The sequence below is a fragment of the Rousettus aegyptiacus genome, unplaced genomic scaffold (assembly GCF_014176215.1).
Source record: "Rousettus aegyptiacus isolate mRouAeg1 unplaced genomic scaffold, mRouAeg1.p scaffold_m13_p_1, whole genome shotgun sequence".
NCBI lineage: Eukaryota > Metazoa > Chordata > Mammalia > Chiroptera > Pteropodidae > Rousettus > Rousettus aegyptiacus.
In genome coordinates, this window is record NW_023416284.1 from 149454369 (window position 1) to 149526457 (window position 72089).

The 72089-nt window shown below is 34.8% G+C and overlaps 1 pseudogene; it reads left to right on the plus strand.

Moving 5' to 3' along the window:
• The first annotated feature begins 304 nt into the window (after positions 1–304).
• Positions 305–423, plus strand: LOC118606696 (annotated as a pseudogene).
• Positions 424–72089: the final 71666 nt, after the last annotated feature.

Here is a 72089-nt window from a genome sequence, read left to right on the forward strand (position 1 = left end):
CTAGAGCAGAAATAGAAGACTCCCCTTCTCCTTTTCCTCCCAGCACTGGCTAGCACTCAAAGAATAATAGGCAATAGTAGTATCCCTATAGAGAACAGCAAGAGAATAGACAGAGATCCCTCTGAGGGTGGGCACACAGGAAAGGCCATAACCTGAGAATGACATAGAAATACTCCAAGCACAAGGTAACACTAGAAGAATCTGAAGCTAATGGCACAAAAGGCAACCATAGCAATATCAAAGCCCAAACTCAGACCAACTCCTGATGAGGATGACTTAACCACCTACATTAAGAGTATAGTGGGTCTACGGCCATGCTACCCTGAATAAGCCCGATCCTGTCTGATCTCGGAAGCTAAGCAGGGTCAGGCCTGGTTAGTCCTTGGATAGGAGACCACCTAGGAAGACCAGGTGCTATAGGTGGTATAAAAAATAAGAGATTGTAAGCTGGCAAGATCCTTACAACCTGTGAGGTCAACCAAATGTTGCTTCACCTGAAGAAAAAAAAAAAAAAAAACACAGCAGAAGATATAAGCCATTTATAGGCATACATACTATTTACCTAATTCTATACCACTCCAGGCAAGATTTTCAGCATTTAGTCACAAATTAAAGTTGAATAAAATGTCAAGGGGAGAAAAACATTGTTAAGGGGAATTAGGTTCATCATTGACATTGTTATTGGAAATATCACGCAGAGAATTTAAAATAATTATGATCAATACATATAAGGTTATCGTGGATAACATGGACAACATGAATGATGAGATAGACATTTCAGTAAAAAGATGCAAACTACAAGAAAGAATCAGATGAAAATTCTAGGAAGAAAAATATATGAAGAATAACTTCAGTTGACTGCATATGGCTAAAGAATCAGTAAATTTAAACATAAATCAACAGAAATTGTACAAACTTAAATTTAAAAAAAAAAACAGAAGAGTGAAAAAGAAAGGAACATAAAATCTATGAGCTGTGAAACAACATGAAATGGAATAACATTATTGCAATTGGAGTTTCAAAAGGAAAAGAGAGAATGGGACAAAAGAAATATTTAAAGAGAGAATAGTGAGAAACTTCCCAAAATAAGACATCAAACCACAGATCCAATAAACTTAGAGAATTCTAAGCAGAAAAATACCTCGCCTATGTACACACACAAACTAGTAAAAATAAAATTTTTTTCAAATTCTTAAGATAAAGAAAAAAATTAGTCTATATAAGACAAGTTTATTTTCTCACAGTTCTGAGGCTTTCGGTGGCAACAGCCCAGCTGACTGAACAGAGATGGAAAGAATAGGTTTGCCCTCCAGGACCTGCGTAGTCTGGGCTTGTGGTGAGAGTAGAAGCCCTGGAGATTTCTAAAATGCCTTTGGGGTCATTCATTTGCACCTAAATAGTTCTACTGTCCCATCCTGTAGAATCTAGGAAGCTCAATAGCTTTCCTTTATTTTGTTCCATCTCTGTCTCCGTTAGTCCAAACTTGCGATATTACTGCTGGTTTAATCCCTACTCACTTTATCAAGTGATAGTCCAGTAACACCCTTGATATTCTCTCCAGAACACAGCATTCTCAGTTTTGCAATGTGGATAGGCTGAAAATTTTCCAAATCTTTACATGCCGGTTCCTTTTTGCTTCACAATTCCTTCAATGTCTCTCTCTCCTCTTTCACTTTACTGTAAGCAGTAAGAGGAAACCAAGCCTTGTTCTCAACATTGCTTAGAAATCTCCTCTGATAAATATCCAAGTTTGTCACTTGCGATTTCAACTTCCGCAAAACACCAGAACACAATTTGGCCAAGTTATTTGCTATTTTATAACAAAGATCTTTGCTCCAATTTCCATTAACCTGTTTTTTATTTCTGCCTGATATCTCACTAGAATCACCTTATCATCTATATTCCTACTAACAATGCCTTAAAGGCAATCTAGACTTTTTCTTTAAAAAGAAGACCCTTCCAGCCTCAAAATGCTTCCAGTTTTTATCCACTACCTAATTCCAAAGCCACTTCCATATTTGTAAGTGTTTGTTATATCAGCATCTCACGTCTTGGTATCGAAATCTGTCTTAGTTCCGACTGCTATAACAAAATACTGCAGACTGCGTGGCTTCAAAACAGAAATTTATTTTTTTACTGTCCAAGATCAAGAAGCCAACAGGTTTGGTTTCCTTTGAGGTTTCACTCTATGGCTTGTAGATGGCCACTTTCTCACTGTGTCCTCATATGGCCTTTTCTCTATGCACACACATCCCTTGTATGTCTCCATATTCCTATAAAGACACCAGTCATATTGGATTAGGTCTGAACCCTGATGATCTCATTTACTCTTAATTACCTCTTTAAAGATGCTATCTCCTAATATAAGGATATTAGAGGTTATGATTTCAATCTATGAATTTTGGGGGGGCACACTCAATCCAGCACAGACTGATTTCAAAACTACTAGAAAGCTATGATGTTTAAGACAGTCTGGCATGAGCAAAAAAGGATGAACACACAGATCACTGAAATAAAATTAAGACCTCAGAAAAGGTCCACATACTTTTAGGCAAATAACGTTAAACAAAGGTAAAAAGACAATTCAATGGTGAATGATTGTCTCTTTAACACATGATATTAAAACAATTGGATATCCATATAGAAGAAAATGAACTTTCTACTATATACCAAAGTTAACTCAAAATTAATCAAAGATCTAAATTAAAACCTAAAAATGCAAACCTTCTGGGCAAAAATACAGAAGAAAAATTTTATCACCTTGGGTTAGGCAAAAAAAAAAATTTTAATATGACACAGAGCATGATCACAAAATGTAAAAATTAATAAATTGGACTTCATCTAAATTAAAATCTTCTACTCTTTTAAATAAAACTGGTAATAAAATAAAAAGACAAACTCATGGGTTCATGAACTCATCCCATAAACAGAGGATAAGGAGATACCCCAAAAAGAGGAAGGCCATTACAGATTGATAGGTAGCAGTTTCAATAAGAAAAGGAACTTACTCAAGGAAGTTTGTCTTGGGCAGCCTGTCTGCCAGAATCTTAAAAGTTTATATAGAGACTTTAACTGGATTCAGTCGAATATCTAATTTGAGAAGACAAGTGAACTACACACAAATTTCTAGGACTGGAGAGGTGAGGAGCTTCCAATTGCCCTATCCAGTTCCAAGGTCAACCAGAGGTCATGTTCTTTCCCTGAAGTTTTTCAACAAAGTCACATTTTAGAATAAAATGTTTGAAGAACATGTAACTGATATGTAATATGTAAAGACTAAATAGTAAGAAAACAATCAACCTAATTTATAATAGGCAAAAATTTGAACACTTTAACCAAAAATAATATCTAAATGACAAATGAACATGTGTTCAATATTAGTAGTCAACAGGGACATACAAATATAAACTAAAACAAAAATGAGATACCATTACGTACCTGTTATTATGGCTAAAACAATAACAAAAACTTAACAATACTAATGTGCTGATGGGGAGACAGCTAGAACACACAGAGAGCAACATGGTCCAATGACTTGGGAAAAAGTTAGACAGTTTCTTTTAATGGTAAATATACATTTACCATGCAATTTAGCATTTTTACTCTTATGATATTTTTTAAGAATTTATTTTGAAAGAGCAGTTTTAGTTTCACAAAATAGAGGGGAAAGCAGAGATTTCTTAAGAATCCTAAAAATAGAAAAAATGAATACTGCTGCATGTAACAATACAGGCATATCTCAAAAGAATTATGCTAATAGAAGCCAGACTCAAAAAGTACATATTGTAAGCTTCTGGAATATGATATTTGGGGGTAGTCAAAGCTATAAGAAAATAAATCAGTGGTTGTCAGGGGCTTGTGTGTTAGGAGTCAGTAAGAATGACTATTTTATAACATTTAGAGGCTTTGGGGGGTGATGGTTATGTTTTTTATGTTGATTGATGTGGTTACAGGTCTACCAAAAAATTTATAGAACTCTATTCCTTCATCAAAACTCATAGAAATATACACTAAAAATGAGGAATTTTATATATTCAATTTTTTCAACAAACCTGACTGTGAAAGAGAATTCCAGAATGAATTTCTTCGTCCAGATAATAACCACAGCTAATATTTTGGCTTAGTTTCTTTTATTTCTGTGTGTGCCTATGTATTATCATCCATGTATAATTTTGTATTCTTCACTAAGCACTATACTTAAAACATTTTCTCATCTTTAAATCATCTTCCAAATAGGGATTTTTAAAAAATGGGTGGCATCAAATTTCATGTTATGGAAAAAAAAAAGTGCACAAACATTTTTTGTTAATTATTATTAACATGTTCATGTGTTCATTCTTCATTTATTTATTTTTTTCATTTATTCTCTTTAACAAACATATGTCAAGCATCACTGAAAGAAAACAAAATAAAATTGAATGGGATTCTTGCTCTCAAAAATGTAAATGAGTAGTGAAGAACCAACCAATTCAACAACTAATTACAATCCTGGTGACATGTTATAATAGAGGTATAAAAAAGTGCAATTATTTGTAATATTATTCATAAATTACCATGAGACTTTCATGTTGAATTATTTTATACATTTAATCACCATTAAGTTTAATTGTTTTTTTTTAATTTGCATTCATATGCCTACATTAGTAATATTTTCTTTGTTCACACTGATTTTGGTCACCTTCATTTTGAAAATGTTCCATATAAACCTATGGCTTATAACTTCAAACTTATGTTGTTCTTTAACTTTTCTCATGTGTCAGATTTGAACCACAACTCTTTATAATAAAAATTCTTGTTCCTGAGCATGTTTTCCCCTGGGTTGGAGCCAAGGTGACCATGAACTAGAGGGATCCGATCTCTTGGTGGAGCCTTTCTAGTTTCATCAAAGGTCAAGATTTTTGCCCAATCATCTATTTTTAATCCTTAATTATCAATATAAAAACATTATTTAATTTTATGCCTTCCCATGAATTTTAAGTGCTCTCTACAGCAATATATTTTATCAAAAGGCTAAACACACACACACACACACACACACACACACACACACACATAGAGTTTATCTTCTGAATAGTCTAGATCTCATCTCCAAATAAAGCTGTCTCAGAGAAGCACTATGTTTGGACTACACTATTTGGAGAACCTCAGGATTCCACTGGGAGGCCCTAGACTAATTTGCACTGCTTCCTCAGCTGCCATGAAAGATACTGTAAGAATCTGAAGGTTTCTGAAGTATAGATTGTAAAATATTTTAAGAAACCTGCTTGTATGAGTCATCTAGGGCTGCCATAACTGGGTGGCTTAAACAGAAATCTATTTTCTCACAATCCCAGAGGCTAGAAGTCCAAGATCAAAGTGTATGCAAGTTTGGTTTCTTCCAAGGCCTCTCTCTTTGGCTTGCAGATGGCCATCTTCTCCTTGTGTTCTTACATGCTCTCCTGATCTCCCGTTCTTATAAGGACACCAGTCATATTCGATTAGGGCTCACTCATATGACTTTATTTCATCTTAATTACTCCTTTAAAGGCCTTTTTCCAAAAACGGTCAGAAGTACTGGGGGTTACGACTTAAATTTATGGATTTGGGGGCGGGAGCGACACAGTTTAAAGTATCGCAGCAGCTATTTATTAGAAAAAATGCTACTGAAAAAGGTGTTCACTGTACACTCATAAAGAAAATGTATTGCTGACTTTAAAACAAGTAATGTATTGTTCCCTCTGAAGACATCATAGATTTCTTCAAAATGGTGAATCATGTGACATCATGTTTTGCATTTTGCTTTGATCACTGGGAATTCTAGGCTCAACTTATGTAAATGTATTTTACTTACTCTATTGTCTCTACTTAAATTTCAACTTTCTCCCATATTAAGTTTAACTGCATTATCAGAATCTTAATTCTTACTATTTTTTATCTATTTTATTATAAACACTATGCAATATGACATTCTGGGTGGCCAAAATAAATGGTTGGAGTAGTTATCAGCAGACCTTAAAAATGTCTAACATCTAAGTGACTACAGGTGACCACATCTGATTTTCCTTAGCAAATCCTCTGCATTTTAAGCGATATCATCTCTAACATAATCAGCATTTCTGTGGTCTAGTTGTCTCCTCTACTAAGGTAGATATTTATCATCTTTTGATCACAAACTTCTCTAAAAATCTGAAAAGTTACAAAATATATTACTCATCAAAAGACAGCACAGTGTATATGCTGATTAAGAGTACAGACCCTGGACCCACACTTTTGGGTTCAAATGCTGGCTTGACCCCTTAGTGGTTGTAATATTCTAGGCAATGTGCATGAACTGTTTGTAAATCATTTTTCATCCATAACATAAGGATGGTGGGAATACTTGCATCTTATAAACAGTTTATCATGAAGACTAAGGGAGTAAAGCTCATAAGACGAATAGAATAGTTCCAAACAAATAAGAGCCGTTCAATCATTATAAAGTCATATCATCACAGAAAAATACACTCCAAACATCATATATCATTTCAGAATCTTCACAGACTCCCCAAAGATCCCCAGGCACCCACCATACAGTCCCAGGGTTCACAAACCCCCATTCATAACTCCTACTCTACTATTTTATCATGAACAATAGATACAGTTGAATTAACTCATATGTATAGTTTCTATTTTTGTTTTGATATTTGTTGAACATCCATGAAATGTTTAACAGAGAAGTGCCAGAATATGATAATATTTTGTGCTTTAATTCACTTTTTTAAACAAAAAAAGTCAAAATAGTCCAAATGGCATTGGACTGTAGAGTACCATTTGACCATGTTTTTTTCTAGGAAATAATATCAGGTAATATGGCCTTCTTTCATCTTACTCTATCATAAACTTTTAGTGAGCATCTTCTTTGTGCAAGAAGTCAAGGAGAGAGAGAAAATGATATAAAGTGGTGGGTTTCACCAAGCTAAGACTCAGTGTGAATTGTGGTCAGATCAATGAAACCACAGAAATCGGTATTGACTATGAAGACAATCAAAAGGATAGACTAATTGTTCTTTGTGCTGGCATCCTTAACACATGTAGACAATTTCAAGTATCAGATATTCAACTACAATTTATAACAGCATAAACTCTCTTTTCTTACTTTATTCACCCAAAGATTGCTAAACTTACCATTTGAACACATTTTCATATACACCAATACACAAAATAAGTGGAAATGTAAAAAATGATATTAAAAACAATTCTATGTTAACAAGATCGGGCTGAATTCAGTCCGATCTTGTTAACATAGAATTGTTTTTAATATCATGTTTTTCACCATTCTCCCACATGACCAAATCATCCATGAAGCTTTAACAATTGTGGACTGAATAAAAAATGAATTGAGTGTACTTGATATAAACAGTAAAGAGGAAAAAATTCTTTATAAAGCTTATATTTTTTTTACATAAAAGCTCTGCATTCTCCCATTATTGTGTGCCAAAAGAATTCTCTAGTTTTCAAATAATTTTGCATTAGCTTTGGTTTAGCAGGGATGTTCTTTTCTTTGAAACGGCTTGCCCCCAGCTCTATAAGACTCTACGTGTATATTAAAGAGAATAAAAAATAGCTAGCATGCAGCATCTTACAGACCTTGACATTCCTCATTATTGCCACAAATGTCCTCATTAAATTTAATTAATTGATATTCCTTGTCTAAACTACTTTTTCTCCTAAAAACAAAATATATGGAATACTTATTTTCTAACCCTGATTTATTCATACCTGATCAGTAAAAGAAATCTTTAAATTAGGTAACAAGAGCTTATAGGAACTTCAACCATTGTGGAAGAATTTCCTACATAAGCACAGCCTTAGTCATTCCTGTCTCAATTTGATTTAGTAATACCTACTATTTAGAAGAATCTCATAAAATGTTAAAAACATATATATAATAAAATAAACATAGCAATGAGATTAAGTAATTATTTCAAAGGTTGCTGCTAGTATTTTAGTTAACTATATAAATATCTTATTATTTGGGGAAATGAGTAATGGAACATCAATGAGTTGAGAGAAAAAAATTGCAGTCATATTTTCTAGAAGAAATTTAACTCAATGAATCTCAATCATGGCTTTGAAATGTCCTTATTATTTAATTATTAAGGTGCTTATGTAAACAAACCAGCACATTGAAATTATAGCTTCTGAAAAAAACATTTACACAAATTCTAAGATAGCCATTAGCAGAAAGAGAAAATAAATTGAGGTATAAAGGGGCATTTAAAAATCTAATTCTGAATAGAATAAAGATGAAAATAAATATGGAGGGAGGATGGCTTCATTTCATTGTTTAGTACTAGGAAGTGATAAGAATATCAAAATACTACATAGATCTATGATTTTAAAAACTGGAAGCTTGACCAAATTAGAGGAGAGTGGAAACAATCCAGTTTTCCATCAACTGATGAATGGATAAACAAAATGTGGTATATACATACAATGAAATATTATTTAGACATGAAAAGAATGAAGTTCTAATACATGCTTCAGTATCAAGAAAACTTGAAGAGATAATGCTAAGTGAAATATATCAGATACAAAAGGACAAATATTCTATCATTCCATTTTTCTAAATTACCTAGATTAGACCAATGCACTGAGATGGAAAGTAGATTTTAAGTTCCCCAGGGCTTGGTGGAGGGGAGAATGGGGAGCAATTACTTAATGAGAACAGAGTTTCCATTTGGTTTGATGAAAATTTTGGGTACATAGTAGTGATAATTGTAAAACATTGTGAATGTAATTAATTCTATTGAACTGTACATTTAAAAATGGTTCAAAAAGTAAATTTTTTTAGCTGCAAGTCAAAAATATCAAGAGATAATAACTTAGCATGGAGATAATGCATGTACCTGGCATATAGTATGTATGCAACAAACATCAATTGTTTTTAAAAGAAAAAAAATGGATCTCTATCTCTAAAAGGATGAACTCTGCAGGACTAGAATGTAAGTTCCTTGTCATTGCAAACTGTTTGCTTTCCATATCCTCCACAGGATATAGTGCAGAGCTTCACACTGGTAGGCATTTGGTATATGTTTGTTGAATGACTAGTTGAACAACCTTGAGCTTAGTTACCTTGAAGGAGTCTGTGTCACCTCTTTTATAAGAAGGAAATGAACTGATAAGATAAAAAATAAAGAATGGCAATGACTTTGGTGAAAAAAAATTAAAATATTAAAAAGGCAATAAAGAGAGTGAACTGGAATTCCTGATTTATAGAATTACAGAATGTTCCAGCAAGAAACTGGAACTCTATTATAAGCTTAATCTTTTACAGATGAAATTGAAAGTGGAGAAGAAAATAAAATGAAAAGGAATAAAATAAGAAATGAAATAAAAATGTGTTAGCTTGGGCCAAGGAGATCCACACGAATGTCTTCTGGCTTTATTAGTGTCGTAGATTCAGAGAACATCGTCTTAAACTTCTGAGATTAGTACAGTGCTTCATCATGTGGCATGAGATAATCAGTAATATTTGTTAGTTAGTTGATTCTGGTATTATAACTATCTAAGAACTAAAGAGATTAATGTAACTATACTCCAAATAGAAGGAGAGGCAGAAGTGCAAAATTTCCAATCCCTAGGCCTAGTATGTTCAATTCATATTAGACGGAGTTAAAAATAGGAAGCTCTATACAACCATGTGTACAAAGTTGGTTTATCCTTCTAGTTTATAGCTATGCCTTTTAAAAAAGCAAAATCGCTAAGGAAAAGTCTACACGTTAAGAAAAAGTATATTGTGGTAACCATCTTTTTTTTTATGGTAACTGTATCCTCTCTTGTAATATCATTGCTTTTTCTTTCCAAAAGTATGCTAAGCAAATAAATCAAATACCCTAACAGGCCTCACTTAGAATTACTAAATATATTGTGAAGAAATATCATACAAGATAAATAAATACAATTAGAAGAAAAGACAAAAAAAATAAAATTCTGTGGATAAAACTGATAGAAGTAACAGATAAAACAACATAGAATCAGAAAGTATATAGAGCACGTTTATTCTCCTAAAGACTCTGAACCGAGAGAATAATTCTTTGTCTTTAGTATTCACTGCTCTAATTTCAACAGAATATTTGAACTTTGTGACAATCATATGGGTAACATTAAAAGATAAATAATTTTATACTTAATTTTCTTTTTAATAAATTTTTATACCTATAAATAATATTACATTCAGAGATCAAATTTAAGCTTTAATTGAAAATTACTCTAAAAATATAATTTGACAAAAATAAATTTTGGAGGATATCCTTTTTTTTAAGTCTATTACATTTTATCCAAACTTTTAAGTATCATTTATAAAAATTGCACTATAAAAACTATACTCCTCTCTTAAAAAGAAAATTATAAACATTTTAGCTTTGTCTAAAAGTGAAAGAATGAGTAAAATGACTTTTAAGTATCTTATTAACCCTATGACTAAGTAAGATGATAGTGTATATTCCTCAGATATTATAAATTATATGTCCCATTTTTTCCATAATGATTCCATTAGTGTAATTATTTCACATACCTATAGAGTAAGTTGATGTTGAGAAAAAGCATATTATAAATTACATTTACTAATTTTTTATTTCAGTGACATTTATCATGTAATTATTTTGTGCCACATATTGACACCAGCAATTAATTAAAACAAGCCTGTTAATTACTGTAAATACAACATGAAACTTCTTTGTAAGTAATACAAGTCATCAACATAGTACTCAAAAGCTTTATTTTTTATTATCTCATAAATATTTGTATTTTCATACAACTATATATATATATATATCTTACCTGACTGTTTCATTACACTAAATCAAAAAAAAAATTTTCAGAATATCAAATGCAATCTACCTCTATGGCTCTTATTCATCAAGATCAAATTCACACCATTCATGTGAATCTATTGATATTTCTTCTAACAACAATTGTTTGTTGAGCATGTACTGAATATCAGGCAGTGAAGTAGGTACTGGGGATACAATGGTGACATACATGGTGCATAGTTCAACCTGCATCACAAGAAACTAACAGAATTGTGAAAAGAATGCTCAGCTTTCCCTTCCTCAGTGACAACATTCATAATCTGCTTGGAGTCACATCAACCTCAAGTCTAGAGTTCTGCCTGCTACTGTCCAGTAACCCCAGTCTAGCATCTTTCATGCTATCATGACTTAGTCCTTGATATCTTTTTGTACTTTCCTGTTGTTGCATGCTTCAGCTTTTACATTAAAGAAAGTGGCTTTACTAAAGATTCTAGATGCTCTGTCTGTCTTATAAAACATCCTGCTACCATCAGTAAACTAAGGTAGACATCCTTGATATCCAGTGCTGGCTCACACTTCTTCCTTAGACCTTCACTTACATTTCAAGCTACCAAGATCATTCAAACAACACCAGCATGCATTTCCTGGATCATAACCCCTTCTTGTTTGTGATATCCTTTATCAGTCAGTCCTTTTTTCATGGCATGTTGAGTAGGAAAAAAATTGTTTCTGATCTAGTCATTTCCTCTGTAGAAGGAAATTCTACATTGAATAAAAATTTCACCCTGGGTCTGAATAAAAAGCATTAAGAAGCCCACTTAATTATTTTCTTTCCTGAATTTCTCTTATAAATATTATAAATAATTATTAATGATTATTTTTCACAATATCACCTTAACTTTTCCAAAACCAACATTTTATAGACATGGTAAATAAAACTCAAAGAGTCAAATGACTTTTTCAAGGTTAATGCCAAAGGCGGAATTTCTTTTTTTTACCTCTAAAATGGATGTTGCATTATTAAATATCAGATATAGAAGAAGACCTAGATAGTGTATTTGCCAAAGTTTCTGAGTTCTGTTATTTGGTGGGCAGAATTTTGACCTTTAACATAGAAAGATTGTAAAAACTATCCTCAGTGCATCTAACTTGTTATACTATAACAATTATTTATTTAGAGGTATCTGATTTTAATATAATCTATTTAACACAGACATTTGCTTTATAAGAAAGAAGAAAACAAAAGATGTTTATATAGAAAATGGTGATATATACATATATCAAATGCTATCTACAATTATGGCTCTTAGTTATCAAAATCAAATTCATACCATTCATGTGAATCTGTAAGTTGATATTTCTTTAATAAGTGTTGGTTAAGCAAGTATATAAATATACATATGTATACATATACACACACATACACATACACACATATATGCATGTGTGTGTGTGTGTATATATATATATCTCTTTGACCTATTTTCTATAGAAGTATATGTATATGTATTACACATACACATATACACACACACAAAGTATATAAATGAAGGCAAGTAAAAAGTCTTGGATCCTAAGATGTTAAAATAATGGGCATTCCCTAGCTAAAGGATCATTATCAATTTGTTATAAAATAAAATGATCTATATCAGCCTTCTCCAAAAATATTTTCATTGCAGAACTCAATGAAGATGTTTTAATACAAATCTTTAAGAATAGATACAACTAAATGGGAAAAAAAAATCTTTCTAAAATACAAGATCTGAATTCTGAATGTGTAGCATTGGCTAGGGTATCTGACATCCATATGAAAGAAATTTTGCCCAAAATATGCAGCTCATGCTGTGACAGTGACAGTGATGTGCACTGTGTAATGTCAATTCAAGAGAAGAGGCCACAGTAGAGTGAAAAAGAGCCCTCTCAACATGCATTTCATGGCACTATGGAATCACTTAAGAACACTGACTAGAAACTGACTGTGACACTTGATTTTTGGCCATTTAAAAAAAGCATCTAATAGAATGTCCTTCCATTTGGTTAAAAGGGCATTATTATTCATTTACCATTCTGCATAACTCCAAATATTGGTCATGCTTTCTGTATACTCAGTGTAAAATATATTCATCTCGAAATATCTGTTATGATATTGACAAATATTATTTTAACCAACCCTGCTCCTCTCCAAGAGTGTGTGATTGTGAGGAACAGGCAGATCAGACACTGAACCAAATAATGAATGAAACAGCATAGCTATTTTAGTCAATAGCAAGAAATATATTACACAATTATATTTTGCACAATTACTAACTGGTGGTTACTCATTAGTTAATGTTATTTCAATATCATGACCTGATTTATTTCAACAGTAGCAGGGGCCCTTCCTTGTAACCTATAAGTCTTCATATGTTAGTCACCTGTCACCATACCTTTAAAATCCCAGGAGCTATTCGGTCCTGGCTGGCATGGTAAGATTTATGTTTCTTGCACAAGACTATATAACTACCATTACTGGAGTAAAGCTTTATTAACCAAGTATCTCATGGGAAGCATACTTCCTGTTAAGTTTCTTTCAACTCCATGAAGTGAGTCAAAAAGATAAATGATCTTTAAATATTTGGAGGAAATTCTTTATTTTATTTTATGCAATATTTATTATATTACTAAAGATGGAACCACTGGTAAAGCCTGACAGCTCTGTTCTTATAAGACTCTGGACCTAAGAAAATTATCTTCTAAAAACTGAATCAATAGAAAATAATGCTTTGTCATTATGAATTATGAAAAATGCCTTTATGTGTATATATGGATATATGCATATTTCATTTTACCAACATCACTATTTTCTTCAATGACATTGTCTTGGCTGTAATTGTATTACCTCATGCATTAGAGATGAGTCACTTCACACAAGTCTACAACCCTGATGACTTTCACAATGGAAAAAGCTTATTAATTTATTTGTCACCTTGTTATTTTGACATTGTTAATTTCTCTCACTAATAACATTTTTTTCATGATATGAAATGTGACCGTGTTTGGTGGATTGGTCATTTTATGAGTATATGACATCTGTTTTTCCATTTCTCAATAGATGCATATTAGAAAAAAATGTCAATATCATGTCATCTCTAGTACAGATTTGTAGGCAACAAAGCTCTATGTGTGGGAATTTTACAATCTGACCTGGAGAATAAATGTCCATACCAACAAAACCAGAAAGCTTACCTGTTAGAGCTCCCCAGTCCTTGTGGCTTAAAGAGATTCTCAGAGAAGAGGAAATGCTACCCAGTAGCCCCATTATTAGCTTTTATTCTCTGTGTGATTTTCTCTTTTTACTTTACTGCAGTGACCTCAAAAAAAAAAAAAAAAAAAAAGACAGCATGTTGCCATCAATGATTTAGAGATTTAGAGCAGGTATCCTCAACCCCTGGGCTGCAAACTGGCCTGTTAGGAGCTGGACTGCACACAGGAGGCGAGCGGTGGGCCAGTGAGAGAAGTTTCATCTGTATTTGCAGTCGCTCTCCAGCATCACCGCCTCAGCTCCACCTCAGATCATCAGGCATATGGTTCTCATAGGAGCACAGGTCCCTGGTCCCAAAAAAGTTGGGGACTGCTGCTATAGAAGCTTCGGTGGAGGAACAATCTTCTGCAAACTTTACAATTTATTTTTTCACAAGTGTTATGGAATCAAAGAAAGGAAACAGAATTTTTGGCTAAAATTATTGCTTTACTAATTTACCTAAACATAGATGTTTGCTGAAATAAAATAACTGACTCACTTTCTCATCTTTGGCAAGGGGCAAGAACAAGACTCATTCAAATCATATATTTTCTTTCCTAGCAGTTTGTGATTGAATTAACTTAATTAAAATAATTAGTTTTACATTTGGAATTAAAATATTGCAGAAAGACATCCTTTTAGTCACCAATGGCTCTTATGTTCTTATTGCCTTCTACATAGAGAAGATGGGACTATTTTTGGAGGAATACCTTAAAACGTGAGGTCCTGATAATGATGAGTTTAATTTTAAAATGTTCACACAAATGATTTCATAAGTAAATAAAATTTGAGGATGATTATTTTGATGAAAGTTGCTGTTGTTCAGAGTGATGTGATAGGAGAGAATCCCACAGGCCCTCCTCCCTCTTTTCTACCCAGAATAAAACAATAATTCCTTGATTTGCAGATGCAATTGTTGATTGCCTGTTCTGGTGTTTTACGAATTACACTTTACAATTCTGGTTGACTTCTGCTTAATATAGCTCCTACTCTTGAGAGCTGCAATTATGATTATGTCCTTGGGAGCTCTCCTTGTTTGGAACTGTAACTCAATTTGTCCCCACAATATTTCTTCTACCTTGACACAGGATAAATATAAACACAAAGGGCAGAAGAATTTCCTATCTTTTGGTACCAACTGATATGATTTAGAAGAAGAATTGCTGAAGCAGCTTGAATTACCCATGTAATCTCAAGAAACTACATCTTTCAAAATCTAAAACAATTAAGAAAGCTTTATATCAGCTTCCAGTCAAGATGGCAGAGTAGGGAAACACTGTGCTCACCTCCTCCCATAATCATATCAAAATTACAACTAAACTACAGAACAACCATCATTAGAACTGCCTTAAGTCTAACTGAACAGAAGTCCTATAATGAAAGACATACAGAAGAAGCCACATGGAGACTGGTAGGAGGAAATGGTAAATGGGCTAGCTCCTCACTCATGTGTAGTGGTTAAAAATTGGAAGGGATATCATGGCTACAAAGCTCCCTCTAAGGAGTGAGGGGACCTAGTCACATATCAGGTCCCAACCAGGATTCTAGTGCCAGGACGCGAAGTTCCTAAACTTTTAGCTATGAAAACTAGCTGAGTTTATGGCTGAGTAAGATAAAGGGCTGCTGGAATTCCAGTGGCTTTTTTATACAAACAGCCTATCTTGGCTCATACTGTGACCTTTCCTAAAATCTCTCAAAGGTTCACAAACCCAAACAAGCAGCATCTGACTTCATCATGCCCCAAACCACTTACTAAGAAGCCCCAAGCCTGCAACTGGCCTCAGTTCACAGCTTAACATCTCTCAGGCATCTCTAAGCCCAGTACAAGATCCACCTACAGATCACTTCATAGCTCATACCAAATGACCTCAAGCATGGCACAAACAGCAGCTGACCTTGAGCTGCACCAAAGCCCCTCCAAAAAGTCCCCAGAAACAACACTCCCAGTCATTCGCCTCAGACCACACCACCACACCACCCAAGCACCTCCACAATGACACACAAAAGGACAGACTCAGCAAGCACCTGAGCCCTACTCAGGCAAACCCAGCTGTATAGGGTCAACCCTGCACAATAGCTCTTCCACTATAGTCACAGCCAGCTCTCACAACCAATTAGTCTGAGGGTCATCCCCTCCCATTGACTTGCAAATAGCAACCAAGGCTCAACTACAAAAAGAAAGCACATACAACTCAAATGAGAAACATAGACTGGAGCACCTGGCTCAGGTGACCAGGGAGACTATGCCACTGGGCCCCATAGGACACCTACCATATAAGTCACTCTCCCAAGACTGGGAGACATAACAGCTCTACCTAATACATGGAAACAAACACAGGGAGGCAACCAAAATGAGGAGATAAAGAAATTTCCCAAGTGAGAGACCAGAACAAAACTCCAGAAAAAGAACTAAACAAAATGAAAGCAAGCAATCTATAAGAAGGAGATAAACCGCAGGAAATAAACAGGAAGCTCAGAGAGAACCAAACAAGATGAACCCAAAGAGGCCCACACCAAGACACATCAGAATTAGAATGCCAAAGGTTAAAGACAAAGAGAGAACATTAAAAGCAGCAAGAGAAAGACAGTTACGTTTAAGGGAGCTTCCATAAGAGTGTCAGCTAATTTCTCAAGAGAAACTTTGCAGGCCAGAAGAGATTGGCAGAAAATAATCAAAGGATGAAAAACAAGGACCTACAACAAAGACTACTCTACCCAACAAAGCTATCATTTAGAAATGAAGAACAGATAAAGAGCTTCCCAGACAAAAAGAAAAAAAAAAGAAAAAGAAAAAAGAAGAGCTAAAAGAGTCCAAATCAGTATTAGAAATGTTAAAGGAAATTCTTTAAGAAGAAAAAGTGATAAATATAAAAAATAGAATGGCAATAACTGTATATCTATTACTTTAAATGTAAATGGAGTAAGTGATCCAATCAAAAGATATAGAATGGCTGAATGAATAAAAAACAAAGCCCTACATATACTGCCTACAGAGATTCACTTCACATTGAAAGACAAACACAGACTGAAAGTGAAGGGGAGGAATGGTGTTTCATGAAAATGGAAATAAACAAAAAAGTTAGGTTAACGATACTTATACCAGACAAAATAGACTTTAAAACAAAGGCTATATAATAAGAGACAAAGAAGAACCCAGTAATCCCACTTCTAGGTATTTATTCAAAGGAACCCAAACACTAATTTAAAAGGACATATACATCCATATGTTCATTGTAGCATTAGCTACAATAGCCAAGATATGGAAGTAATCTAAATGTCCATCAATAGATGAATGGATAAAAAATTTGTACATATATACAATGGAATATTACTCAGCCATGAAAAAGAATGCCCATCTGCAAAAACATGGATGGACTTACAGGGTATTATACTAAGTGAAATAATTCAGACAAAGACAAATACCATATGATTTCACTTATAAGTGGAATATAAAGAATGAAATAACAAAACAGGAATAAATATAGATACGAAGAATATTTTGATGGTTGCCAGATGAAAGGGGGTGGAAGGATGGGTGATAAAAGGAAAGGAATTAATAAGTAAATTGGTAGTTACAAAATAGTCATGAAGATGTAAAGTAATGCATAGGAAATATAGTCAAAATTATTATTATAATTTTATTATAATTATATTATCATAACTATGTGATATCAGATAGTTTTATCAAGGTGTTCACTTTATAAGTTTTATAAGTGTCTAATCACTATGGTATATACCTGAAACTAATATAATATTATATCTCAACTATAATTAAAAAATAAAAAAATATATTAAAAATAATAATAATACCAAAAATTGTTTGATATCTCTGGACAAGATTATACTCTAATTAGTTTTCCATATCATGATGACATTGAAATTATATAAAATATCAAGAGCCAGATGAGAATTGCAGATCCCCTTTAGTCTACATCAAATTCTGTGACAATTTGAATCTAGATTTGATCCACACTGCTCTTGCCTATACTTAGTCCAAAGGTGGGATTGCCAAAGTTTTCAGAAGGGTTTATACTCCAAAGAGGATGTCACTCGTTCCATGGTAGGAGGAAAATTTATTCATTCATTTATCCACCTATTCATCATTCATTCATTCATTCACTCAATGTTGTGCTCCTCTACATGTTAAGCACTCTTTTATATACTGAAAACAAGATAAGAAAATAAATAAATAAATACATAAAGTTATTGTCCTCATGGAGCCTACACATTACTAGGAAGAGACAAACTATAAATACATAAGTATATATGTCAGTATTTATGGAGTAAGTGCAATGAAAGAAATGAAGGCAATTAATGGGATAGAGTAACAGTCAGATTTGTCATTTTTAGCTAGCATCATCAGGGCAGACTGGGAGGAGAAGGTAACATTTCACTGAAGACCTGAAGGAACTAAAGTAGCAACTTACAGAGGTCAGTCAAGCATCTGACTCAGATCATATAGCTCTAAGTGTGGACTGAGGACCATTAGCAGAGGCATCACCCAGAAGCTCATTAGAGATACAGAACTTCGGGTCCCATCCCAGGCCCCCTGAATTAGAATCTGCATTTTAACAATATCTCCTACATGCACACTAATATTTGAAAAGGCCCAATGTATGTTGGCAAATTAGTAGCCAAGTAGGATTGGAAAACAGATCTAATTTCTAGTTTCCTTTCATTGCCTACCGCTCATCTCTACATTATGTACGCACATTTTCATCCTGCTTATTATAAAACAAACCAAAAGAAGACTATCTTATATGGATATATTTTAATTTTATAAATAACATATTAAGATGGTAAAACAAAATTTTCATACTTATCTAAATGTCAGAGCTGTCACTAGTACTATTGAATCCAGTCAAGTTCATACACCAGAATTGACTGGAGTTTGAAGCTGCTGAGCCATATTCACAGGTGAAAGACAAGACTTTTTCTCCTGCATCCTGGTGCTAAGCACAGGGCCAAGTAAGAAAGCAGTAATGACAGCGAAAATGAGGGAAAATTGAGCTTTCTGCCCAACTTCATATCGAGTCAGACCTAAGCAGTGCACCATCAGCTCCTGTGTCCTGGCTGGGAGACTGGGAGTGCCCATCCCCTGCCTCAGCACATAGCCACCCTTTCTGTATTCCAAAGCCCTCTTGCTGCTATCCTGCCCAACCTTTCTTTATACATTTCGGAAAGCAAAATCCTTTGCTTATGGCACATTAACAATCATTTTCCACCCTCTTTGAGCGAGATCTTTCACATGGTGCCAGAGAATTTCAAGTAGAGTGACTCACCTTTAGGCATAAGCCATCACTGAAGAAACGTCACTTGCTGGCATTTATTACAGTCCAATTATCACTATATTTATAACATTGAATCAGATCAACTGCCAAAAAAATATTTAACAAAGCTAAAACATAAAAATAATAAAAAGCTTGCATGCTATTTATAAAAAAACAACAATGTATCAACATCTTCCCTTTTTCACCCTGTCCTTTTGAAGTAATTTCCCAAAATGCTTTCCTCTAGAGTGACTATACAGAAATATACCAGAGGGCATGTTACCAACTCATTCTTTCTCTTTACAATGACAAATTTCATTCCATAAACTCAATGCTCAAAGTTGTTATGGTAGTGTGTCATGGCTACATTTGTATCAGGAATATGGCAATATTCCAGATAATGTACTATGGACTCCAAGTATTAACGCATGTGGAAAATGACCCACTCAAAGGCTTCTAATACGAGCAAGGAGGAGAGATAAAAATCACAGTAATTTTTTTCCTCTAGATATACCAATCTCTTTTTCTGGAGATATTTTTAAGGATCTTTATATTGTTATATAAGCAACACAATGCCCTAATTTGTTTACCTCTTAGAAATTCTAAATAAAAGATTTTTTTGTTCACTATAGTATTCTGAAAAGGTAAAGCATATACACAACTGAGGAAATTGATGGAATACTGAAAATAATAAATCACACATGCTGTCAGAGACCGTGGGTGGTGGTATTCTTCACCAGACTTTGATTCTCTGTAGTGTTTTCCTGCTAGGTGTTCTGTGAAGTACGTATTCATTGTTATCCTCCTCAGTTCTCTATTTTTAAATCCTTGCTTTCTGCTTGACAGGTCAGCTACAGATAAGCTTTCCCATTGGAGTGTTGCATTCTTCCCTTTAGCAATCAAGTCTCTGACAATTTTTTATGGAGACATTTCTTTAGGTGAAGAGTTGCTAGACTATGGGGAACCCCTAAATTAACATGAACAAAAATGGATGTTGCTAAATTGCAGGATCTTCAATGCATCACCATTGCCACAGGGCTAATTCAAGAACTTTGCATTATAAATATGGAACAAGACTAGAACAGGCTTTAAGATGAAGCTAGCTTCCAGATGATATTCTTCTCTTTAGTATTTATTATTAGCATTACCTCTATCACATTATTTATATTATTTCTAAAGACCACTTAAAACATTCCCATTGAAATACATACATTATTTGACCATTTAAATATGGGGGAAAGAGACTTAGAACATCCCAACTAGTGGTTCTTAAGCTTTTATGAAAGTTTAATGAAAACTCTGAATCTTCTCCCTAGAAAAATACAGATATGCACATTTGAACATCAAAAGTTTTAAAGAAAAACCAAAGGTTGCAAATTCAACTGCCTAGGAGACAGACAGATAACAGAGTGAGTGGCCTGGGAGGTATATGGTAAGAAACTATGAAGCCCGAGGAACACCAGCCTAGAACCTCACCTAACCTCATCTGCTGTCGCCAACTACTCAGTTCCTGCCTTCTGTTGCCAGGTGCAATGTGACCTCGATGCTACTGCCAGAGCTTCCAACTTTTCAAGAAAAAACTCAAGTCTAGATTTCTGTGTAAAATTTCTCAATGCCTAAGTTTTAGCAACTAATCCAAATTTGTTTAAAATACAATGCAAGAAGAAAAAAAAAGAAAGCCAAGAAAATTTAAAAGAAACCACAGCTGTGGCTGAATAGCAAATGTCTGGAACATGTATATTCTGTTATTTTGAAAAAGATTTATATTGTTCTGATAATAAATTCTCATCAGAAAAAAAGCTGCCGTTTTCTTATAGAAAGTTAACTATCTGAAGTGCTCTTGCCACTTCACCTTTTAAAGAATAAAAACTAAGAGTGTCTGAAGATAAGGTTGACTTTCTTAAGAAAGCTGCTTTGGACCTGCTTCAACTTATGAAAACTTACATTAAAGCCACAGTTTTCCACAAGGCAGAAAATTTTGTCCTAAAAATTCCTGAGGTTAGTAGCTACAAATCAGCAACTTCATCCTTTAAAAGGCCTTAATATAGTAACTAGAGCACATTTGTTCTCAAACAGACTTTATGCTGACTGGTTGACCCAGATCAACTAGCTACAAAATGTTCGACCAGATCACGCTGGGACCTGAACCATGAAATGAGTTATTTGGGATTGATTGTCTATGCAAGGGATGAAGAGCATCTACATAAAATAGTTACTTCGTTTCTGTCACTAAAGGAAACACTAAGCTTTCAGCTGGCTTGACTTAAGGAAAATTACTAAGTAAACCTAATATGACTATATCTCTCAGAAAATTTTCTATCTTCCTCCCAAATAGGTAGGTACCCTGGATGGCATAGACCAAACAATCTTCTGAGGGTGCCCAGAAAATTAGCATGAATGGATCCTCAATCCTGCTCAAAGTTCATTGATATAGATAGATGCAAATTAAACAAATTGCTGAAAAACTTCCCTAATGTCCATCAGTGTATGTGTGCCCAAATGTTACTGTGCCACCAAAAAAAAGCTGGTAAAACAAAAGATAAACGTCGATAGCCTAGTAATGTCTCTCTGTCCTGTTAGAACAGTCCCGTGGTGTGGTCGGGCATTTTTCTGGCTGGACGGCCTCTAAACTTATTTTCCTGGGCCCTCTGGAAATTCTATAAGCTATTCATTGCCATTTAATGTGCCTATTTTGCTTAGACTGCCTGGAGCCAATTCCATTCCAGAAACTAGAGCTTTAACTGATAAAATATCAAGACTTCAGTGCAGAGGACCTCTCACCTTTTATGAGATGGGAATATTGCATTACAGGCAATGGGCTCCCAGCCTCACCAGAGTCCTCTGCCCCAAGAATGGTATAGAAGCAGGCAAACAACATAACCAGAAAGTAGTTCACAGTTGCATCAGTAACCACTGTTTAACTAATTGCCATTGACTAGTGAACTCAGCTCAGTGCTTTGACTCTAGAGAAAAACTAAAAAATTTTGCATAATTCTGGCTGAGGAGAGGGGGTGAGCAGCAATGACGAGATTGAATTTTCTACTAGCTAAGCAAGAAAAGAGCTCCGACATAAGTTAAAATTGATTTTTTAAAATAAGAGATATTATTATTTGTTGCACTCCTGAGTTTACTGAGTAAGATTTATATCCATGATAACAAAGATAATAATTATACTCATCACAAACTTAACAACATTGATACATAGTACATTTTGACTTATACAGCACTTTCATTTATATGATCCAGATGGCAATCAGCCTGCATTAGTATGCATCAGCATTCCTACAAAACACATAATGTTTCTCATCTATATTTACTAGATTAGCAACAACCATGAAGTAGGATGATCAAAGAGAAATTCAAACTAAGGAAATGTGAAAACATCTATTGAGCATTGAGTTAAGGTAGAAGTAAGGAGCTAAGAGATGTTATTGAAGAGGAATGTAAAAAATCAAATATATTTCCAGAACATAAGATGTCTGCAATATTCAGAACTAAGGAATAGTTTCCACTTATTATTTTAGATGTAAAAATTGACAGTCTCCTAGTATAATATTATTCTCTCAGAAGAAGCTACTGTTTTGAAAATCTTGTCAGTACTATTGCAGCGAGCTCAATGTTCTTAGGTATTCTGATTTAAGTAGTAAGATTAGCTTAAATCTTACAGATTATAGATTTAGAGTCTCACATTAACCTAAAATGGCATCTGGATGCAAGAAAAAAAATGGGTTAAGGAAACGAATGTAGTTTTTTATTGGATCTCAGTGATTTTGCTCAGTCTAGTTCAAATAAAAATGAATCTAGCTCATAGAACACCACACTGACGTTAGACGTTAGCAACTATGTCTTTTCTAATGGCAACATTTTAAAATGTAATTGAAAATATACATTTTAGTAGGGCAATTTTATTTATTCAACAAATATTTACTTGGTTTTACTATTTGCCAGGCACTGTTCTTGTACACACGCACACACACTCATGCACACACACGCACACACACACACGCAAGCACACACCCCAAGTGATGATAAGTTCCATAAAGAAAAGTAAAGCAGGTAAAAGATCTGATAGAAACAGTTAGGAGGAGTTCCATGTTAGGCAGAGTATAGTCAGGGAAGGCAGTGAAGATCTCTCTGGCTTCACAGATGAGAGAGCTGACCAGGGATCAGAATGAAGTAAAGACACAAATTATAAAAATGTCCCAGAGAAAATCATAGTAAACTGAGAGAATAAGATATCTGCCAAACACAAAGACTCTGAGACCAAGAATGCCTGTTGTGCTTGAAGGACAGGATGAAGGCCAATGCGACTGGAGCACAATGCTCAAGATGAAGGTAGAAGTTAGAAGATAAAATCAGGTATAGCAGGATCCAATCATGTGAGTTGTGGGGTAGTCTTGAATTTACAATAAATGAGAGAAGCCTTCGGAGGATCTTGAACTGAGGAGTTAGTTATAAGGTGTAACTTGCATACTAAAGCATCAGTCAGGCTGCTGAGATGATAGAAAATTGCAGGGGGCAAAAGTGAAGCCGGCAGGTCAGTCAGAGGCTACAGAAAAAATTAAAGAAAGAGTTGATAATTGCTTGAAATCATGTGGTAGTGGGGGAAATACAGCATATGCATATATTCCAAAGATAGAACAAACAGAATTTTCAAATAGATCGAATGGGGAGAGGAAGAGCAAGGGAAGCCAGTGTGTCGCTCCAAGTGTTTGGGCCTAAGCACATCTAAGCAGGCTGTTTTCTGAGATAAAGAAGACTATAGTAACGTTGGTGGCAGAAATTAAAATTGCATCTTGGACATCTTAGGTTTTAACTGTTTATTAAATCTCCAAGAGAAATGGCTGAGGGTATTTGTATATGAGTCTAACATTCAGTAGAGAGGTCAAGGCTAGAGCATTAACACTGAGAGTTGTAGCATTTATGCAGCATTTGAAACCACGGGACTAGATGAGAACCCCTAGGCAGTAGTGTTCATAAAAAAAAATAAAAGAGGACCAAAAGGCCTGAGCCCTATAATATCCCATTATTTAGAGCTTGGAAAGATAGAAGAGTTCAAAATATGTACAATTGTAACCTCCAAAAAATGAAAACAAAGTAAAGGGAATAAATATTTAAAACTACATTTCGAGAAAAATTTTTTAAAATAAAAAAAAATTACCTATATATATTATAGACAATATATCATCTACCTAGGAAAATTTACACAGTCAATTCTGAGATACATTAAACCTACTAGATTCAAAGACAAAGAAAAAAATCCTCTAGCCTTGTAGGAATAAAAGAGAAATTATAAAAGAGAAATTAAGCTGGCATCAGACTTGCTTGTAACAAAGTACAAAAGAAGACAAAAGTAGAAAAAAATGTTAAGATACTTGATTGAGCAAAGAAAACGAGGAAATAGAAAATAAACAAAAAGAAAGCATATCACATAGAGAAAATATAGTAAATAAGTGGGACATGAGTAAATATAGCAAAGTAATTTTAAAGATTTGTAACCAAAAATATTAGTTATAATAATAAATGTAAAACAGTTTAACTCAACTATTAAATAAAAAATATTATCAATTGATTAAAACATCATACTTCAACACTATACAAGAAATAGCTAAATGTAGCAATCTAGAAAAACTAAAAATAAAAAGAGAAACAAATAAAAAATGCAATTTACAATAATAGCATCAGAAAATTTTAATACCAAAGAGTAAATTTAACAAAAAAAGTGCAAAAACCGTACTGAAAACTATGAAACATTATAAGAAATATTAAAAATCTATAAAAATGGAGAGATATGTCATGAGCATGCATCAGAAGATTTAATATTATAAAGATATTAATTCCATCCAAACTAATCTAAAGATTCAAATTGATCCCAGTCAAAATGTCAACAAATTTGTATATGTGAGTGCGTAAATGTCTGTGTATATACACAATTTTTTAAAGTTATAAAAATTCATACGGAAGTAAAAATTATTTAGAAAGTCAAAGCAAACATGAAGAAGGACAAACCACATGGTATAAAGGTGTATTAAGAAATTATACTAGTTAATACTGTATGATCTGGCAAAATAATAAATAAGCTAACCAATGAAACAGAATAGAGAGTCTAGAAACATAACTGCACAGATACAATTTCCCACTTTATTTAAAATATGATGGTGCAGTGAAATGTGGAAAGGATAGGTTTTTTCCCATAAAAAGGGTGCTGGATCTAATCGTATATCCATATACATAAATATATATATCTAAAATATATCTGTATCATAATTTCCTATATTCCACCATACACAAAAGTGATGTCCCAATGGATCACAGATATAAGTGTGAACGGTAAAACTATAAAGTTTCCAGAAGAAAACATCTTCATGACCTTAAAGTAGGAAAGATTTTCTTAAACAGAACACAAAATCACTAGTCATAAAAGAAAAAAAAGAATGCAAGACCTCATTAAGAGATTAAAAAAAAAACCAAGAGAAGAGGAAATATTTTCAATGTACACAATCAACAAAGGATTTGTATCCTACACATGAAGAATGCCTGCAAATCAATAAGAGAAAGACAGACAACTCAGTAGAAAAATTAGGCAAAAGACATCAGACATTTCACAAAGGTATAAAACAAATATTTCACACAAGATGCAACTAAATAAATAAATAAAATGATAGTCAATCTTTTCTTCCAATACATGGAAATTATAAAAAACAGTGTGATACTATGCACCAACCAGAGTGGCCAAAATGAAAAATGTTAAATGTTGTCAAGAGTATAAAGCAACGAGCCATTAGTGAAGTGAAAACTTTATTTCCTCAGTGGAAAACTGTTAGCTGATATCCACTAAATCTAAATATATGTTTGTCCTGTGACACAGAAATTTTATTCATAAACATATATATTCATATATATCCAACAGAAAATAATGTATACACATACTCACAGTTACACATATATTGAACTTTATATCCTCAAAGTAGAGAATATACTTTCTCTACACAACATTTGCACAACATGCACAACAATTGACCACACATTAATTAACAAAGAAAACTTCAATGAGTTCCATAAAGTGGAGATAATATTTAAAAAATCACTGATTACCGTACACTAGAACTAGAAATCAAAAATAAAGCTAGAAAGTCTTATCAGGAGATATTTAAAAACTAATTGTTAAACATTCTTGGATAAATAAAATGAGCAAATCACCTTTAAAAAATGGCAGATTCCGTGTCAAGGCCAGAGAAAGCAAAGGGTTATCTTGTGCCAAGAAAGAGACGAGGCATATCAAAAAGACACGTTAAAGAACTTCTTATTGACAATTCTGAAACAATTTCAATGTTAAAAAGAGTAATCATGGTAAAGAGTTACAACTTATTGAATCTGAAAAATTCAAAAACTTATAGTGATATTCAATAAAGGGAGAGAATATCTAATCAGAACAATGCCAGTTAATAAATGTAAAAGACACGAATAAATTGAAAAACCATCATTTTATATCTATCGGTACGATAATTAATTAAGAAAAATTTCACCAATGGATGCTAAACTTATCAGGTGAAAGATAATGGCAAACCAAACAGGATATTTATACATTCTCAGAGTATCATTCCAATACTTATTAATTATGAAAGAGAAAAGGCTTTCTTTATATTGGAGGCATCTGTTAGACTCATCTTAATGCAGAGTTGATCAGACAAACTGGCATTATGTGTCTCTTGATTCAATGCAATGGGAATACATATCACCTATGCAATATTCTTGTTCGACCTAAATCTAATCGTTAGGAAACAATAAGGCAAATTCAGGTTGAGCAAGATTCTACAAAACTACTTATTTGGAAGTTGTAATGTCATTAACAATGAACAAAGGTTAAAGGACTCTTCTAGAAAAAAAGGGAACTGAAGAAACATGAAAGTTAAAACCAATAAAGATTTTTAATTATTCCTGGATTTATAAACAAAAACAGCTATAAAGGACATTTTGTGACTACCTGGGGCAATTTAAATATGGACTGTATAATATATAATACCACATCATTGTCTAAGTATTGCATGTGATAGGATTATTATGTTTATCTTAGAGAATTCCCTTATTCTTAGGAGACTCATGATGAAGTACTTCATGAAAAATGAGATAGAAAGTACTTTGAAAAAGACTAAAATTTTTTCATTCCACAAGACTGAAACAAAAAATAATTCTGTAATAAAAATTTAAATTATCTAGCAGCTTAAGAGAGTATGAGATAAAATGGTACAGAGAAATGCAGTAGATGTGCTGAACAGCACCATGCAGTCCCAGTGCTAGCTGTCAGTCACTCATGAACTTAAAATGGACTGTTCTAAGCAGTCCCCTCCCCTCCAACCACCACCACCACATTCAGGGCTGTAGTACAGGCATTGAGTAAGTGAGTAAGCAATGGCTCTAGAATATGTTCCTCAACATAACTTCCTACTAGCTCTTTCTTTCAGACCAAGGAGCCTGACTCTGAACCACTCTAGGTCTCAGGGAGTCTACCTTCTAAACATCTCTTCAATCTGCATATCTCCTCCATTGGATATTTTTTATCTCCTGTCTTCATGCCATTCATTTTATTCTCCATTTCACCCATAGAACAATTCTTAAAGGGCACAAATACAGTCACATTAACCCTGCAGTGTCAGGAGTCAAAGTCAGTGAGACCATTTAGGCTCAACCTAGGATCCCCAAAGGCACCTATTCTTCAGTCAGACAAGGCTACATAGTCTCTACCACCACATCTGTGTACCCTTGCATAAACTGCTCTTACTGCTAAAGCCGGCAATATTTGCCCCTTCTTGTGACCTGTTGAATACCTGCTAATTGTTCCAGACTCAGCTCAGATGCTCACCCCTTCATGAGGTTCAAATGTGACTCTTCTGTGATTCACCATGATCATCAACCAGCAATCTATACAAGTTAGCCACCTGTCCTCTGACCTTTCCTACGATCTGTGAGTATCTGTAAATTATTTTTGTTTTGCTTTGTTTTTATTTTGTTGTACCTTTTTCAAGGGTTTTAACATTAAACAAAGTTGAATTTAAAGTCTGACTTTGATTTTTATCTCTGTAACTGTGCATATATGCCTTAAACTCTCAGTTCCTCAGTGTTTTTATCAGTTAAAAGAGAGAGAATAACACATTCTCTCAGAACCACTTGTTTCCATCAGTCAACAGGTTAAACAACACAAAAAGAAAAGATATCTCCAAATCATTTCCATGACAGGACAGAATTAATCTGCAAAGAACTCTTTAATTAGGATATTCAGTAACAATAACTAATACTACCAATACCACCAGTATAAGACCATTAACAAACCGCCAAAAAAAAAAATAACAAATATGAGAAAATAATAGCAAAAACTGTAATTAGGTCCCTCTGAGGAGACTGAAAATTTAAAAAAGTATACCATATATAAAATGCTAACATGTAGAAGATATTCGGTGAGGAGCTGAGCACACACACACAAAAATCTTTGAATCACTCCCTGAGAATTTTTGTGTGTTGTGTTGTGGTATATTGGGAAGAACATACGGTGGTTAAAAAAAAAAAAAAACATTTTGTCTTATGTTACCTACTGTCATCAATGACAGCAAGTGGATCGCAGCTTCAAATTTGCAGTCATGGGCTCAGATCAGTTAGTCCCAGTGATCATATCTAGGATAATATCATGCACTGCATTCCCCTTGCTTTTAGTGGCAAAGCCTTTGATTTCACTGTAGTTGCACTAATTAATTATGCATTACAATCTTCAAGTAAGAGAAAGATTTTACCCTAAACTTACAGAGACATAAAAAAGGTTAAGTAACCTTATCAAGGTCACACAGCAGTCTGTCCATAGAGCCAGGCATAAGCCCTTTGAATACTCACCAGTGAAATATTTAATATTAAAAAAGAGTTTTCTCCAAGTACCATCAAGGAGCACTACATTTTGTGTATAAAATGAAAAATGAGAATGCTCTGAGGGAAAACAGTGAAATGATTCACTGTTGGTTCTATTTAAAAGAAAAACACTCATTATAAGTGTCCCTGTGTTTCAAACCACATTCTGAAGAAATTCTGAAAACCTTTCACGAATTGGAAGGTCAAGATATCCCAGACTATTATAAAATGGTCTGTAGTCCAAAGAGCCTTCAGCTATACTTGGAGTCAAAAGATCGGGGTTTGAGTTCTGACTTTAATTACCACCTGTGTGGCCTTGAACAATCACTTATGCTCTCAGAGCATCAACTCCATTATCCATAAAAATGAGAACTATGACAATAACTTCCGGGGTTACTGCGAGGGTTAAAAGGGATAATGGGAGTGAAAACTGCAGACTGCAAATTGCTATACAAATAAATTGTATTATTATAGGGAAAGAACACAAAACTATTTTCTCAGTTAGAAAATGATAACTGAATAACATTGGCTCAGAATTTCATTTAGGTTTTAAGCATGAAAATCTCTGCCAACTGAAAATGGAGCTGTGAAATCAAGAGTGTTGGCTACTTTTCACTGCATCGCAACAGTGTGCCCTTTTGGGTCTGAACAAATCTGTCCCTTACTCGTTGTCAGACAGCCTAATAAAATAAATCCTGAGGGATGTGCTGAACTCATTTGGCCAAGGTTTTCAGCTTGGGGCTAAAAATCTTGTGGAGCAAGCACTCTGGCCTCGCAAAACCACTGTAGAGTCATTAGTGTCCATATTGAGCAAGTCAGACTCTGATTCAGATTTTATCACAAGCAATACCTTTGATATATTTTTCATGTTCATTGCATTAAACATTAATATGTGAATGTCACAATAAAGGATGTGGTTTTTCATTAAATAAATAAATAGACACCAAACTTGAATAAGAAAAGAACCATTGTAAATCACATTCATATAGCAAGGAAAGTGAACAAATGTTGTCATTACACTTAAGAACTGTAGACATGACTTATAGGGAGAAGTAAAAAGGTCAGACAGAGGGGATAAAATCTTTGACATGTCAAGCAAAGAACATCATATCTGCTTTTTTTCCTCCGAAGCCTGTAAGGCAATCAACATAATTTTTCCAGTGTATGTTTTCTACAAAAAGAAGATTCAACAGAAAACTACAGGTGACTCACAGCAAGAAAGATAGCATAATTCATGCAAGAGCCCCCAAGATTTCCCAGTGCCTTCTATATTGTTGATTTTGCCTTCCAATAATTTCAGAAATTACATTAAAATTAAAAGCAGAGACATAAATGTAGTATGTTATACAATTTTTTCAGGAAAAAAATCTAAATGTATTGCCCTTAGAAATAACCTGTCATTCCTATATATATAATATTAAAATTTATTAAAATGAAAACTTCATTTTAAAATGCTAATTAATTTTTAATAATAATCTTTCTTCCAAAAGAATACATAAAACTGTTTGTTTTTTTTGAGGTGGAGGAACGTTCTTTTGTTGGTCAAAAAAATCTATTTCATTAAACTGCCAAGTTCAGAAGTGAACAGCACTTATTTCTATTAATATGATGGCACAACCACAACTGAAATACTCTAAATATTTTAGAACAGAAGAGACAATTTTACAATATCCAGTGTAATTAAATGGGCAATTGTTTTTCCACAAATTTGGCTCTTAAATCTGAAAAGTCTATGTGTGTGAGACAGAGAGAGACAGAGACAGAGACAGAGACAGACAGAGACAGAGACAGAGACAGAGACAGACTGGGGAGGAGGGGAAATGGAGAGTATACGTGTGTCCTGCTAAAAAAAGGCGGATGTTGACCACAGCTCTCACAAGATACCTATAGCAGTTTTAGTTGATGACTCATAGTTGGGGAAAAAAATGAAAATATTTTTTAAAGGAAAGTTGGGTGGGTTGAAAATGGTGGTGGAGGAGGTGGAGGTGTTCAGGGGAAATAGTAAAAACATCGAATATACGGCTTTGTTCATGGGAAGACTTCCTTCTTGAACCAAAGAAATCGAGGTGGTGATGGAAGTCTAAGCAGGTTAGAGAGGCATTTCTAGGAATAGATTAATTCCATTTGGATCTGCTGGATGGGGAGGGAGAAAAGAAAGGATATAGTTAAAAGCGACCTAGAGCTGGGAGTTTAGGTTTGGGTAGGGAAATGACACCATCAACTGAGTTCAAAATATAGGAAGAACCACTTTGGAAGAATGATCATAAATTCCATTTGCAGGGGAATAAAAGCTGCTTCTGATTCAGCCAGATGGAGATATAAAGTCAGTATTGGGAACTACAAATCTGGAGTCAGGGAGAATACTAAGGCAGAGCTTCTAAAACTTTAATGTGCATAAAAATCATTAAGCGATTTCGTTAAAATGCAGATTCTAATTCAGTGGGTCTGTGGGAGAGCAGAGCTTCTGCATTTTTTTACTGGCTTTCAGATGATGCCAATGTTGCTGGTCCAGGGATGACACTGAATAGCAAGGCTCCCACTAAACAGGAGGAGTAAACTGTTCAAATAGGGTTCCTCACATAGGAAGGAAATAAGCCCCAGATATGGATGAGCCAGGGTAGTCCTTAAATCGATGGAGAAATAAGATTATATCACATAATATAGCTTTATTTGTTTTGTTTCGCCTTCCAGATAGAGACTCAATAAGGGATACATGAGTTGAACCACAAACAAAAAAATTTCCATTTAAAATGACTATGTTTAATATGAATTTATAATTTAGTCAATGTCATAATCTCAGAAACTGCAGCGCCAAATCAGGGGACACAGTGATGGGTATGCTCACAGATTTCCCTGAGGTAAACGGTTTCCAGTTCTAGTTTTGCCATCAGCTTGCTGTGTGACTATCTGGGCCTCCCAAAACTCATCCATTAACTGAAGAATTTGACCTAAAAGGCTTCTATTTCTCTGTCTCATTTCCCCACTGAACTTTTCACCCCTATTAAATCATTCATTTGAGTTGGCCTCTATGTGCCACCTGAGTGGGTGCCTCTGCCCTTCAGTAAGATGCCCATTAGGAAAGGCAAGGACTATATTTGACTTCCTTTTATGCTTAATCCCAAACCCTTGCATGCAGGCCTTTACTCATAATAGCGGTTTCATTAAATATGTGTCTGATTAACCTCAAGCTCTAACACTCTAAGATTCCTTAATGTTAAAGTTAGCATCGCTACAAGTGCTCTTATCTCTTAGTATAAAAGATCACACAGTGATCTGGATCAGTCTTTCTGTTGTGCAGCCATCTGCTCAGTGTACACCCCTCTGCTTCATGAGGTTGGGGGGAGGGGATTGTCTCAGAACAAGGGCTAAGAGACCTGAAGCTTTGAGAAATATGACCAGTGATTCTGATTCCTCCAAAATGTGCTTGCATCATTCTGGTTTATAATCTCAATAAGATCAAAATTCTGTCCTCTTAGAGCTAATATCCAAGTGTGCGGACACTCTGCTCTGATCTCAGGGCCTCGGGCAGCAGTGAAGTGAGCACACACTGGGTCCTTATTCACAATGAACCTACTGCATATTCTCTTCCTTGCACTTGGTGTTCCTTCCTATCGGCCATACCTGGGAAGCCCCATGAGCTGGAACCTGGATGGACCCTGCTAGTAGAAGGGATTTCCTAAACAAACGTATTATATCTATATTTATTCCTGCCCCAAATAAAATTTGTTTTTAAGCAATATGTATCTTTGCTTGGAGATTCCGAATTGTCATATGCACCTTTGCTACCTTTACCTTGACTTTGTACCCAACTTCATTTCTTTGTCTTTTCACTACCTAAGCCTATCACTGTTGTGCATCATGAGTCTCTGTCACAGTCTTCTGATAAGTTAAGTTGTCCTAATGGCCTTCCTAAACATCCTCTGCAGTACCATCTGTTCCTCTTGGCACTCAAAAGCACCAAAGCTTGTTTGAGTACATTCCGTTTATAATCCTTCCTGGCACTGTCATAGCACTCCAGTGACAGAGCTCATTGTCCCAGAGTTCAGTGGCTGCCACAATGAGAAAACTGTGTGAGCTACAGGAGGCTGCTCATCCAGACTCCAGTCTGATGATCACCACACCCTCATTATGGCTTGAACAACTTGTGAAAGTGCCATTGGAACACACTGGTATGATTATGTCCTTCTAATATGAGAATCCAGTGCCGTGCAGCAAAGAAGTCTGGCGTACTGCACAGCCAAATGGCTTTGCTCCTTTTAATATGATGACAAATCTATACAGTGGGTGCCAGGCCACTGTTAATGCTGCTCTTGGATAGAGTAGGTTTGAAAACAATACCAATAATAACTTCTATTCTACAATAAGTCAAGAATAGCATGTATTGAGCACATAGCCAATGTAGGTACCCCGCTAACACCACAGGGTTTACAAACAAAAAGGACATGGTAGTTTCCCACCACAAACAAACATCTTCCAACACTTTCAAGGAATAAAAGCAGAATTTTAAAAAGCCATTTTTACTAATTGTGATGAAGTTAAAGGATCTTTGTTTCTCCCTCTGAGTACCCCCATTGATCTTTGAACCTCTGTCAAATCATTCATCTGAGCTGGCATTCTATCAGCCATTTGTATGATTTCCTCTGCCTTTCCATCCTGTGCCAATCTGGGAAAGACAGGGACCATACTTGGGTTCTTTTGATGCTCAACTCCCCATCCTTGCTCAGACTTTTACTTATAGGGGGTGCTCACTAAATGTGTGACTAACTAAATTCTAGCTCTAGCATTCTCAGACCATTTTAAATAGGTAAAGAGAGTCTGTTTCCTCCAATATCTCCCTTATATTTATCAATAGATAAACATTCACTAATAGATCCTGAAGGATTATATGACATTATAGCTATAAAAATCATCTAATTGCAACACAAGCTCCTTTAGTGAAGGAAAAGAAAGCACTAAAAGCCAAAGGAACTTCTCAAGGTAACAAGCCTCATTTGCAGTAGTACCATGAGTAGAACCCAAGTCTTACCTTTTCTAATCTAATACTCTCTATACATACTGTGCTTTGATCCTTCTGAGCTGGTTACCCTTACTGTCCTCATCATACTTCACTAAGTTCAATCTGCTGGACTCAACTCAAATGTGTGCATAAAATATGGTAATATTTCTTTGCTATTAACATCCTATCAGCATCCAAGACTATAGCCTTTTAAGGCACAAATTATAAATAGCTCCACTCCCAAGTTTGCAATTTTTCTTCAATAAACAAAGGTCCTTCGTGAGGACTGTTCATTCAGAGAAAAGCCTGGGATGAGCCTGTCTGCTTGGCATTACTCAACATGCAGCTCTTTCAATGGTGTGAATGGGAGAGGCGTCGTCTCAGCCCATCACCTGTTCAGACTCAGCAATTACTATCAGGCCAGTTGCTATGCCAGTGTCCATAGAGGTGACAAACAGTTTGCTAAATCCTTTCCTTTGGTCTAGTATGAATTTGACAAATGAGAAGAACTGAGACAGGCAGACATTTAGAAGAGAAATGTCTTGTTTTGAATAATACTGGTCATAAAAATGGCTATATACCAATAACAATGTATACAATTTAAAAGATGGACCTTATCAAATTTTGTGAGGATGTGGAGCAACAATATTTATTAAAAATTGTTACAGGAAATATAAAATGAGGCAACTATTTTAGTAAACTGTTCTTTAACATTTGATCATGTGTATACCATATCATAAGCCATTCTATTCCTGAGTTTTTATGCAAGAGAAATGAATGCATATGTCCACACAATGACTTACATGTGAGTGCGATGGCAATTTTATTGGTAATAACCAAAAACTGGAGAGAGCCTAAATGTCTGTCCATCAATAGGAGAGAATGGATAAATAAATTGTGATATAGGCATGTAATGTAGTAACACTCGACAATGAGAATGAATGAATGATTAATACATGCAATTAGCATCAGTGAATTTTAAAATAATTATACTAAGTGAAAGAAGCCAAACAAAAAAGAGTATATATTGTATAATTCCATTCATATAACATTCTAGAAAATGCAAATGAATCCAGAGTTAGAGAAAGATTATCAGTGGTTATCTGGAGACTAGGACTCAGGGAGAAATAGAAGATGGAAATATATACAAGGGATACAAGAATGCTTCTTTGAGGTGATGGTTGTCTTGATTGTGGTTATGGTTCCATAGGTATATACAGATGTCAAAACTTATTAAATTTGATACTTTAAGCATGTAAAGTTTCTTATATGTCAATTATACCTCAATAAACCTATTATAAACAACAAAAAAAAGTTCTTTAAAAATTCATGCTCCTTCTTGAGGAAACAATATGCAATTTAGAAAAAAAAAACAGATTTCCACTCCACGAATTTTCCCTTTATCTTACCAATTAAACATATAGCCAACTTTCTGTTGTTGTTGTTTTTTAACTTATCTCTTTTATATTACTTATTACTTTCTATCTTCTATTTCAGTTATTGATATTCATTTGGTAAATATTCATTGAGCATGTTCCCGGTGCCAGGCAGAGTTCTAGCTTCTGCAGATATATTAGTGAACAAAACGGCAACTTCCCTGGTGAAGCTGATGTTCTAAAGGAAAACAGACATTGATACATTTCAAAACAAATTACTAAGACTGTTGCTTTCTGCACAGAAAGCATTATAAAACGAGAAATGAAGGCCCTATGAGGGAGTGTCACAGAGACCTAACCTGGTCTACAGGGTGCTGGAAGTCTTGCTTAAGCAACTGACACTTGATATAAACTCCTTGAGAAAAGGTACAGGCTCCATTATGGATTCAAAGCACATTGCTTGTCTACAGGTAGATGTCCTATCTAAGTTTTTGAATTTAGTGGAATATTTCCTTAGACTGAGTAAGTTTAATACTTTGTTAATATTTTGTTTCTCCCTTTTTCAAGGTAACCTCTGAATACTTCAAGCACTATTTAACAAATAAAACAGATTTAATCAGATTAAAATGATACTTATCTCTTTATTTTTCTGTCTTTTTTAGTATCTTGATATTGATCACTTTATTTTTTATCCTGTCTTTTAAAAATTTAATTCATCATAAATCCCTGACAAAATTGTTCTAATTGAAGACAGATAATTGAGGGGAAAGCATTCAGGGGCTTATTTTAAATTGCATGCTCACTCTCCATAGTTGCACTATTAATTCTTATCTATTTGATTGTTTGTTTTTTAGACTGATATTTTCTTTCCATATAATATATTTTCCCCTAGCGCTCATGAAAGGTGAGACTGGAAAACCAAAGTGGTCATAGTAGCTTAGTCCTTTTGGACACCACTGTTTTTCCTAAATTCACACTATAATGACCAGCTGATACCTTCCTCCAGCCAACGGTTTGCAGTCGAAGTCTTGATAAAGCAGTTTCTCTATTTTTTTCTCGCTTATCTACCTTGGTTCATGTCAGATATTTTTCAAATAAATTTTAACCAATATTTACTCAAGATCAATACTCTATCCAAAATGCACATTGTCTTTCACATAATACAAACAGGTAAATAAATTTAACATGCTGTCTTTTTGAAATACCTTTTTAAAAATCTGAACTAATGCTTTTTCAGGTATGACAATATAATACATGTACTGATTCATTTTTTAAATTACCTCTAAAGTGTTACTTATTATTTTCTTTTGCATACTTAGGTGCTTAGTCCCAAACTATGACTCACTTGGAAGATCAGATTATGGCAGACTATGCTCTGAAACTCTGTAACAGCCTCGATAAAAGGTAATAAAGCCAGACTTGATCTAAAGACCGTCATCAAGAAAAACAAAGAGACTTACTTAATACTTTTCTGCACCATGGCCTGGAGTGAGATGAGATGGAATTACATGTCACTTCCATATTACCAAGGAAGGAGAGAAAAATCTTGGAAAAAGTCTATAAGCATCATGGAGGTTAGAGGTGTGAAATATTGAGAAGAATTTTTCAACCAATCCTTGCTTTCTTTGTGTCTCCCTCCCAGATGAGATTCTAGCATGTTTTCCTAAAGGATGTTCACTCTCACAAACCACCCTTGCCCCCTTTCAATGCTATAGTGAGCCTCTGTTACTGAAAGAGGTGACTTTACTAGACCTTAGGCATGTTGGAGTGGGGAAGAGGGGAAGACCTGGGTATCAACAGAGGAATCAGAAATGTAGAGACTCTTGCCTGGCTAGATAGCTGTGTTCTTTCTAATTTATCTAAAGAAAATGGAGTCATTGCTGAAATTTGTGTTCAAGAGCCAATAATTTGGATCTACATCACTAGTCATCATGCTACCTCCTCAGATCTAATTTTCAAACTAGAAAAGTAGAACAATGACATCTCTAAGGGGTCGTGTCATGTATACTTCCTAGGCCTGAGCAGCACACTAGCATTCACTAAGTAGACAACCTGTCTCAGAAGACTTCTATTCACCTAAGTGTATTAACTGATTTCAGTTCCACCTCTCTGCAGGTTTAATGGTGATAATCCAAAAAGAAATATGGCTTAAAAAGAAGCTGCTACCTTTGTAGTTCTGCAGATTGAATGCGGACAGTAGAAAACCTATTCCCTAGTTGTTTGGCTAATTGCGCACTGTCATCAAGGTTAGCATGTCCCTTTGTTCTTGCAAAATCAGTTGGAATAAGCCATTAACTTTCTATTAGACCAGCATTAGTGGATTCAGTGTGTTGATACCCTCCTGATAGAAAATTTATATGCAATAAATAATTTAACATTAAAATTTACATTGCACAGAAATTTCCTGGTATGATATCAGGGATTATTATCTGGAACAAATTACAGGCAAATAAAATCACTTGTTCAATATCCATACACCAAAGACAGAGTTTAGAAAATCACTGTTAAACCAATAAGCCATAAAATGACAATAGGCACTATTAATTAGAAAAAAAAAAATTACCAGCTCTTTCATTTAAACATTTACACGAAATGGCAAGTTACAATGAGAAAATCAGTACATTTTTAGAATTAAAGAAAAGTCAAGGAAAAGGAAAATTCTCACAAGGGCTTTTTAAAATTATTTACATAAAATTATATATGCCTCTTTAGCACAGTTTTAGTCCTTACTTATGAATGGGAGAATTATTCTAGCTAAAACAAGAGATTCACCATTGACTATACACCAAAAAATGTCAGAGGAAGAACAAGAACTTTGATCTTACTAGAAGAATAAAACATGCGTAGCTTTTTAGATTTGAGAGAATAGCTATATATTTCCTTTCCACCTCAATATATTTCTTTCCCTATAGAAATCTTGCTAAAAATATCTACTATAACCAGAGACAATATATAATAATGTAGGTAGATTCTCCAAAATATTTTCGAATCAATGACTGCTACTTAAATAAGAAAATGACAGAAGGTAATGCATTATTGCAACATTAAGCAATTAAGAAAATATCAAATTATAACATCTAAAGAATGTTAAAGGTTGGAATAATAAATTTTTTCTCCCTGTCTTGGGTCAAGCATCACTCATTTAATTCACAATACTTTTTAAAATAGCATCAATGTAACTGCCCTCTCAGCTTTCAAAGAGGATGTAAACGACACTTTCTCCTGGCCATACAGAGTGGGAGGGAAAAAAAAAATCTCTTTTACTTTCTACCAGCATCTAGGCTAAATTTGCCAAGATTCAGCAGAGAATTCCTTGTCGAGTCTCAGAAGTCACTCACAAAACAAATCCTCGAAAAGCAATACAATAATACATCAAAACAAAAAGTTATGTTGTGGCAGCTGTGTGATAGGAGTGTGTCGCCAGCATAGAACCTGAGGAATCCAGGCTTTAGTCATCATTTATCATGTCAGTTCACAACCCACAGCATAATGGAGTCCTGGGAGTAGACAGTAGCATAGATTTATTTTCTTCTCCTTCTTCAAATAGAGTTGAAATAGAGTTGGGACAATATTTTTTGGTGGGTGTTGATCCTTCTAATTGAAATAATGAAAACATCACAAAATCCCTTTATTCGCATCCTTTCTCTGGAACCCATTTTGAGTGAGATATGGCAAAGGACAGCTAAGGCCTATATGTGCTTTTCTGTCAAGAAGGCCCTTTAGCAGTGTTAATCTGGGCCAACGTCCAGACCAGGGAGAAGACACCAAAGAGCTGGCTCTGGTCTTGATATTTGGGAGAAAGTTAATGGTAGGAAATTTATGGTAATGTCTCTGCTTCCATTAAATAATTAGCATGTGTATCTTTCAGCAAATGACAAAACTAGTCTAAATATTCTTTGAAGCAGGGATATCAAATGCCACCTAAAGATGTCATGAGATGTTTGTCACATGAAGCTAAAGAGATAATGCAGGGGGAAAAAAATTGAAATATGTGACTAGCAATAGCAATCAACATTTTTGTGAGATTTAAAGTTTACAATGTACTTTAAACTTCTTCTTTTATAAAACAGTGATAATTATATTACCCACATCATAGGATTGGTATAAGAATTAAATCAGATAAAACTTGCAATAAATCTGAAGTAGTACTTAGTACATACAATACTATTCTGTATATATTATACATATTAATATTATTGCTGTCATTATTATTTGTTTTTATACTCCCCTAAAACTCAAGCATCCCAAAGTTACATATGAGAAACTGAAATTTCTAACTATAGATTTTGTGTTCTTTCTGACACACCATGCTGTTTTTATAACAGTGATTATTACTATTATTACTAATACAATTAGCATTTTTCAGTGCTTATAATGTATGAAGCCTTTCATACATGTTAGCTCATTTAATTCTTGCTGCTATCACATGAGGTAAAAGTCTTATATCTATTTTAATAATGAAATGACTAAAGCCCAGAAAACCTAAATAGATTTACTAGTCATGCAAGTTGGGAGATGTTGAACAGGGAAGGATGTGAACACAAATTATGTTGCCTAAAAAGTTTAAATCCTTAACTATTCTTGCTATTGTCTCATATTCTATCATAATCACTATAGGATTTTTCAGTTTTTCAAATGAATCACCAATTGACACATGGATCAATTTGCCAGACCTTAGTGGACCTCATATTCTTTCTCATGCCCCCAGCCTGATCTAGCAAAGAATAAACTGGGAATAAAATGGCACTAGACTTTCAACAATCACTAACCATCTTGAATATATCAGTCTGACTCTTTGACATGAAACTCTTAGCTTTGCTAGAGGCAGAGAGTAGGAGGGTACTTATGTGCCTTGTAGAATCTTAAGCAGCACCTTTAACCTATACCTGCCAGAAAGAGCACACCATCACCCCCCAATAGTGACAGCTAAAAGTGTCCCTAGATATTGCCAAATGTCCCCTCAGGGACAAAATTGCTTCTTGCTAAAAATCACTGATCTAGAATTCCTTGTTGAAATGTTTTTTATCTCTTAAGAGATGACAAGCATCGTCCAGCAACAGCAATTTAAACCAAAATTATAAGGAAGGACTGGGTCCAGGTTAATTTGGGAAAGATGAGAAATGTCAGCTGCGACACAACTGGCTGGAGGTCACAGAGACACACTTCGACTTAAATCAGTTCAGTAAACATTCAGCAAGTGCTGAGCAGACACTGGGCTGAAAGAAACCTGGACAACCCCAATCTGAGGCCCCACCATCAGCCGCTGCCTCCTCCAAGCCTGCCCGAGGCCGGCCCTGCCCCAGCGAGGCCTTGCTCGGATGGTTAATTCCTGTGATTTTAACTTGCTGACTTCTACTTGTTTTCCTTGTTTGAAATTGTCTAGAAGATGGGAACTGGATTTAAACTTTCAGTAAAAAGGCATAGAATGAAAAATCTGTGTTCCCTAAGGTCGTAGAACCAGTTATCTCAAATTCAAAAGCATAGAACTCCACATGTATAAAAGCCAAAAGTTTCTCTGAGACCAAAACCATGGCAGTCCAAAAGTGTTTTATCTCCAAAGTTTTCCACAGCTATGTCAGAAGTTCTTTGTTTTTTTGTTGTTGTCATTGTTATTGTTTCTATTTTTTGCTGCATAATTTTTAATAAACTTTTCTTTCATCACTTTAGAGCTAGACTATCTGAGATCAAATCCTGGCTCGGCCACATACTATTTGCATATTCTTGGGCAGATTACTAAGCTCTGTTCCTCAGCTTTATTTAAAAATTAGGAGAAATAGAGGAGGCAGCATCATTAAGCTTATTGTGAAGATTAAATCAGCTAATATTTATTAAGAACTTAGGGAAGCTCCTAGCATATAGTAAATAACAAATGTTGGCAGTTTTGTTGTTTGTTATTGTTGTTGTTGTTGTTGTTGTTGTTATTGTTAGCTAACATTCAGGCATCCGTTAAGGTGCCTACCATCGTGCAGGCACCTTAGATTTGTTATCTTTTTAAAAATCTTCACAGAAATCCTATGAGGTAAGTATTACTGTCTTTATATTGCAGGTATATAATAATTCAAAAATGTAAATAACTTGCCTAGTCATACAGTTAATAAATGATGAATTCAGGAGCCCTCAGTCCTCAAAATAAGTAAATTAACAGGAATTAAGAATAGAAGAAGACATGGCAATTAGACATTGAACGCAGGAAGAGGAGAGCATTAAATTAATGGTTAAGAACAGTCATCAGAAACAAGCAGCCCTGGGTGTTTGGTGTTATTAGGACAGGCTTCATTCGTAAATGATTAAATTTTTTAAGTTTTTGACACCTGAAGGGATATTTCTGTTCTTTCAAAATTTCAGTTATGAGGGAGAATATTAAGTAAGGGATACTAGGGAGAAAAAAAAAAACCTTCATCTATTTATTCATTCAGTATATGTATACAATTATCACTGTTATGGGTTGAATAGTGTCTCCCAAAATTCAAATGTTAAAGTGCTAATTACCAGCACCTCAAATTGTGACTTTGTTTGGATATAGAATTGTTGCAAATGTAATTAGTTAAATTAAAATGAGATCATGGTGGAGAGAGATGGGCCCCTAATTCAGTATGATGCATATCCTTATAAAAAGGGAATTTGGAGACAGATAAGCATAGGAAAAATAGTGTAAAGAGACATGCACATAAGCAGGAGATAGCCTCCTATGAGCCAGGCAGAGAGGTCTGGAACATTCTTCCTTAATCCATCAAAAGAAACCAATTCTACTGACACTTAGATTTCAGATTTTTAGCCTCTAGAACTGAAAAAATAAACGCCTGTTGTCTAAGCCACCTAGTTGGTGGTACTTTGTTATAACAGCCCTAGCAAGCTAATACAATCCCAGCTATGTCACACAGGCCAGGTTATGCTGCCCACCCAGGTTATGAACCCACCCAGATCATAGGGTCTTATTCCAACAAAAGTTTATTTCTCTCACATATAGAGTTCCTGCAACTCTCCAGAGAGGCTGTCCACCATGCAGCTGCTCAGCATTTTAGGTTGCTTCCATCTTGTAGCACCATCAGTCAAACAAACTATTTTAAGATATTGCTCAATATGAGAGAGAGCCCAGGAGGGTCTCACATTGTTAACTACATGTCACTTCTATCATTGCCTATACCATGGCCATTTCCAAGTGAAAGGAATTGCTAAAGATAAGCATCCTGTGTCTGGAAAGAGCAGGAAAGCCAATAATACCATCATACCAACTACACACTCAGTACTGAGCACACAAAAGTTTAAAGAAACAGACATGGCTCTCTTCCTTATAGGAATTACAGAAGTACAATTGATACATAAAAAGAAATGCAGAGATAATTCAAGCGGTGCTAGTGCCTTGAAGGAAATAGGGTTCTTCATAATGAAAAGATAATGAATAACAAAGGAGAGGCAGACTGTATAGGGCTATCTTGGGAGGTCCCTTCAAGATGACATTTAAGATGAGATTCGAATGACAAGAAAGCCATCTATGCAAAGAGCAGGGAGAAGAGTGCTCCAAGAAGAGGTCTTTATATACATTATAATATCGGACATTTTTACAGGACTTACTGTGTGCCAGAAGCTGTTCTACATGCTCTAAATAAAATATATATATATATATATGTTTAACCCCATTTGACAGATGAGAAAAGAGACAGGCAAAGTGACTTGCCCGAGGTCACATAGCTGGTAAGCAGGAAAGCAAATATTCAAAGATCCAAAGTCAGTAGGTATCGTGGTTAAGCACGCTGACTCTGGAAGCACACACACTTATGGATATGAAGAACTTGGTTTGTTTAAGGAACTTAATGAAGGATAGGATGGGATGAGTGAGTAAAGAAAAGAATGGCTTGCAGGATATTAGAGAGTATACAAGCAGAGCCTCAATTGTGCAGGGTTTTATAGGTTCTTGAAAAAGAAATTTTATCCTTAAGTGCAATATGTGACTTAAGTGTTTTAAGAAGACAAGTGAAGAGAAATGATTCACATTTTAAAAAATTACTCTGAGATTGAAGTAGGTGGAGACAGAAATGTGGGAAGCATCTAGATAGCTAAATATAGTGCTTATATTAGTTTTCTAGTGCTGCTGTGACAAATTAGCAAAACTTTTGGTGCTTAAGTGACACAGATTTATAGTTTTATAGTTCTATAGGTGAGCATTCTACATAGAGTTCATGGAGCCAAGATCAAGCTATGGGTTCTTTTCCAGAAACCTGAGGTGAGAATTCATGTTTTTTGCCTTTCTCATTTTCTAGAGGCTACCTGTTGTCCTTGGCTTATGGCATTCTTCCTCTACCTTCAAAACCAGCAACTTTAGACCATCTGGCTGAGTACTTCTCATGCTGCCACCTCCCTGACTCTCTCTTCAGACTTCATCTTCCATTTTTAATGATCCTCATGATTATATTCGGCCCACCCTGAAGATCCAAAACAATCTCCTTCTTTTAACATCGGCTGATAAACAACCTTAATTTCATCCGCAATTTAATTCCCCTTTGTCATGTAACCTAACATATTCGTAGGTTCCCAGGATTAGGATATAGACGTCTTTGGAGGGCCATCATTCTGCCTACTGCACTCCTTAAAGACTATCAAGAATTGTTTGACTTAATAAACTATAGGATAATTTCATGATGAATTTCTTGGCAACCATTAAAAACAAACAAGCAAAAAAAAAATTTATGACATGAAAAGATGACATGGAAAGATTGATGTGACAACTGCGATATAACATGCATTCCATCATCTACCATTCCTGGATTTCTTCCAGATAGTTAGGCCAATAAGAAGGACCAGTAAGGAAATGTTTGCTTTATTTAATGGCCTATGAAAGTGCCAGGTGAAAACAGCAAGCATATCAGTGCTCAGAATGTCACCAACATGATACCTTTGACCTAAATTTTTTTCCAGTAAGAACTCGGCCTTCTCCCTCTGCATAGACTCCTCCCACATTCAATTCTAGTTCCCTTTCTCTGATAGTCTCAAAAATTTCAAGTCTGCCCATTCTTCCCTCTTTTATTTTATGTGTCTGTAATCATACAAGAACTCTGTTTCTTTAGTATTATTTTTTCCCTAATTCAAACTAGCTTTGTTCAGTCTGACAAGACTATGACTCTCTTTCAACAGGATCCTTATAACTTAGCGCATATCACAAATCTACTCCCGTAATCATCAAGCTCTTAGGACATTAGACTTTGGTCTAACTCTCTTAGAAATAAAATCTTCGGTCTACCAACCATGAATAGAGCAGAGTTTCAGTCAAACTAAAGATAACTTATCGACCTAAGTTGTGTTTTAGTTTCAAATCCATAAGAAGAAATGACTCTATGGGCAATATCCCCTAGAGACCAGACAGAACAATGCCATGATTGACACCAGGACTTGATGCAATAACTGACTGCCTTCTACCCTAATCCTGACCAATCACTAGAGCCCACAATCCCAACTCCCTTAGAAATCATGGCTAATGAGTCTTCCCCTAAATAATCTGTCACTTAGAGGCATTTGAGCACTAGCTCACTTGTGTCTCCAGGTTTAGTGCTCTTTTCTTAAATTAACCCTCACTTTCTTTTCTGCAAATCCATTTGTATCTTGTTTGGCTTTGATATGTGCAGGCAAATGAACTACTTTTGGTTCAGTAACATTTCCAAATAGCTCATGGATCAAAATATACCTTTCTTATGACCAAGCCATGTTTTTGGTTGTTGTTCTACTAATTTAATTGTTTGATTAGGATAATCCTATTTTATGTTGTTCTAAAATTTAACTTCCAATAAAAAGCTGTTTTCCCATATTCTTTATTCCTGACCAACATAAAAGTAAAAGAAAGGGGTGGGGAAGGAGAGTTTATATCATAACATCATTAGTATGAAAAGTGTGAGTGGGTGTATGTGGGTATGTTATCCATATGTGGGTATCAAATATTACCTCTAGGTGAGGACTATAAATGAGGCAATTTTTTTAATACCTTTTTTTCTCCCAAAATAAATGTCCATAGAAAGGAAGAAAAGGCCCTTTCCATTTATAGAAATGTGTGTTTTAAGAGGGTTAGAGGTAACTGGCGCTCTACCTTACCTTCTGTGCATGACTCTTCAGATTTCATAGCACTGCTAACAGACCCACATGTGCTGTCCCTGGTTTACAAGTCACATTGGACTCTGTCTTCAGGTGCTTGAGAAATGCTGACCCTGATTAAATAAATAAATTGATCTTGGAAGCTAATATAATTACCATCAACAGATCAACAGCATTCCAGCAGCACCAAAACTCGCCTCAGTAAAGGGAAAAGAGTCCACTTTGCCTCATTTACTTTCTGAGGAAGACTGTTTACACCTCATTGATTTTTCTCTCCTCATTAAATAATGTTTGCCTGCCCATTTAATTTGAAGACTGAAGGTTGGGACTGTACTTTGTTTTTAAATTTATTTTCTGTGCTCATTTTTCCCCTTTCAGTTTCTTAATCCTTTACAATAACCATAACTGCTACCTAACACCAGAAGCTGAAATGGAGTTCACCAGTGCTTAACAGAGCTTTTAATGCAGAACCTGAAAAATAATTTTGAAAACAGAATGTGTGTGCACATGTGCTCCTTGCTGTAGCCTTCCTTTCCTCCCAACTACACAGCATTCACAGTGATTCCTTAATTTCTTAGCTAAAAATTAAGCACATGTACTTTTGCACTTGAAGGAGTTTTTGGAAATACATTGGAGTGGTAAACACACTTGGGCAATAAAGTAAGCCAAGATATACAGACTACGAAAAGGTGACATTTATTGTCATGAACATATGTTTATAAGAATCCTCTTAGCAAACTGGGCTCCATTTTTTATAATCTTGAGGGTCAGGCTTGGTTCAACAAATCTTATACCCAGCCAATATTTTAGCATTTTGTCCTCATTATTTCTACCTAAAAAATAAATTGATTGATCTTATTTCTTTTTAACATATTTCACTCTTTTGAAAGTCAGTAAAAATATTAGCATAGTACATGTGTTAGATTCATTCATTCCACAAAAATAATACTGTGTTTCCTTCCATGGGCCAGATTCTCTTCCAGGTGTTGAGGACAAACAAAATGAACAAATACACAAGAGCTCTTCCCCCTAAGGGAGCCTTCATATGAGAGAGGAGAGACATAGAGTAAAAAAATATACTCATCTATATATATATTTGTATATAGAGAAGTAAAGTGGAGTAAAGGTAACAGGAAATGACAAAGTTCAGGCTGGGTAAGATAAGATGTTACTCTTTCAGATGACCACTGATAGATTGAAAAGTGGCTGGATGATGTCCCTTATTATGTTGCTCTTTACATATAAACACATTTATTCTTTGCCATTAAAAACTGCTACAAAAATATGTCTCTGAACTCCATTTTCTTGAACTTACTGCCTATTGTTTTTCCTTTCCTTCTGAGTCAGGTTTTATGAAGACATTTCCTCATTTTTTGTGTCCATTTTCTCACTTCCCATTCACTTGCAAACCCTCTAAAATGTATTCCCAACTCGCTAAGAACACTGCTCCAGCAAGGTCATCAGCGGCATCTCAATTGCCCAAATGTTTGACCTTCTCTTAACCTCTCTGCAGCATTTGTCACCACCCTTCTCTTCCTCATTGAAATTCTCTGTATATTCCCCATACAAATCCTCCTACTTTTTTCTCCTTCCTGATTTTTTTCTCAGAATTATTTGCAAGCTCTTCTTTCTTTGTCCACCTGTACCTTAACCTGGGTTCTCTAGAAAAGGGAGTTGAGGCAGGGCTTATGGTGCTATTATTTTAGTTGGATGGTGCAAGTCCAGGAAGAATGATGAAAAAAATCTAAGTCTATGAGCAATGAAGAAAAAGAGCAATTTGCTCAATAGTTGAATTTTCTCAGTAAGCAGGACTCTTCAGGAAAGCTGACAATAGAAAAGCCCTCAGAATACTACACAAGAGAGAAGGAGGAGGGGGATTTATCTGCTTACTTCCTAACACTTCCTGTTTCCCATTGGTCAAAGTCTCAGGAGTATTGACTCCTTTGAACTGGCTGGTTTGACTCCCTTCAACTGACTGGCGATAGGTAGCATTATCCAAACCCTTTAATTAGTCCTTCAAATCCAGTCTATCTTTGATGGTACAGTCAGAGTGTTCTTACTCAAACAAAACTATGTATAGCATTGTTATGCCCCTGCCTAAAATCTTTCAGTGGCTCTGGATTTCCAGCATTAGTATTGCCTGCCCTATGATCCAGCTCAAAGCATTTCCTAACATATATGTTGTGCTCCAGCCAAGTTTTCTAATGGTGGAGACATCATGCTAAATCTAAGGTTTAGACGAGAGATCAGTAAAATCTGACTCATGGCCTGTTTACATGTAGCCTTTGAACTAATAATAATTTTTACATTTTTAATGGTTGAAAAAATTTATGCAATAGAGAATAAAATGGCCTGCAAAGCCTAAAGAAATTACTATTGCTCTTTAACAGAGAAAGTTTGCCAAATCTGCAAGGCTTTTTTTTTCTGCACTGCTGGGACAGTTAATGGCCAACCTCACAAGAGAGAAAGTGTGGAAAAGTGCAACAATCTTCCAGGGCTCTTCAGCATCATCTCTTGCTCCCATCAACCTACTGCTTTGCGCTTTCACCATGAACTTGCCCTCTCCTTTTGCATCCTATGCCTTTGACCATGTGTTCCACCTTACCTGAATGCAGTGTACATTCCTCAAACTCTGTGTGCCTGGAAAACTGCTACTCAGAATTTAAGATCATGTATCACCTCTTCCATGGACTAACTTTTGCCTCCCGTACCACACCCCAAACTGTTTTATAGATCCTTTATTTCTACCTATAACTGTTTCTCATACTTAAATTTAAATTTTTGAGTCTAAAATAATATTCATAATAGATAACACTTAGTTATCTATTGATAATTAAGGTTGATTCAATATGATTTACATAAATTAAGTCTTTTTATAATCACCACAACCTGAGATAAGGACTTCTATTATGCCATATTTGCAGGTGAAAAGAACAAAAATAAAAATAAAAAATAGAAGTACATAGATCTTAAGTAACTTGCTCAAGGTCATAGGAATTAAAACAAGCTCCATTCTAGCTCCAAAGCTGATACTTAACCACTATACTATTTTCCTACCCACTAGTAGCTTAATAACAAAATAACCAGGATATTATGAGTAAAGTTAAATTGAAAAACAGGTTGGTATAAGAATCTGAAATGAGATTTCTACTCTTTCTTAAATTAATCTATATCAGATGTAGTAAAGCCTGATCCAATGAGTTTACAGGGCTTATCCTCAGGCAAGAGGGGAGTAAAATGTGCAAAGAGCCTGCAAGCAGGCAAATTGGGAAAGAATGCAAAGCTGGAAGTTCCTATTTTATGACCAGGATAAATATAAAACAATGGAGAGGGGCCGGATAAATATAGTTTTGATTAATTAATTCAATTTTCAAGAATATTACAGTAACTTTTACTCATGGTTGGAAAAGATCTAAGTCCATGGTTGAACATCTATAATATCCCCCCAGATTTCCTGCTATAATTACTCCAGTCTTTGGCAATACACTATCCCTCAAGGCATTGTATTCCAATTGCAAATGGTTCAAATGGTTAGAAAGTTTTTTATACTTTTGCTGATATCCGTCTCTCATTTACTATTATTCATTTGCCTTGGTTTGTTCTATGGAGACAAAGACAAGACATTTAATCAACTCTCCCAAATTTCTTCTGATGCAGAGCAAACGTCATCAGTTTCTGCATTGTAGGTCATGGTTTCCTGCCTTCTCACTGTTCAGTCATTTTTCTCTGGACCTACACTCATCTGCCGATGTGTCTTCTGGTTTGTGGTATCTCAAATTGGATACAATACTGTAGTTTTACGGTCTCACCAACCTATCACTTCTGCTTTGACTAAGATAGTACTCTTCTGTTAACATAATTAGCTCACCATTCTATTTCAAGGGAGCGGTATATGATACTGTTGCTTCATACTAAGCTTCTGGTTAATGAAAACCTGAGTTTCTGTTGTTTAGATTTTTGCCTTTTTGTCTGTTTGTTAATAGTGCTACTGTCTAGCTATAGATTATGCAATCTCCGCATGTCCAAGAGTTTGTTGGTTTCTTTTTTTTTCCAAAAACATATACGAAGAGATGCACATTTGTCCCTAAATAATTTTATTTTACTATGCTAATCCAATATTTTTAAGGTATTGACAGTCACGTAAATTTCTGGTTCTGTTATATCGCTTATCCATCTTCATTTTTCTATTTGTTTATAAACATACAATGAATATGCTAATTAATCATTCATTTGATCATCAATATAGGTGCCCTTTGAAATGCTTTTTAAACCAAGTCTGTGCAACTTTGTGAACCTAAAAGTTAAAAAATTTTATTTCTTATAAATATTCCTTAAATACCTCAGATGTCTCACTTTTCAGACTGGCCCACTCCTAATTAGTGTAAATTATTGAGGCTCTTCAGAAATTAAATCAATGCAATTTGTCAGCAATCTGTAAAGTGATTTGCCATTGCATCTGGCACTGACAGTTGGCAGCAAGTGTACTTCACTTTTAAATGGCCTGGTGACAGTTGATAACTGTCATTCAGTCAAATCCTGAGTGCACCTCCTGTCTTAAAGTGAGCCATGCTCAAAGTTGAAGCAATGGAATTGTTCAACAGACTCTTGGATGTATCCACAGGAGACCCTTAACAAATTATTTATTCTGGGTGTTACTCTTGCTATCACTGAGTACATATTAGCCCAAAGTATCATTACTAAAGTATGCTAGATCGTTTTAAAATCAAGCTTCTCATTAATAATCTAATTCTTATGTGTATTACTTTAACTTTTTTTCTCTCTCAAACAGGCTTCTGCAACATTTTGGGGGGCTAGAAGTATTTTCATCTTATATTGGTAATATTAAACCTACTCCCACAAAAATTGGAAAAAAAGAAACAATTCCAAAAGGGTTGGCAGAGGTAAACATGGTCAGGATTTATGAAAATGATAATTTAAAATCGATAGGTCAGTTATTGCTATTTGTTTTTAGAATCAATAGATGTTTTTTAGCATCATTTATGACATGTAAGGAGAATTGAAGAAGGCACTGTGACCAATATGTAAATAAGACATTCTCTACATTTAAAAGTTTCTGAATGATTTGATAGAAAGAAGAAATAAATGCTTGTTAAGATAATGATAGGTGAAGAAAACTACAGGAAGTATAGCAATACACAGTCTTTGGCACAAAATTAGTAGTCAGAGGAGGTTCATAGACAGTTAATGTTATGAGTTGAGAAGCTTGAGATTGATTAGCATTGACAAGATGCAAATGAGAATTTTTATGGGGAAGGAACTATTTGAGCAAGGTTTGGTGGAGATAGTTTAACTTCATAAAATTATAAATTATATGAGTGAGGAATAATAGAAACTGATAATTTACATTCTATAACATTCTTTTTCAATCAGTAAATTATTGATTAGAATTGAATAGACATTCACTCAGCTTTGATGACAACAAAAGACCAAGAAAAAGTACTCTGCCCTCTAGACAAATAAAACCTGGCATAAGAAAACAAAGAAATACATATGAAAAAGACATAAATAGAATCAAAAGTGAAACAATAATTATATAAAATCTGTGAATTGTATAAAACCTGTAATATCAGTGCTGGAATAAATGGCATAGTTAATCCACTTGGAGTTGAATTAATTATATTACATTTATATTATATATCTATAAAGTAATAGATATTAAGATTTTATACTTAAAATATTTAGATTTAAATTATTCCCCAGATTGAATTGCATGATATCTCATTTTAAATTCCTTGGAATCGAATTTTTATAATATGATTGTTACTTTATTGTCTTTTTCTTTGCCTATGAGTTCCTATAAAGCCTTTTTTCATAGAAAGTATATTATGGACTGGGACCTTTTATGTTCTGTGTTTCAAGAATTCTAATTGTTATGCAAAGGTCTCTTTAACATTCTGTATAATGAAGAATATTACTCTTTAATCATTGCTTGATGGATTATAATCAGCATGTCTAGACAAAGTGAGTTCATGCTTTTCTCCCAAGAAAATTAGCAAGCAACAATTATGCGGCTTGTCCACTTTTTAGCAAAGGAAGTTTCAAGAGCTTCAGTAACTCAGGCTCTTAGAAGATGATGAATGATCAATAATAATCTTCTGGCTTTAAATGGCTTTAAGGTATTCTCTGCAGGTACACAGTTACTACTACCAATGAGGCTGCTGACTTACATTGCCGTTAGTCTTTAATATTTTTTTACTGATAGAAAGAATATTTGGTGTTTAGAATGTGAGAAATATGGAAGAATAACCTATTTATGCTGAATGAATTTCTCCTTTAATAAACTATTATTTTGTTCCTAGAATTTATCTTCAGTATTGTGTTTATTTTTAGAAAAATCAGTGAAATCATTGAAAAAAGTAGTAAATGAGTTTTATTTATACTGAACTTAGAAAGCTCCTTAGATAGTATCTAAAAGGCAAATCAATTATTCCTTCTCTCCCCTTTTCTTCTGTGTGATTATTAAGATGTATACCTTTATGCTAGGATATAAGTATAGGTGGTAACTATTTGTTCTTCCCTAATATTTGAATTCCTCCAATACTGCATAATCTAAGCTAAGAAACAACCATATAAACAAAAAATTCATTGCAGTAGAAGCCATAATAAAAATGTTAATATGACAAATATCTCCAACTGGGACTTGGAGGAATTTCATAGAAGAGATGACATTTCATGTGAGTTTTGAAGAATAAGTAGTTGTCCACCAGGTGGACAACTTTAGTTAACTAAAGAAGATAAAAAGCATATACAATGCATATGCCAAAAAGGAATGAAAAATCTTGGCACATTCAGAAATGAACAAGTGTTCTGATGATTTAGCTCATTTGGGCTGATAGACAAAAATAATTTTATTTTGTTTATAAACAAAACCGGGATGGATGGGGCCTGGCTGGGATAAAATCATTCAGCTAGTGCTAGGGCTTATCCTGGAACCACATGAGCTCTCCAGATCAGCTCTGGCTTGTGGCTGGGCTCAAGAGAGCAAGAAAAAGTGTACAAGGCCTCCTAAGTCTCAGACTTGAAACTAGTTCAACTTTACTTCTCTTTGATTGGTCAAAAACAAGTGACAAAGCCAGCTTATTGAAGGGATGGAGAAATAGGCTTGCAAAGAACTATAGGTTTTTTTTTTTCAATCTACTTGCCAAACAGAAGTTTTATGACCAGCTGTGTTATTTTTACTTCAGAACGACTCATGTATCAGTTTAGCTATTGACAAAACAGCTGTTTAACAGAAATTAACATTCTCAGTTTAAATTGAAGTATATTCCTTTTTTTATTTCTATTACCCATCTTTCTAACCTATATTCCTTTTTATCACACGATTTTTTGTAAAAAAAAAAAATACCACCCATAAATTAATAAGAATATTAGTTTTCATGAATCATTATGTACTACTATTAGTCTTAATGCAACTTTTATGAAAGGTTTTCAAAGTAAATATTTTGTATGTTCTGTGCGAGCCTGGAAATTAACTAGTGTCCACCTAAAATCTTATCTCCCTAAAGGGGCAGAACAACCTTTACATCTCCTCACAGCAGCCCAAACACAGCCCTCCTGTTTCCAAGGATACTCATTTACAAATACGAGTGAAGGTATAAAAGTATGAATGCAGATTTACTATTTAAAAAAAAAAAAACAAATTTGGATCATTTTAGTATATTTTTGGAAAACTTTGTTCACTTTATCTTCTTGGCATTTCATTATATTTTACGATCACAAAGTCAACTCTCCTGCAACAAAACGAAACATGGCTCTTTGAAATAAATGTTGTCATTAACAAGCCATGCCAGGCACGGTGACAGATTTGCGGCTGTAATGAATAACATTTCCTGAAAAGTTCTTCTGTCTGACAGAAAAGCTGTGACATTACTGCAGGCAACAGTGTTGAAAACTAAAAGATTGATTGATGCAAGTGGATAATTGAAACCTCGGTTCTGTCACATGTATGTCAGACTAACAACCAAACTACTACTCCAAGATAATATTTATCATAATACAGCTTTTCTATGAAGAAAAAAAAAAAACATGTTGAAAAACGTAGACTATATCCCATTAAATATGATTTAGAGGATGGTATTGTAGATGAGTCCATCAACAGCAACAAATTACACAGTGTTCAGACTTACTCTAAAACTCTCATTGTGGTTGAAAATTAGTTTCTGCAATGAAATCCAGTCAAAGTAGTCACTTAACTCTTTCTTAATAGTAAAGAGGAGGACCCGCTTTCTAGTTTATCTGTAATTAACCTTGTGGCAAACTAATATTTAGGTGGCTGAATTTGGAAAGTAGGATAGAACCTTGCTAAAACTTTCTTTTTAAACCATATTTTCTTCCAAATACTTGTAGTTCTATATCTAGATAGAGAACATATGAAAAATATATGTCCTCATAGAGAAAAATTATATAGGGAAATATAGAACACATATTTTGCCCATGAGAGCTGTTTCATATTTGATAGTTTAGGGGATAAAATGGTAGGACTATAGAGAGGCAAAGATTGTAACATGTGAAATACCTATTCACATAGAAAAGATAGGAGCTTTGGAGGCCCCAGCTTTTCCAGCAAATTCAGAATCTTTGGCAATCCATACCACTCTTCTGGGTTTGAGTTTCTACATATATAAAACAATTACAGTAGCAATTGGGGGTGATCAATTGTGCTGGTTTTCCCAGGATGTTTCCCAGTTTTAAAACTGAAGATCTTGCCTTCAGGGAAATCCCTTGGTCCAGACAAGTAGACACAATTGGTCATACAGGTAATCATGAATACCTTGGCCGTCATAGATTATTTTAAGACTGTAATGGACAGTATGAACCCTTCCTTCAGAAAAATGTACACAGATACCCAAAATATATTCCATAACATTTCAGAAAGTCCTTAACCTGTTTGTGAATTCCAGGTTAATAGTCTGTCTTACTAGATCATAGTTCCGGCTCTCTTCAGCTGATGCTATATCCATAATTAGTAAGACAATCCATTGTGCTTGTTGCCAACATAGAGTTTGCACTGTACTGAACAAATCAGAGAGAGTGGAATGAGTTTTGTTACCCAAGGGCTTTATTATCCCAATAACATAAAGGACAAGGAAAGTGACATTTTTTTCCCCCAGTAAGTATAGTGGAAAATAGTGACAAAACAATAAAAATGGCATTCAAAATATTTTTAATCAAATTTGCCTCATAGGTTTTGTTGTACTGTTAATGTCAAACATCTTCCAACCTTTTAACTAGATTTCTCATTTCCTGTTACAATGCCCATCAAAGTCTGCATTACCTAAAATCTTTTCTTCCTGTTTAATTATGTTCTTTTTCTTTTTTCGTTTTTGTTTTACTTTTTCTATAACATAAAATCGTGTATTTAGAGTTTTTCTTTTCTCCTGAATATTTTATTTTGGTTCTATAGCATATTTTCATCTTCTTATTTACATTTCTTATAGTATATTCAGGTTCTATGCATAGGTTATAGTATATTCAGCATTCTGGAAGCATCTTCACCATTGGTAGTGATATCTGAGAGTTCAGATTAAGTACGCAGTTCTATAATTTTTTTTACCAGAAAGCTAATCTTCAATTTTTATTTAGATTCTTTCTTACTCATTACAGCATGGATTCAGGTGAAGTCCAAATTTAACTTGCTTTTCCATTTCTCACTGCTCTTCTACATTGCCCTGGCCATCATAGTCCCAAATCTGGTGTGTGTTCACCTACTTCCAGGTCTCTGCCCCTAAGATTATCATGTGTTCATTCTTTCATTACTGCATAGTCTTTCAGTTTGAATTTCTCTGTAGTTTGTCCATTCAATAAATATTTATTGAGAACTTAATATGCACCAGGTACTGCTATCATGCAAATCAGAAACAACAAAAAGAAAGAAAGAAAGAAAGAAAGAAAGAAAGAAAGAAAGAAAGAAAGAAAGAAAGAAAGAAAGAAAGAAAAGAGAAAAATCCTTGTCTTTATAGAGTGTTTTATTTTAGCAAGGGAGATACTTAATAAACAGTGAACATGATTTTAAAATAGTAAAGTATGTAACACTTTTAGAATTGATAAGTGCTATAAAAAAGTAGAGAGGAATAAGAGGATTTGGTCACGGTCAGGAAGGCAGGATGACACCCAGTCTTTCTGATATGAGGCCAGCTTTACCCAACTCACAGATACGGTGTCACAAAACTGAAGACCTTCAAGAACAGTCTCTTTTTCCACATCTTTTCCATTTCTCAGCTTTGCCACCCACGATACTTCCTTAAATTAATCATACTCTTTAAAATTAAATTCTTTTTCATCTGGATCACAAGGGTGGGGATGTGTGTGCGTGTGTGTATGTGTGCGTGTTTGTTTTATCTTTGCATCCCTAGTCATGATGCTTAATAAATATTTATTGAGTGAATGAACCTTGGAATTCATTTAATAGCCTTTTATTTTCCCAAATGTGAAAAGTGAAATCCAAAAAAATAAGAGTTCTAACCTGGTCAAGTAGATGGTTAACAGCAGAGCCAGAATCAGCCAGCAGGTAAAACAAGATGAGATTATCCACTTAGGAAAAGGAATATCTACAGCATATCATTTCAATGAGTACACAATGAATTGCTCTCCTATCAAAAATCGTGTATCTATATAGTAAAGGATGCTACTAAAATAAACCAAGTACTTATGGATAGCATTCATATTAACTGCTTTGATAAAAATCAAAGCACCTACCAGATTCCTAAGTCAATGTGAGGTCTGCAGAAAGTTAATCTCTTTTTGCTCTCTAACTTATCCCATTTATCTTTAATTTATTCCTATGAGACAAGTCATTTGCACCCTTTCCTAGGGTACATGAGAAAATATCAGGTCAATATAATAAAAAGCCTCACCCCAGATATCAGCACATTTTGAAATAATACCTAAATTTTCAGTTGAAATTCAAAGTCTCTTATTTTAGGGACTGCACTGGCATTTCTGTGTATGCGTAGTGTAATGTGTAAAGTTAGCATGGTGCAATCCCGTCCAATATAACCCAAATCCAAAACATTGTCAAGCCCTATAGCTAACTGTGCGTCTGAAATCTGTTTCTTACTTGTTTTCTCTTAGCCCTTATTTACCTAGAAATCTTGCTCTGCCCCCTTGGTTTTCCATTCCTAGTGCAAACTTATTTTGCATCAAACAAATATATAACCTCCATTTTACATGAAGCTGCCATGAGATCTACAATTGAAGGAGACACCCCTTGATTCTCACTTCTCCAAATGGACCAAACTGCATATACCAAATCTATGCTTTGTTTCAGTCTTTGATCATTGTCCCTCCCCACCCCATCCCACCCCACTAAGTCGATGGGCATTAGGTTCTATTTGTGCTTAATTCAGTCTCCTCTGTTTATTACATGCCGTCCTTCCATAGTGAATCACAGCTCTTCCTCTGTTTTGTCCTGCATTATAAACTTTGCCAATTCATTTTAATGGAGAAATGTCATTTTTGGTTGTTGTTGTTGTTGTTGTTGTTGTTGTTTCCTTCAAGCCCAGCATTCATTCCCAACTTGTGAAATAACTTTTTTAGGTAGGTAAATAAAACCAAGTCTAATTAATTAAAGAAGAAAAAAACGAGGAATTTATTGGATGGTAGAGGGTGACTCATAAAATTGAAGAAATGTCCGGATAATAGCTTTCAGAATAAACAAGAACCAGGCACTTTCTGGGATCTGACATCTGGATCTACGGAGTTATTTCTTCAAGACATCGCTGTCAAGATTAATCACCGTGGTAGGCAGAATAATATTCCATCCCCCAAAGGTATCTATATTCTAATCCCTGGAACCTATGTATATGTTATTTAACATGGAAAAAGGAAATTCTCAGACATGATTAAGGATATGCACCTTTAGATGAGGAGATTATCTAGGATATCCTGCCAATGAAATCATAAGAGTCCTCAAAAGCAGAGAACTTTTTCTGGCTGAATTAGAGACAGAAACTGTAATGACAGAAGAAGGGCCAGAATGATGTGATGTTGTCTTTGAACATGGAGTATGGGGCTCATGAACCACAGGAGGAAGGCAGCTGCCAGAAGCTAGAAAGGACAAGGAAATAGATTCTCTCTGGAGCTAGAAACAAACACAGCCTTGCCAATACTTTGGTTTTAGCCCAGTGAGAACTGAGTCGAACTTCTAACCAATAGAACTATAAATACTTGTTTTGTGTTAAGCCACTAAATTTATGACAATACATTACTGCAGCAAGAACAAATTAACACAATCAGGTTTAGGAGAACTTCAAAATAAAAAGTTAAAGATAAATCACAGCACCTTTTGCCTCGAACCTCTAAAAAAAAAAAAAAAATGGATTCATTCAGAGTTTTGGAGGCACTGTAAATTCCATTTGGATGATCTGCTATGCTACGACCCATTTACAGCAAGTGTGGAAACACCGGCTGCTCATCTATGTTTCCACCTTTTTGACACAGCAGATATTACAGTATTCAAAATGTGTGAATTGGAATTATTCATGGGGTTTATATTAAGTTCTGAGAAAAGAACCACAGCATAAGTCTCTGGAATCTTATAATTAAGCAATGTCTTCTTTGACAAGTACCTATATCCTCCAGGAAATAGTTTCTGTTTTCCTTCTATCATCTGATAGGTATTGAACATGATGTGGTTTGCCAGGTGATCATGTATCCGAGCTGTCCATGAATAACTCCTGTCTGTTCTACCTCACCATTAGGATGGGCGGGTCCAGGTATAGATGGGGCAGGCCTGAGCAGACTTTGAAGAGCCAATAAAGTGCATGAGCCAGTGTTTCTCACTCTTAGTGATGGTACTCCGGAAGCACTGTCAACTCACCCTCAAAAACACCTGTGGCCTCAATGTGAGTCAAGAGGGGATGAAAATCAGTTGTCTTAGTTTAGAGGTGGCTCTGAACAAAATGCTGGAACCACGCAGAAGTTTACCACTGAGAGGTTAATCCCTCACCCTAGAGCTGCTCTCAAAATCATGGACAAAGCAGTAATACTGGAGGTTTTTGGACAAGATTTAAAGAAGGAGAATGTAGATGGGCTTCTTAGTATGGGCCCAGAGTTTGAGAGATTTTTATTGCATATAAATGTATGGTAGAAAAGGCCTTTAAATAATAAGGTAGAAAAGATAGCCTATCTGGATTTCAAATCATTCTTGTCCCCAGGTACCCCAGCATCTCCTCAAGAGCCTCATGAACACCTTAACTATGTATATAATGTCAGCTTCACATGGAGTTTACTGAGGTTAATCTGACTTTATTTCTGACAAACATTCCAGAAACAGAAAGAAGCATTAAGTTCCTCTCCATACAGTATTATACTTTGAGGTGCTATTCAGTGGAATACACTTATACTGCACCCATTCTGTAATGAGAAAGGAGCAGTTTGTCTTAACTGGAACATAATTTTCATACATAATGGAATTCATTCTTTTGCCCTTTATTGCCTCTGCCAACACCATCGTCTGTGGGTTTCCCTAACACTTTATAGAACTTCATGGCATCTTAAACACTATAGCCTTTAACCCAAAAGCTTACACAGAATAAAATTAATATAGTGAGTATGTTCCAGAATGAGTTTCTGTTATTATTTTTTAAGTATATTATCATCATTATCATGAACCCCTTCACCCAGAAGCAGCTATGAGGCCAGCATGGAATCTCATAGGAAAATAAATCAACCTGTCACCAACAGTGTGTCTTCCATAAACACAATGTCTGGTTCTAAGCAGTAAGGTGAAGAAGTAGAAAAGGGCCCTTTCAAAATGTTACACAATAACCCTCACATTTTTTTCTATACCTGTGACATTAAGCTAAGACATTGTGTAGAAATCTTGGTATCAAATAGAAAAAGGCTTTTACCAGAAATTTTGCAGCCATTCCATTTTGTTGCCTGTTTCAAATTGCCATTTGGCCAACAAACATTTCACATTCCACTAGACAAAGAGGAAAAAAGAAAAAGAAGGGAGAAAGAGTAGTAATTATAATGTTTTCTAGAGCGATTACTGATTTCAAATAGAAAACAGAATTTCTACTATACATTAAGTCTACAATGGATAGAAATTTGAATTCCGTTGGTGTTCCTTTATATAACTGTCAAAAGAAGATATAGTAATCTTATAAGGTAGGATAACCTAGGGTCCACTTCCTTCAAGGATAAAGATGTACCTCAAAATATGGAATAAAAAAACCCTAAAAATGTTAGCAGGGAGCGAGGAAAACTTTGAGTAATAGAAAAGGAAAGCCACAGATCTAGCAGTGGCTTCAAAACCTGTTGCGGATAGAGGCTTCTATTTCCCTCCATGTTTTGGGGGGTGGGTGTGTGTGTGTGTGTGTGTGTGTGCGCGTGCGCACGTGCGCACGCACATGCACATAATTTTTATTTTTTTACTTATTGTACATAATCTGTGTTGGTGATGGGTAAATTCATCTCAGATACATAGGATGTACAACATAATGACAGGAAAGAGACTAACCCAGGGTAAACTGTTTATCATTCAGATATTTTTAAACTAAAGTTAAACGAAACCCCTAGATTTTAGTTTAGGATGTATGTTTGATTGTACACAGGATAGTCGTTGTGATGGTGCATTTTTGATATGAATGTAAGATGTTATGAACGTGGGCAGACAAGGTCTGGACTACTGGGAACATCTGTTGTGCTTCCTGTTCAGCATCACTTCTCATATTGCCAACGTTACCGTATTTGTTTTCCTTCGGAGAGACAATCCTTTCCTGTTGTAAACTGTCTGCAGACCTGTGAGTATTGTGTTCTGAACTCTCCTGGACAAACAGCACACATATGGCCCAGCTGAAATAATCAGACATGGAAGACCTTGAACAACGGTAGCTTAAGCAGAATGTAACACAGCTGGAGAACAGCTGACATTGATTCATTTTAATAGCGAAACTCTGAAAATATTGTTTATAAATTTCTCCTCCCAAGATTCCCAAACCTGCCTGATTCCTGATCTCTCTCTGCCCTAAAATTTTAGCTTTTTCTTCAGTAATGTAAGTGATCAATTATCTTACTAGTTAATTCTTTAAAAAAAAAAAATGTGTTTTTTTTTGTTGTTCCTTGCTATTAATGAACTCTGACACATTTGCTTAAATAATCACCTGAGATATGTGTAAAAGAAAGTTTATTTTATACAATTACTCCAACCCATTTTTGATGAAGAGTGCTCGCCCTGAGATGCACCACGGAAATTCACACACGGGGAAGTAACTAACCACATGGGAAGCAACTTCTCTGGCATTTGGTAAGCTTAAATATTGGGTAGAATTCTTTGTACTCTTTGCGAAGAGTTGTCTCATGTGTATAATATTTGAAACCAATCTTCCTCTATTTTGGTGGATATTCATTCCTCCTTGGAAACTCTTCACAAATGGAAAGTTATTGGGTCCACCTTCATGTGTTGTCAGACTCCTCTCCCTGCTCTAAGTTACTATCCACTCCTGATTCACTTCACTGAATGAATGGCAGCTCATCTAATCATGGCCGTTACTATCAGGAGGCAGCAATAGATGACTACCACTACCACTGATACCTCTACCATCACTACCACCTCACCACCAGTGATATTTATAAATGGTTGTTAGGATTCATTACCTAACTAGCTTTGGTTCTGGGGAGCCAGTCCACATTATTAACTAGTAAGGATCTTAACTACTTTACCACTAGATATAAGCCCCTTTCATGGTCCACTAGCTTATATCTACCACAAAATTTGCAGTAAGACCCCATCTCTGGGCTGCAGCTCCTTGCTTATCACTGGAGTTAAGGAGCCTTTGCTGGTATACAGTGTCAGGCTGTGCTAAACATTCAAAGATATTGAGTAACTTGGATGCTGCTCCTCATTTTAATTGCATAATCATTAAAACTATCCATTCCGACCTTCCTCTGTCGGCCTGTGAGTGTCTTGGATCCATCTCAAATATCAATAAACAAAGAGGAGAGTTAGTAACATTATTCTAGTGGCACCGTATGCATGACACAGATGGCAACGTGTTAGCCCATACCTAATAGTATCTTGAATTCTGGAGTCCAGAAAATGCTATGATTAGATACTTAGAGAAACTAAGCACTGAAAAGATTATTGGAGCACCCATTAGGAAGTCAAAATAAAAATGATAAGTATACTACAATTTAAAGTTCAACTTAATCTTATTTTTCCATTATTACTGTTTTGACTTTTTTTCAAATACAATGTATGAAATTATGTCCCCAAATTGTTTTGGTGTTTTTCATTTTCTGGTAGCAATTGCATGTGCTTAACTATCTATTATGTAATAACAAGACCTCCCCATCAAAACTGAACAGTTCTGCCAAATTTCTTAGACCCTTTGATGATGAGATTTCAAATGAAATAATGTCCTGCAGCAACTTACTCCAATTTCCTTCTTTGTTTAGAACATATCTGATCAGGAAATTAATAAATCTAGATCTGAACAAGTTGTCCATAATTGAAAAAGTTTTCCTAGAACACTTACAATGGTTCTTTCTGGACAGAAAATGATCTGATGTAACATGTAAAGTAGGCTGTTTTGGTGATGTTCATATATTTGAGGTGGCTGAATACATCAGGTACAAGTAATATATTTTCCATGAACTTCCTATACCTTCTTGGGTTAGAGAAAAAACTACTTCTAATTATTTGCTCTGGCTTCTGTTCCTTCATCAAAGGCCCCAAGTCTAATGCAGTACACACACAGCATTTTTTCTAAGACAAGAAAACCTACATCCAAGGCAATAATACCACATGCAGTTCACCATTAATCTGTGACAATTCCATCTGTTTACAGAGCAGAGTTCTGAAGCTGGGGACTGCCTGTATCTCTACCACTGTCAGAGTTCCTTTTCTCCTTCCACAAGTGGCTTCAGCTATGAATCGCACCACAGCACTCTACATTGCCTCTCTCAATTCTCTCCCCCTCATCGGGGGCAGAAACAAAAAGTGAAGATGCATAATTTACTAATGATATGGTGACAATTCAGAAGAGAGGCCAAAGTTCCTAGCCACACTCTCTTTTATCCTAGGTAGCATGTTTGCTAACCCAGATGGCATTTATCTCTAAACTAGACATGTTGTCGGTGCTCATGAAGGGGCTGCTGAGCCAGAGCAGGTGTAGCTGTTATACTTAACCCACCTGTGATCAATATGGAAAACATAATCCACTAAGAAAGCCAATTTTTCTAACTACATCTAATTTAACCAAAGACATTTGTGAGGGAGTTATCAGACCTCACTTAGAAGGAAGCCCCAAACAAAGTCCTTTAACTTATGCATGATATAACACTTCAGGGGTATATATTAAGTTTATAAATAAGATATCGAGCTGCTCTATCAGACAGATTATAACTAGTAGCTCTTTTCCCAGAAGACTCTAGTACAATTGTACACACAGGCTATACACTCAGGTGACAGTATTTATATAAAAGGCTTATTTGGGTCCCAAGTTTCCCTGAATAATAACTTTCCCCAGGCCCACACTGTTCTTACTAAGGCAAAGGCTAATCCTGGCCATTTCTTGTCTGACAAAGAATTTTAGCACCAGGATACAAACCTTGAGCAAAAGAATTAGAGCCTTGGAAATATGTCTAATATTTGACTCTCCACTCACAGTAACTGATAAATCTTCCAAAATGTTTGCAATTAAGGTTTGTTAGAACTAGTAGGGGGTAATAGTGGGTTAAATACTGCCTCCCCCCAAAAAAGATCTACCCATATGACACCTTTAAATATTGCCTTATATAGCTAAAGAGTGTGTATTACCTTCTAAGAAGTGATATTTAATCACACCTCTTAAGAGGAAGTCTATCCTGGATTATCCAGGGAGCTCTAAATTCAATCACATGAATCCTTATGAGAGAAAGACAGAGGAAGGGAGTTTTGACACAAACAGAGATGAGCAGAATGCAATGTGAACACAGAGGCAGAAACTGGAATGATATGGCCATAAACCCAGAAATGCCAGGGCAGTCACCAGAAAATGGAAAAGAAGAGGAATTGATATTCTCCTAGATCCTCAGAGGCAATGTGGTCCTGTTGACATCTTAACTTCAGACTTCTGGCCTCCGGAATTGGAAGAGAATAAATTTCTCTGATTTTAAGCCACCGAATTTCTGATGATTTGTTATAGCGACACAGGAAATCAATGTAGGAGACAAAAAGTCTTTTCCAAACGTATGTTCATACTTTGTTCAGAGATATTTTGTTACATATCCTCCAACGGCATTAGAAAGATATTTAACCAGTGACGGTTTCAACATTATCCCTCAAGGTAATTAAAAGCACTTGTAATTTGAAAAAGTTTACCCACACACAATTGTCATCACTCAATTACTTCATCCAAATAAATTACCACTCCAGTACTTCCATATAGTTTATGCTGCCTGACAGAGTTGGGGAAGGGGGTGTCAATGACATGCAGAAGCATCTTCCAAACTAGAAAATTTATCTTAATGGAGTTTTGTTTTTCTCTTTTCTTCTCTGCTAATAGAAACACCTTAAACAACATTGATTATCACTGGCTTTCTAGCCAGCAGGTAAAGATACTCTCAGCTTAAAGCATCATGTTCTGTTAAGGTTTAGATAATATTTTTCAATTTTTAGAAATATATAACCATCCAAATTGTGCCAAATTTCTTCAAACCAACACAATCAGTAGCAACTGAGCTTTGATGCCAGTAACTAGAGGATACTCATCCTAGTACATTAGGTCAATGGAAGCCTCCTAGATTCTTCTCACAAAGTCACAGGGACTCCATCTCTGTAAAGTGTTGCTCCCCTTTCAAGCAGCCTCCAGCTTTAGGAAAGATATTTAACCAGTGACAATTTCAACTTTATCCCACAAGGTAATTAAAAGCTCTCATGATTTGAAAAGGCTTGCCGCCACACAATTGTCATCACTCAATTATGTCATCCAAATAAACTGGCCCTCGAGCACTTCCAAATAGTTTATACTCCTTGATAGAGAGAAAGAAGAAAGAATACCACCCAGAAGAAAGAATATCATCTCCACCATCTCATAGGTACTTATTTAGTTCTTTTATTCTTCAAATGTCAAGGTACCTTCAAAGTCAAAACAAATTCAAATTCAAATTCCAGTCTTCCCTTCTCCTACCAAAACCTGAATGATGAAATACGTTAAGAAATTTTTCCTGGTCTCCTGACTTATATTTGATTGCACACATGGGAGACATATATAGTTTGGTCAGATACCACTTAAATGCAATTGACAATACAAGCAATATAACACATGACATAGGTTGGAATTTGTCCCAATTAGTTCACATCTCCTCAAATGTGCAGGATGTATGCAAAGACATACACCAGTGTCACCACTAGTCTAAACTGCAGAAGTCAAGGCCAAAAGTTGAAGTGGATTAGTAGGACAATCATGTCAAGATGTTGGCTTTAATTTTTCTAAAGGCCAAGGATTCTGTTCAAGAGCTGACCCAGAGTCTGGACTAGTATAACTAGAATGTTATGAAAAGCTTGATAAGGAAGATTTACAGTAGACAATAAGCTTTAACATTAAATGAAATAAGGCATCTAGGTATTCGAGGTCTATGGATACATCATTATTGAAAAAAAAAATCAAGCTAAAGAAGAAAACTAAATATATGTATATATATATATGTATATATATATATATATATATATATATATAAAATTAGAAGAGGCTAAACATTCAATTTTTGTGGCATCATGGACCACAAATTCAGAACGATGGTCTTCAAACTTTAATGTTCATATAAAGCACCTGGGAACTTGTTAAAATGCAGATTTTAATTCAGTATATTTGGGGCTGGGCCTGAGGATCTGCATTTCTGACAAGCTCTAAGGGGATGCATATTGCTGATCTAAGTTCCACACTATGAGAAAAATAAAAAGCTTTATAGCATATGTGGATGTCTGACATACTGCACTACCTTTTTACAGTTAATTAAGACTGCACATATGCTGCTCTTGGGTTTGATTAGTGAAGTGCCCTCAGCTACATGCTTACCCATGAGCCTGGAAGACCAATATCGAAGCTGATGCCCTGGGCCATCTGTCATTGCAGATTCCCAATTATGCTGTATTCTTTCCATTAGAAGTTGTTATGTTACAAGATCTCTCTGACCAAGCTCTCTGGTTGATCAAACTAGTGACTTGTATCTAAAAGTGGATGGCTAAGAACGTAAACAAGTGCCTGAGGAATTCATGGTCATAAGCCATCAGCATAAGTTAATAGCATATAAAAGATAGTAAATCTTATTTCCCTTCCAGAAAGCAACGATTACAGAACCTTGACCAACGAACTTACTGTTCTTTGCATTATCATTCCCACCAAAGCATTGGCTAGAATCTGTAACTTGCAGGAACATAGGCAGAAGGGACTAGAATTAATTCTCATTCAGAAATCAGAAAATATTTGTAAGGTTTATAAAATGCTAGGCTTTCAGCATAACTTCTCCACGGTTTCTATATTTCTATGGCAAAGATTCAAGAAGCTTTAACGAGGAATTATATTGAACAGACATTTCTTGACTGTGTTTCAAAATTCAAAGAGTTTCTGATTTTAAGACAAGCCACTACTGCAATCGTCAGAGTTTGTGTGCTACCAAAAGAGCTTTGGTCTTATGTCAGGTGAGCTTAATTTGTCCATGATGCCTCATGTGAGTATTAGCAGAGGAAGACACTGAAGGAAGGAGAAAAGCCCAGAACCTGACACCAGCCCTTCCCACTGAGTCAGAACATGTGGAGGGGTGTGAGACAGTAAATGATAAAGGATGTTCAGAAGCTCCTGAAGTACAGAGGCTTGTTTTTGGAGTAAATAATATGAAAACTTTCTAAGTTTCCCAAATATGGAAGTAATATCATTACAATTATTTTTATTATGTTATGTTTGAGATACTTTATGTTATAAATTATGACTTTTTAAAATATTTTAAATGAATTTTGAAATGAGACATCTAAAAGGATAAAACTTAAGCTAAGATTTTAAGTAATTTGGTGAAAAAAGCAGCTAATAATAAAGTCAAATAGTGAAGCAAGACTTTTTAAGTCTAGTTTTTTTTTCACATTCAGCCAGACTAACCAGAGCAACTTCATGTTCAACAAATGGAATCAATACTGCTGAGTTTATAATGAAGCAACATGCCTTACTGTCTCCATCCAAACCTAACTAAGATAACTCAAACATATTTCATATAATAATGTATCCTTGCTGTTCTTCACACATCTGTGCCACCAAACTCCTCTTTGCTAAGACTAGTGGTGATGGGCCAGAGTTGAGCTGTTGCATTGGCATAATTGAGATCTGAGTCACGCAAGTTTCCAGGTACTTATGGACAAGTATGATGTTGCTGTGTAAAGCACAAAACATATTCTTACAAAACATAAAAGTTTTAGAAACCTTTCCTGTCCAGTTGGTATTGTTTAATAATTTTGAAGATCATGCCTCACAAAAACTCATAAAAGCCATGAAATAACAAACACAATAACTTTTCTCTGGCTATCATCATCAGGAGAGGAGCAGATTTTTTCACCTACCAATAGAGCACAGTCATGTTCTCATAAAACTGTTCTTCCTTATTATTTAAATAATCATGTCTCTTGGGAGTATATGACAAGGAGTAACAGTGTGACACTTTAGTGTCCATTTCATTCACTGGGGTTCTGCAGTGGTGGTTTGTGTAAGTTTTCATATAAGTGTGTGATGGAGAAAAATAAGGGAGAAAGTTAAATGGGAGTAATCGTGCAGTATTTAAAATGTATTTTTAAAAAGTCTATTCTTATTTGCCTCTTAATCTATTTCCAAACACAGAATTTTACTTCTTTTCTAAGTTCATCTTCTTTGCTTCAGAGTTAATAGCAATGCTCATTGAACATTAAAACTCCAAATATTCACTATATGGGTCATCACTGTGTGCTTTTGAGAATTAGACCTTTATGAACTGAGTCAATTTTGATTCCTCAATATCTATGCAAAACAGTTGCTAAATGATAATAATATAGAAAGTAAAACATACTCAATAATCATTTGGAATATTTTATGAGAGAGACCATGAGTGAAAATTTAAATCCACACAATTGTTATGAGCTCATATATCTGCTCTGTTTATAATTACCATAATAATTTTCAAGCTAATAGAATAATCATTAGGAACAGGTAATTTAATAATGTACACTCATTAATTGTTTCCAGATATACTTTCTTGACCTTTGAATGAAAACAATCTGTTCTAGGTAGAAGCCAAGAGAGTTCATAGTTGGTTGTTTGGGATGCAGAAAGACATGTTTTCAGAGTTTGTCTAGAAGAACCAACGGATAGATGAAAGGAAGTTAGGGGTTTGCTGATCCGAATCAAGATGTGTCAAACCATGGAAAGGCTAGGGCATATTGAGTAACTATCACTATTTATTAAGAGAAGGATGCATAACAGCATTTCCTACTTCATTGTAAGGAAAATAAGAATTACTAAAGAAAGGCCATCGAGCTCATCTTCTGAAACTATTTCCTTTGTGGCACAATCCAGAATGATTATCATCACTCACTCTGACTCATCTGAGGGATGTCTTGCCTTTTTCTATTGTTGTTACTGTATCAACTTTAATTAAATGTATTCAATTATTGTCTAATAGGAGATGTTTTATTAATAACTGTGGAAATTATCATAGAAAAATGTCCTTTTCAATAACGCCATCACATCAAATTCACACACACACACACACACACACACACACACACACAGAAAAAGACTTACTAAGAGTCCATGTTTAGCATAAGAAAAAAAGGCACCATCCTCAGTGTTCCATGTCTCATTGTCAAACAGTGCCCCCACGATAATTACAGCCGACATTAGTGATCACCAGAAAATGACTTTGTGAAAAATATAATTTAACAAAGCTCCAATACACTACAATGATATTACCATCTTATAATTCATGTCCTTTGAAAATGCTGATTTCAGAATTACTAATGAAAAGCCTATTTGCTTCTCTGTTCTTTGTTCAAGTAAAATTAAGTTAACCAATGTTGCTTTTTAAAAAAATTATAACATCAGTGTGCCAGGCTATGAATATATAATTTCAATATTCGAACAAAATTAAAGTTTTATTATTTGAATAACTATAATAAAACAAACATATTTGATATGATTAGTTCTTCATCTAAAGGGTCTTCTGCTCAAAGAAAAATGTGAGGAATATTAAAAACTTTAATAAAACTAGCAATTAGTATTCTAATTACTGTAATTTTAAAAAAGAAAAAAATATTAGTCAAACAATGTTATTCTACATAAACAACTTTGTATACACTTCTGATACTTAAAACATTATTATGAGCCCTATTTCTATTAAAAAATGGAGTTACACTTTTAAATCATATTTATGGTGAATAAATTGTTTACATTATTACAATAATGAGAAATGCGCTTAAAGAATAGAATGTGGAAATTTAAATTGGTATTTTTCCTCTAATGATCAAAACACTGTTGAATACACTAATCTATTCATGCTGTCAGATCTATTATCTGCTATTATATTTTATATTAGTATAAGCCCAGCATTAAACACAAAGATACTGAAATGAGAAGAAAAGTAAAATATCAAAGTCCTGAAAAAAACCACAACACATTATCCTGATCCTTTAGGCATTTGGTTCTCTATTATTTTAAGGTTGAGATACAAAAAAAAAAAAAAAAAAAAAAAAAAAAACACTTTAAATTTTGAAATCAGTCAGATTTCTCCACATACCAGCTATATAAAGTTCAGTATGCTATTGAATCTTTCTGAGGTTATATGATAGGTGGAACTGTTGGAAATTACATGAAAGAGATATGTGTTCAAGATAACTAACTAGACTCAAGCATTTATCTCTCCTCAACTCCAAATTCTATTAAAATAATAAAACACAAATAAAAATACATTTCTAGCAATGCTGAAAGTCTATGATCATATCACCAATTGATCAGAATAGTCAACTTCCTGTAAAATATAAAGCAGATAACATCAAGCCAAGAAAATCTAAGAGAGCCAAGAGAAGGGCAAAGCCATACAAGAAAATAAGGGTACCATCAAAATTGAATGTTGACAGCAGAACCCAAGAATGGCATCATGCATGATTAAAGCAGAAGAATGGTAAAAAGGAATGATCAGTGGCCCGTTCACCAGGTAATTGGTTGAAGAGTAGAGCAGTTGACTCCTAGTTCTATTCTGAGAATATAATCATGAGAGTAGCTTCCAAACTGGAGAAGCTGACATTGGATGGACACATTCAAAGTAGGTAACAAAACAGGAAAAAAGAAAAATGCTCCTTTTTAACTGCCACCAAGACAAGGAGTACCTACTCAGAAGTCAAAGCAGTTTTGTACTCTAGTCATATAACCTCCTCCTTCTCCAATATACACACATAATCACACAGATGCACACATTCAACCACTTGAGCTGAGGGTATGGCAGTCTATGACTATATTCACATTTGCTTCCAGGAGAAAAGATTCTCACTTGGGCAGAAAAAATATACTCTGGCAAATAATTCTAATCAGTCAAGAGTCTCATCTATAAATAGCAATAACATCAATAGGCATTTAAAATGAAAAAAAAAACATAAAATAGGCAAGTAAATCTGAAAAAAATAAATCACTAACAAAACATTAATATCAGAAAGAAAATAAATATTAAGACAAGAAAAACTAGGAGTTTAAAAGATATTCAAGAGGATAGTGCAATCATTTAAAAACAACAAAGAAAAAACTTTCAATGAAAAAGAAATAGTATAGTACTTGAAAATTTAGCACATAATTCCTGAAATAAGAATTAAAGTGACATATGCTAAATTTCAGGTTTTACACAGTTAAAGATTTAATTAGAGATCTGAAAAATCAAGTCAAGGAATTCTCTTAGAAGGCAGTGCAAATAAACAAACAAATGAAAAGCATAAGATTAAAAGAAAAGGTTGTGGGAATAAAGGCAGAATTTCAACCTCATTGTAGTAGAAGTTCCAGAAGAAGAAAACCAGAAAAATGGAAGCAGTCTAGGGAAATAACATTAACTAGAATTTGAGATTAAATTGCCAAAAAAATTATTTAGATTGAAAAGTATAATTCTCTCAGGGATGTGACTGCATAATATCCATCAAAAGGTGATACCAGGATATTTATAGATTTATTACCAAACCTGAAAAATAACCTGATGTCCATCAAAAAGAGAGAAGAAAAATTCTGTTGTACTTATACAATGGAATAATATATAGCATTTTAAAAAAATGAACTAATGCTGAATGCAACAAAATAAATAAATATCACTGACAATGATGAGTCATAAATAGCCAGAAACTAAAAAGTACATATATGATTCCATTTAATTGTGAATCAAGAACAGACTAATAGATGGTGAGAGGAGTCATCATATTACATATTATTGAGGGGCAAGACTATCGACCAAGAAAGAGCACAGGGGAGACTTCTGAAAGTGATCTTTCGGTTTTTACACAGATATGTGTATACGTGTAAAACTTCTAGTTAGACACAGAAAATTTCAGTTATACACTGGATACTTACATTTACCTCAATAAAAAGCCATTATGGAATTCGATTCACCAAGAAAATAGAACAGTCATAAACCTTTATGTAACAAAGAGCTTTCACTAATCACTCTACATATTTCTTTTGATTGCTTTACAAGTGTTACATGCCTAGTCAAAAATTTTAATGACAAATAATGTAAGCCATACACCTATCATAGTGCTTTCTAACTCAAGAAATGATAGCATGTTTACCATATTTTAAATTTAATGACTTGTTTTAGTCAAGTAAATTAATCAACAGAAATGTTTACATAGCAAGTATAAAGCACACTTTGCGTATCATAATACTCAAGAGATTTAAAAATATTATATGGTCATCATTTTCTTAGAATCTCACTAAAACTCTGCAAGGGTTTTTATGTTTTATTTCTAATCTGAAAATGACATAACTGGGCTTCATATGTTCAGTGATCTGCTGGAAAATTATGCCGTCAGGAGTATAACCCATATCTGCTGATTTCAAGTCAATTAACATTTCCATTAACCATTCTGTGAAAATCTACTAAAACATGTAAGTGAAATACTATTTTTCTCATCATGGGTCATGGAGTAAAATAATCCCATCAAGTTTCAATATCCAAAGTAATGAGGATTTGTTTTATGTGTCACCACTGAGCCATGATCTGGTCACCACTTCTCTCATGGTGTCCCACCAATTCACGCCCTCAGTGAACATTTGGAAAACATAGATATCCAAAAATTAGAATGGCTACTTGTCCTTTAGCAAAGTAGATACTTAGATAAATACATCTCCTCTAGCAGAAAATATGCAAATTGAAGAAGCAATGAAGAAATATCTTTCCATAGATTCTAGCTGATAGCTTGTGAATTCTGAGCAC